The 70,525-nt window shown below is 40.7% G+C and overlaps 5 protein-coding genes across 5 annotated transcripts in view; 3 read left to right on the plus strand and 2 right to left on the minus strand.

The window, feature by feature from the left end:
• mcf2l2 (MCF.2 cell line derived transforming sequence-like 2) overlaps positions 1–104 on the minus strand; it is a 112,564-nt gene extending 112,460 nt beyond the window's left edge. Inside the window, exon 1 of the mRNA XM_061077777.1 lies at positions 84–104. Within this exon, the coding sequence (XP_060933760.1) occupies positions 84–99 (16 nt within the window). The 5' untranslated portion in view covers positions 100–104. The remainder of the gene's footprint in view (positions 1–83) is intronic.
• Positions 105–12,878: 12,774 nt separating this feature from the next.
• On the plus strand, positions 12,879–21,485 carry rfc4 (replication factor C (activator 1) 4). The gene is made up of 11 exons (XM_061078403.1): positions 12,879–13,017; positions 14,056–14,183; positions 15,211–15,289; positions 15,651–15,730; positions 15,879–15,998; positions 16,190–16,333; positions 16,416–16,536; positions 19,014–19,139; positions 19,257–19,337; positions 20,468–20,581; positions 21,031–21,485. The coding sequence occupies exons 2-11, from the start codon at positions 14,068–14,070 to the stop codon at positions 21,124–21,126; spliced, it is 1,077 nt and encodes a 358-aa protein (XP_060934386.1). The 5' UTR covers positions 12,879–13,017; positions 14,056–14,067; the 3' UTR covers positions 21,127–21,485.
• A 164-nt stretch (positions 21,486–21,649) lies between these two features.
• On the minus strand, positions 21,650–35,746 carry slc5a9 (solute carrier family 5 member 9). Its single transcript, XM_061077731.1, has 14 exons — positions 35,629–35,746; positions 34,396–34,514; positions 33,738–33,809; positions 31,129–31,233; positions 30,535–30,699; positions 30,307–30,412; positions 30,092–30,172; positions 29,560–29,765; positions 28,833–28,968; positions 26,358–26,465; positions 25,122–25,272; positions 23,927–24,095; positions 23,412–23,627; positions 21,650–22,922 (listed from the first exon to the last, which is right to left on the minus strand). Exons 1-14 carry the CDS (start codon positions 35,648–35,650, stop codon positions 22,611–22,613), a joined length of 1,968 nt encoding a protein of 655 aa, XP_060933714.1. The 5' UTR covers positions 35,651–35,746; the 3' UTR covers positions 21,650–22,610.
• A 5,680-nt stretch (positions 35,747–41,426) lies between these two features.
• On the plus strand, positions 41,427–47,099 carry dohh (deoxyhypusine hydroxylase/monooxygenase). The gene is made up of 6 exons (XM_061078192.1): positions 41,427–41,545; positions 42,015–42,121; positions 43,020–43,187; positions 44,069–44,145; positions 44,583–44,838; positions 45,885–47,099. The coding sequence occupies exons 2-6, from the start codon at positions 42,016–42,018 to the stop codon at positions 46,193–46,195; spliced, it is 918 nt and encodes a 305-aa protein (XP_060934175.1). The 5' UTR covers positions 41,427–41,545; position 42,015; the 3' UTR covers positions 46,196–47,099.
• Positions 47,100–49,332: 2,233 nt separating this feature from the next.
• On the plus strand, positions 49,333–56,432 carry LOC133010918 (radial spoke head protein 6 homolog A-like). The gene is made up of 7 exons (XM_061078579.1): positions 49,333–49,488; positions 51,313–51,535; positions 51,981–52,274; positions 52,636–53,085; positions 53,184–53,322; positions 55,893–56,010; positions 56,118–56,432. The coding sequence occupies exons 1-7, from the start codon at positions 49,388–49,390 to the stop codon at positions 56,344–56,346; spliced, it is 1,554 nt and encodes a 517-aa protein (XP_060934562.1). The 5' UTR covers positions 49,333–49,387; the 3' UTR covers positions 56,347–56,432.
• The last annotated feature ends 14,093 nt before the right edge of the window (positions 56,433–70,525 follow it).

Raw genomic sequence — 70,525 nt, forward strand, 5'->3', positions numbered from 1 at the left:
TAGGTAAAGAGGGTGTACACTATCCACAACCCCCAAACACCAGTAGCACTGTAAATGACTGAAATCAAATGTCCATCACTTACACATCACCGATCCCATGTTGCTGCTGTCCTTGCTCAAATCCACACAGAAGGAAGGGGCCGAGCCGTGCAGCTAAATCAGCATCCAGTCGGACATCCACAGCAGCATAACAAATAACACACAGACGCACACTCACTCACACAGGTCCAGTGCCACCACAGCCCAGTTCTAAGGGCTGTCAGCTCTCCCCAATACTTCTCTCCTTCTCTTTAGTGTGTGAGAGAGCAGGAGAGAGAGAGAGGGATCGAGAGAGACAGGGGCATGTGAACGTGTGAGAGTGCTAGTGTGAGTGTGTGTTTTTGTCAGAGCAGGGGTCTGAGCCTCTCCTGGCAGCCTTGTGACCAGCTGAGCGGCTCAGTTCTTACCAGGGTTTTAGACAATTATTCTCAACAATAACCTCTTCAGGCAGCGGGGCCCTCCCTTCCCCTCTGCATCCTTCCCCTCTATTTTTTCATGTGTCCCGTTACACTTTGTCCACACTGGTCATGTTGTGGAAGCACCACAAGAGCAGCAGCTGAAGTCAGTGTGTACACAGGATGCATCTGATTACAGGGTTGCTGTGCACTTTAGTTGTAATGGCAGTGCTTAGAGTAGAATACACATTCTTTTTAGCTATAAAGCAGAAGTAAATACGACAAATATGTTTTGAGATGCTTGTTGATAAGTAAAGCTGTTACATAGCTATACTGATAGCTAAGATTTATTTCATGTGTGAGTTCCTTCCAAACAACATTTGCTTGAGGAATCTATTTGTTATCTGTTCAATTGCTTTGTGTGTTTCTCCACATCATCAGGTGGTTTGAATGATCAAATTCCTATTTTCCTCTGCATCTCATTAACCAATCAGGTAAATGTCAGCCAAAGACATCTGAAACCACAGATCACAAGCTACATGGCACAGCTTTCTTCCTTGAGGTTGATGTAAGCATCTAGCGTCTCCTGTCTCCCAGTAACACCACTCGTAAACTAACCCCCGCCTCTTTCTCTTCCTTCCACCTCTTCCTTCTCCTCCTCCAAAGCCTCACTGAATGGCTCAACGCTCCTGAAGCACACATACGTCAGAGGTCTGCTTGTTGAAAATAGAACTTTCAATAAATCACCAGCCACCGTGGCAGAGTCGTAGAGGAGTAGAGACTGTGGAAGACAGAGAATTGAGCAGTATCCTGGGCACCTCTTGCAGATACACGGCTGATGTTTCATTACCTTCTTAACACAAAACATTTCCATGTTGAGAGAACACAGAAAAGTTCTTAGGACGAATGTGCACAGATACATTCTCTACCTTGCATCCCTACTCACTGCAGTGTTTATTCAGTGGTGTTTGTTTGGTTAGCCTGAGGTAGCTAACAAGCTTTCTGCTTTGTGTCACGTTCGGTGTGGACGGGTGGTGGTGGTGGAAGTGATAGGGAGCCGGGGTGGTGAGTTGGGCGGCTGGACTTGTACCGGCTGGGTGGGGCTGAGAGACGATTGCGAACCCGAATGACTCATAAGGGGGAGGAAGTACGAAACGAGACTTTTCGATAACTTATTCCTCAGAATTGACTGAGTGATATAGTCAGCAGAGTGACTGTTTTCATACTTTGAGGGTCCCTACTGACCCCCTTCAAGTCAGTACGGATAGTAAGAGCCCAGAAAATGTATTTTACACAATATGGGCCCTTTAATCTTAAGCATTGTAGTTGCATTTTAGTCAAGTATTTCCAATAATAAATCCAAAACCTTTCAATCATTTTCTTTTGCTTCACTGATGCAAATGAGCTCCTCTACCATGCTTTAACTTGAGGATCCTGCTTAACAAGCCAGAACAAGAACAATGTTCACTTGATAAGCTCATTCCTCTGCAGTACAGATCAAACTGTGAACAGTCCACCGATTTCAGAACAACAGCTCTGAGGAAGTGATTCACAGTGGTTAGTCACATACAGCTCACAAGCATCTACACAAACTGTGCATGAGCCAAACAGCACAAGGTCAGTAGGTTTCAAGTTGACAGCAGTGGGGGAAAAACAGTAATGGTCTGTGTTTATATACCACTTTTCTAATCTTGATGATCACTCAAAGCTCTTTACAGTACAGTTTATGCCATTCACAAACACATTCAATCAGTGCATCTATGTGCAGGACTTTCTCAATGAGAAGGGGGGATTTTGGGGTTCAGTATCTTGCCCATGTACGCTTGAGTCTACGCAATAGGGAAAACAGTTGGTGATTCTATATCCCAGTCTTCCCATTCCGTATGCCGAAGTGTCTGAACTCCAGATTGTCCTTGATGGCTTTGTATGAATGATTTGTGATTAAAGGGGCTTTGAATGGTCATCAAGACTAGTATATAAATACAAACTGTTTACAAACACACACACCCATAAAAAAATTTGATAGAAAAAAAGTATGCTGTCCGCGTCATGCAAATTTGAGGATTACATTTGATTTGATTCAATCAAATCTCAACTACATCCATGATGTCCTACCATGTCCTACCATGCTATAATGATACTAGATTTTAGACTACTCTCGTATATTTAGTACAAGGAAATTGCACACTAAGAGCTGTATGAGTGAAAGATTGTGAAACAAACATGCTTCAAATAAAAAATAAAAACTGTATGTATACATCAAGATACATAATGTTGCTTTTCATAGTTCATCACCTGACCTTCTCAATTGCTCCTGTCATAACTACTACATCCACTAGAAGTTGCCTAACAACAAGGCACACTGCTGCGTGTTTGATATGGACTCTTCTTTCTGTCAGTCAAGCAGTTTTCATCAACACTAGAACCAGCTTCCATGAATTTCAGCGAATTAAGTCTTAGCAAGGCTCCTCAACATTGCTGGTTCAAATGTTTGAACCATAAGTCTGTTGCTATGGGAGGAGCTACCACAAGAGATTCACTGCCATTTTGAGAAAACATGAAAAAGCGGTTGCGGTAGAGAGATGCCTTCGGAAACCTTCAAATGAAAAATGTAATGACTTACAATTCATAAAAAGCAGGTAAAGCAGTTGTGTTCTCTGAGCCATGATTTCTTTGCGACAGAAATTACAGTCTTTCCACTACATGAATCTTGTTCGTTTGAGTTCTACTGGCGGTTGGCAAACAAAAAACTATATTAGGTGCCACCAACTGGTATGTGTGTATCTATTTAAAGCTTGTTTATAAAAGTTATCGAAATACGGTCTCAAACTACCAGTTCAAGCTATTTCTGAACGAGCACAAGCCTCATGTAAAAGAGGTATTAGTCGATCACCTGCTCACTTCACCTTGACTCAATCTTTGCAGTGAGAAAATTATTCCAAACTGTCAAACTGCTCTTGTGGCCGACTGGATCAATTTTGCTGTTCAACTGTGGTGTTGTGAACATGGCTGGTCAGCTGGCCTCTGTCCAGCTGACAGAAAGAAAGACAAAGGATATGGTGCCCCCCCCCCCCCCTATATCTGAGACAGGAAAAGGAAGCAGAGAGAATGCAGTACTGACGTCATGACAACAAGGGTTGGGGGCTGGTGGGTGGGGTCTCTGGGTAATACAACAAACCCAGAGCAGCTATCTCAGGGTACTGCTTGGAATTGCAGTAATTGTTAATGGTGAGAAACTCTTTTAAAGATCTAGACCTCCTTTTCTTTTTTCCTCCCCTTGCCCAAGCCCAATTATATAGTCATTCAGCCTGCAACCTACAGACTGAGGACATTTTGGCTGGTCCTCACATTCTGACCCACTTTTAATAAGCTGTTTGAGGGTTGACCCTAGTTAGGGTTAAAATCAGGTTTAAGTTAGGATTAGGGTTAGACATTTAGTTTTTATGGTTAGAGTTAGGGGTGTTTTTTGTGTGTGTGTGTGTGAGTGTGTGTGTGTGTGTGTGTGTGTGTGTGTGTGTGTGTGTGTGTGTGTGTGTGTGTGTGTGTGTGTGTGTGTGTGTGTGTGTGCGTGCGTGTGCGTGTGTGTGTGTGTATGGTCGATGTAAAAGTATCTTGGAATAGCCCCAAGCATATTTACGTTCTGCTTTGAAAAGTCGTTTCGCACACCATACCACACAAAATAAGTATGGCTCATCAAATGTATTCTCTAAAATTAATTATCCACTAGTTTGGAGCCTCAGATACTCCTCAACATGACGTCACTGGAGAAGCATGAAATGTGCTGGAGGATAGAAACCTTTTGAATGAAATGAAACCATCTGTCACAGCTGTGACTTCTGACCTTCCCACTTCTGTGTTCAGGGAAGTTATTCACCTTCCTTTGTTCCAGGCCATGATATCTTCACTCCTGAGTGATGGGAACGTATATCACTTCAGTGTCTTTTAGTGTGTGTACATGCGTACCATATAACTCAACAACACATGGACTGATTTTAAGCAAACCTGATGGGTGAATTACTTGAGAGGTTATCTGGAGTTGTTGAAATTTCTGAGCTAATTGGTCAAAGGTCAGAGCCAGCAGAAATATGGTCTGATTCCCACATGTGCAGTGCAGGGTATGCATCACTCCTCTGGTGCATTTCATTTCAACCATCACTGCAAAGGTCTGTATTGCTTTCTCGTATAAATGTATTTAATACTCAAAGGTTATGTTAAATCAGTTGTAATATTGTTAGAAGATTGTTTTTACTTTGAAATGGGTCCCCCTCCCTGTGTCATGCTCTGGTACATTCACCCAGGAATCAGTTTGCATTTGGAGCAGAGAGAGACAGTTGGTCTGACAAGAGGATGTAAACTGATGCAGTCCAGTTTCATGTTGTATAATTACAGTAAAAAACAATCTAAAGAGAGCTGCTGTGTCACAGCGTTTTCTTGGTGTGTGTCCTGAACTCACAACATGTGTGTCTTTTTTTTTAACTCCTGCCAAAACAAATGCACATGCTGTCTTGACTGAGGTTTTAACAGCTGACATTCGAAACTCTTCCGAATTTTTCCACGTGTCAGAATCAACGAAAATGAGAAGTCCCTTGTAGGAGCTTTAAAGTGTAGTCACTCAAATTGTAATTTTGACTGAATTATGATATGATATAACAACAAATAACACAATTTCCTTTTAAATAAAATAAACTGTTAAAAAGCTAACATTTTACAGTAATTGGCCAAAGACACACTGCTTTATGACCACTAAAACCAGAAAGAACACATAATTACTAAGTAACAGCTATTCCTATAAGTTTAAAATGTAAAAAGAGAATTATGTGAGAAATTGGACAGAATCCTCATGGATATAAAATGGGTTGTACTAGCCCTATTAGCTCTCCCTGTAATACAAAATGAGCAGGTTCAACTTCCCTTCATATAAATCACAGACCAAGATAAATATATTGGGTACAAGGAACCAGCTGCACCTTGACTGTGATTTTCTGTAACTACCAAAGATGTCAAGAAGTCATCTGTCATTGTTAAGACAGGACAACACTGCAGTTCTGTCCTGCCAACAAAGACGTCCACACACATGTGAAAAACATGTTAAGTACTTGTTGTGTTTAGAGGGAACATATTGTAGCCATTACCCAAATGTTTACGTGCCTTCAGGCTCTTTTATCATTCTTCCCCTTTATATCCTCCTCTCTCTCTTTCGCACAGACGTTAAATTATCTTCTCCCATGAATTTTTCCTGCAGTTAATTACAAAGCAAAGTACTCAACGATTCTAGTGAAAGACAAAGTGTCCCCTGCAAGATTCTGCTCTGGTGATGACATCCACACTTACTTATGGCTGTCATGCTCATCCTCTTTCCTCCTTTACCAACAGATGACGGAAACACTGCACAGCTGCTGTTCTGGAACTCTACTTTTTGGTGATTGCAGATGCCACCGGGGTCTCCCCACAACAGCCAGAGATAAACCATTCGCCCTCAGCATTCTTTATTCTAACTTAATCAGAAACAAACATAAACTCAAAACTAAACTTGCCAGCTAATTCAGCTCAGTCTCTTAGGGTCTCTCACCAAGTGTGTTCCCACATACATATGAGGCAAGTGCTCTTCAAGACTCCTTACAATTTATATCTTCATATTTTATTTTCTCATACTATGACAGAAATATCCTTTAAGTTAGTTTGACTTTAAATATTTTAATGAGAATATGTACAGGATACAAACTTATCAAAGAGCATAAATGTCATTCCCGAATTAATGCATCAAATGGACAGTATATATTTTATTGATGTTGAACCTTGAGTTGGTTTGAGCTATATGGTACATTTGAAAGGGATTAAACATTTTTTGGGGGATTTAGTTTTATTTCAGTGTAATTCTGCAGGTTATAGGTCACCTGAAGGTGGAAAAAGTTCTGACATGATATATGTTTTTTTACATAAAAACTACCTGGCATTTTAATAGAGGTATGTAGACTGTTCAGATCTTTCTATTTGTATATATCTTTTAGATTAATACATGTATATGTATATCTAATAATGAATGAGCAAAGGGGTTAGCTTAATTGTTGACTGCAATGTTATTATAACCAATGATGAAATCATAACCACTGGAACCAAACTGTATCAAAAAAGAATTATCATTTGAATCCAATGGTTCTTGGACATGGTCAAAAATGGGTATAATGTCTTTAGCCCAGAAATTTGGTTCTGAGAGAGACAGATATGATGTCAGTATAAATCACTAGTCTGCTGTGCAATATAAAGCTTTCTGCAGATTTATTTAGAGATATTAACTTCCTTTACCCTAATTTGCTCAGAGCAAAAACATTGAGCATCATCCCTCCCTGCAGACTGACCTTTCCACGAGAAATGTCACTCACAGGTCCCATTGACACACCCTCCTCTAATAAACTACCAGTTTAGGAGCAGCTCACAGAGCGGGGGCAGGGGATTCAGTTCAAGATAGAGAGCTTGAAATTGTGTCTGAGAAGCCAGTTCCTATCTGCAGGCCTCAGTATTACTCACCCTAACTGCATGCTTCAGTGGAACATGAGTAGCCATTTTAGATCGGGAACCCATAAAGCAGCAGACGCAACCATGAATTATGCATGAAGGGAACACAGGCCTGATGGGAAATTACACATCCTGGTGCTGTTGTGACATCATTGGCCACCAATAGAAGATTATGCTGTGAGTCATGTTATTAAGTAGTCTATGAGCAGTATGTGTACTTACTACATGTCATGTACTTACTAGTAATCTAATATATATATTATGTGTACACATAATAGTGAAATATATAAACTACATACTAAAGTTGGAATATGGTCCAAATATTATGGATTATAGTCAGTGCCGCTGCTAGCCATTTCGGTGCCCTAAGCATTACTCCTTTATGATGCCCCCCCCCCCCCCAGTTAAACATTTTATTAAAACGAAAAAGGAAAATCTACTTTGTAAACACAGTACACAGAACAGCCAAAACATACATACACACAAGTGTTGGGATGTGCAAAATCTTTAAATTTAAAATTAAATAGTCATCCATAAATACAAACTAATAGCAGAAGTATACAAGTTAGCAATCTTCTTCAATAAAGCAAAGATTTAGAAGCAGAAAGTTCACACAATTTTACTTTACTTTGTAAACACACTATGTTGAACAAACACGCACATTCAAGTATTGAGAAAATCTTCACAGCTTTGCTTTGTTGCGAGTAAACAAGCCAACTTCTCATGATTTTCTCTCCATTTGAGAGTGTTTTGAATTGTAGGCTACTATGAAACGCCCTGCCATCTAGTCCCCTTGGAAAATTAAAATCTGATGGGATTTTAAATGGACCTCTTTGTACTATTTCAACACGATCTGCGTCTAAAACTTGTGGCGGACAAAGAGCAGGATCAGTTGGAGGGGGCACACAGGTCTCTACATTGTCACCTGCTGATTAACTCTAAATGACAGGACTTGTCATGTAACTTTTTTTTGAGCAATTAAATATATCTCTTGTTCTGCCTGTTTTGTGATATATATGCCCAAAAGCTGCCTAATATTACTATACTGAAATAATATCGGCATTATAATTGTAAGCTATTTTATTTAATAACGTTATTGTTGAGGGTTGATTTGTATTTCCTGTTCTAAGCGGGTTGTTGGTAGTGACTCTTATTTTGAAAGGGGGTTTTAAAGGAAGTGGGTTCTGTGATGAGTGAAGTTGCAAAGTGAGCGGAGAATAAACGTGTGTGCTGTCCCGAGCGCATGACCTGCTCTCGTGTCCTTTGTCGGCTGAGGCCGGACCTATGATACAACCAAACGCTCGGCTACATAATTATTATAACTATGATGATTTTTCAGATTCTTATTTTCTGATGCCCCCTCAGGAGTTGGTGCCCTACGCACAGCGCGTAGTGCGCGTTATGGGAGCGGCGGCGCTGATTATAGTGGATTTACTTTATTTCAGATTTAAGACTTTTTCTCATTTCACAGCACTTAATTGTTATAGTGCTGGGAAATTCACTTTCTTTCCAAGAATGTCGTTTTAAGTATGGAAATCAAAGTTAGCTTAGCTTTGTAGAAGCACTGACAGCAGTAGGAAGCAGCTAACCTGGCTAAAATTATTTTCTAGTAGTGCCTCTAAAGCTGACAAATTAAACTGTTACCTTTTTTTTTGACCTGTCCCAAACAGGAAGGTCAAAAGAAAGAAAAAAAAATTACAAGTGAGCATATTAAATACAAACCATGACCTCACTTTAGCTCAGAAAGAAAGCGACTGGGCATCTTTCCAACAGTTAAAAATCGATTTAATTCTAACCATGATTTAAATGAACAACTACTGCTGTCATGTGACAGTCATTCAACACAGTCATCTAACACACAGCAAGGAGGCTCTGTCTAATCTACGTGACACTAATGGCAAACTATCATTAAAATCAAACAACAGGTCGTCTACAAAAGGACTAGACAGAGAAATTAGAGATGAGAAGACAAGCTGAGTATGAATTCTATTATAACTACTCTTCTTAGTTTGTTTCATTTACATTCTGTAAATAAGCAAGTATATGGTTACCTTTAATATAAGGCTTGCATATACTCTATGTAGTCTTCCAATATAACAATATTGCCACTGCAAGAAGCTGTGCTGATGTCCTACAAACAGCTGTGTGGTTCAACAGAAGCGAGTGAGCTCTCTGCTGGTCAATGAACAGCACTGATCTTCCCACGTCATTTACATAGAACCACAGTGGTTAACAACCTGGTAACCTCACCTCTCTAATTCATGCAACTCTGCGCTGATCATCACAAAACCTATTACACCGACAGTCTGTGTAAGATGAATTTATTCCAAACTTAAAATTACTTTATATATGTGAACATTGAATAAGAAAAGAGTAGTAGGAGTGATGTGGATGAAACTAATCGGCAAATTGGCATCTGCCATTTTTGTATATTCTGGAACATTTAAAACAGAACAGTTAAAAAATAAAAAGAAGAACAGCTACAGGACAGTGTGGTGAGTTTTGTTTGTTTATATCTAAAATGGATCTAAAGTCCATAAAGTGCATGCTCGCACATCAATAGTTCCATGGTTCCTCCAAACAATATGTTTCACTCCATATATTGCTCACAATATGAAACAGTTTTAAGCCAAGCTTTTCCTGATCATATTACATACTCTTCTGAGCCTGAGTCCTAAAATGTTCATATACAATGACACTGCAACAGCATATGTGTTTATAATGTAGGAAACCGATAAATAAATTCAGGCTCTCATGCTTAGCAAAAGCTAGCACAGTTTCCATGGAGACGAACCCCAACCCCCACCACCCACCACCAGATAGCTGCAATGCAATACAGGAAGTGCAGTGATGGAGGATGCTGTGCGACACTCTCCAGCGTGGCACATTAACCTACTTCCCCACTAGCTGGGAAATAACCCGGACACAGAACCGGAGGAAGATGAGCAGGACGAGGAGGAGGAAGAAGAGAAAAGATGGAGGGAGGAGGGGAAAATGAGTAGAAGAGAGGGAAGGAAAGAGAGATGATTGGGAGGCAGAGAGAGAGGGCAGAAGGGATGGAAAAGGATGGATGGCAGGGAATGAGAAATGGTGGCAATGCAAGGTGTGTGGAAAGGAGGGAAAGGGAAAAGATGGCTGAAGGGGACAAAAAGGGTAGAGAGACAGGACAGGATGAAGGATAGAATTGAAGTATAGTGAATATACTCCTCCAATTAGCCCTGACCTTGTAAATGTTGTTGGTGAAAAATGAATCTCCAATCATCCTGCAGAATAACTCTTATTCATAATTTCTTTAACAAGCCTTGATTGCACTAAAGCAACCGCGTTTACAGGATCAGTGCCGTCAAACACAGAGAATCAGATACTGCAGTCAGAAAACATCCACTCAAAGCTAATCAATAACTTATATATGCTGTCAAATAGAGAACCACCTGATAAATACATGCAGTGAAATGTTGATAATCAGATAAAGAGACAAAACAACAGTGGTCAAACTCAACGGCTGCCCTGTAGTATCCTGATGATATTCATCCCCCTCTGCCCATGTGCAGAGCATCCCTCTGCATCCCTCCTCACTCAGCGGTCCTGATGAGAGGATGGCGATTGCATCCCCCACTATCATCTGCTCTGCCTCTCCTCATTTTCAACCAATTCAATGATTCCCATTCGTCACAACCGCATATTACAGCACATTTTCCTCACACACAACAGGGGATAGTTCAAGTGGAGAGGGCTCTCCTGTACATTTTTGCATTTTACCCAGAGGCGAAACACCAAAGGTCTTTGACAATTACACATCTGCACATGTGCAATACACAGAGGAAGATGAGGGGAAATGACTTACCGACATGAGTGATGACACTCTGCACCCTCTGTAGCAGCTCCTGTACCGACATCTCCTCTTCTCTGAGCCAACACAGCATCTCAGGGTGTGTGTTGCATCCACTCTCCTTTCCTCTCTCCCCGCTGCCACGCCTCCTCTTGTCCCCCTTCCTTCCTCAACTCTCTCCTGCGTTTGCTTCCTAATCCAGTCAAGTTTTATCCTCAGCTTTGCTACTTGCTGTTCTTAGTTGTCTCTTTTTTTTTTTATCTATCTTCCATCAGACCTCTTCCCACCATCATCCCAGATCCTCCAAATCCACACGGTCACAAATCCTGAGGATGGTTATGATGATGCCTCTCACAGACATTCAGCAAAACAGGAAGCCTGGGAATAAAAAAATCAGCTTGTAAATCAGGTACAGGTGAAATGAACATCAGCTAGTCAGAGAATATGATAAACACTTGATCACTGTTGAGTCATCATCTTCATTTATCAGCCAGTTGACCAGCAAATAAACATACTGCCTCTTTTGTCATCAAACAAAAGAGGCAGTATGTCACCATGCCAACCAGCAAACTAGGAAGTTGCTGAATTGAACAGGCAGGAAATAATTTTCAAAAAGAGCCAGGTCTTTAATAAATTTGTAAATAACACAACAAAATAACCATCTCTTAATTAAATTTTTAAAAAGCTCAGCAAAACATTAGTTACTGAGGCTTATTCAAACCTTTTCATGATGCTGCCAATATTCTCCAGGTCACAATAATATCCTCACAGTCCAATGTGTCACACAAAAAAGGAAAAAGATGCTCCAATGAATGTCCCATGTAAGTCCCCTCCCCTGACAGAGACACTCCTCAGGCTCTGGGTAGGTAACACTGCTGATTCTCCTCTGATGATGCTCTGTTTGCTATAATAAAGAAGATGAGTCACGAAGAGGAGGGGGGTGGTAACGAATCAGAGGGCTGCTACACCTGCAGGGCGGAGGGAGAAACACATAGGGAGAGTGTGGGGGGGATGGATTGATGGATGGGGAGGGGGTTACTAAGTCCAGGAGGGAAACCCTGGAGCTGGACCATGCAGGGAACCGAGCTGCAGAAACACACTCACAGTTTATTAGGTTTGGAAAGGAAAATACAGATAATAGACAGTACTATAGTGCAGCATCTCATATTTCACCATCATTATATCATGTGAGCACAAATTAAACACCATTCCTCATCACTGCTGTGGCTGCCTGGGTACCTTCAATACCACCATATAGCAGTGCTAATCCCTGAGGCAAAGCCTGCCAGGGCGTTAGCGACTCATCACCAGAGGCTCCGGGGACTGGGAGCCAGACAACCATTAGCCTGAGACATCTGTGCACAGCCACTTACTGTGCTCCCTCTGCCAGCCAATTACAGGCTAGAGGCTTTCAAACAATAGAAACATGCAGCATCATTGGCACAGCAGCTGCAGACAGACCATGTATGAAGTTATGTCTGTTCATTCATTACAGCATTATATTCTGCTCCTGCTGGATTATGTGCCTGTTTCAGGCTAAATTGGAAAATAAATAACCGGGGAAATGCACGTTTTTACAGTCCCGTGCAAATTTAAAGTGAGATGAGATACTGTGCACGAACAAAGCACAGTAATGTGGGTGTGGCTGTGTATTCGTCTGTTCTAACCTCAGTATCTTTGCTACTAACCTTATCCTCCTGCAGCTGGTGTTTGTTCTCATACAGACGGGAGGCCCGGACTCTGTGCGTTATAGTCACATTGTTAATAATTATTTCATGTTTTGATTTATTCTATAATTTTTTGCAGGTCAGTTCTTATTTCTGATTATTAAATACATACGACTTCTGTTTGCCTGCTGTTGTCTTGACCGGCGTCTTGAGGTCGCATTGAAGATGGACGAGTTGACGAAACATCCCGGCTGCCCCCTGGTGGCTGTCAGCAGTACAGGTCATAAAGTAGTAGAAGGTGGGACAAAAGAACAGCTCCTCTATGTGCAGAGGCAAGAGCACAGGAAAGGCGGGTCTGACTCCAGCATCCGCAGCATCTGATTGGAAGCCACAACATGACGTCGACGGAAGTTGTGTTCGCCCAGAGCGGGAAGATCTTGCCGCTGCTCCACATGTCAACAAGCGGCTCACCGCGGACCTGACATCACAGCTCCGGTTCAGCCCGTGACACGCACTGACTCCGACTGTGGGACACTTGGGTCCGAGTTGGTCTTTACAGCGGTTGATATATAAGGTGAGCTCCATGTGTACTGTGCACATAGCGAACTACTGGCTAATACTGTTAGCTAACCATTAGTAAACACTTCCGGCTAAGTGGTGTTAGCGGGTATATACAGTCTGTGGTGAGTAGTCGTATGACGCTAAACACCGTGAGATTAACAGCTTATAAAACGTTATCACAACGGCAGTGATGGTGCGGAGAGGTGCTCTGTCAGACTTTATTAAAAACTATCAATGTTATTGTCATTCTTCTCGTTTCTAACATGTCTACAATCTGTTAGGCTGATTACTTTAGCTCTGTTGTCCTAACCTCACTGTCTGTATAATGACCTGTGCCACAGGAAGCTATCTACTGTATAACCAAACGTATTGAATATCCTCTTATAGGCGACTCATGTCCGCCTGGTGTTAGTTTGGTATTTCCTTCTATAATGTCGAACAAATCAAATTTAGATTTTACTGCAGCAAACTATTTTCTAAGAAAAGATAATCTAATCCTTTATTAGTCCCACTGTGGGGAAATTTGCAATATTACAGCAGCAAGAGTCAAAAACAGTCATCAGTAAGTAATTATAAGCAATGCTTAGGTGTTGGTAAATGTACACAATATAGAAAAATATAAATTTAATAAAAACTGATATATACAGTCAGTGTAAAAACAATAACAATGTGAACAGTGAATGTATTGCACAGACAGATTGAATATTGCTTTCAGAGAGTTAAAATGCAGATTTTGTGGACACGTGATTCTTCTCTAACTTAGCTTTTCAAAAACTGGATAACGCAGATATCAGAGTTGGTCATGTTAATTAGCATTTCCACTGTAGTCCCAGCTTCCTGTCTTAGTGATTTGACTGAAAGTCTGCAAGTTAAATGTCTGCAAGGCTTTTAGTGTGTACCTCTCAGCTGTTACAGGTGTTAGTTGGCTGCTTCTACTTTATAAGGGGAAGCCCTGTGCTTCAGCTGCTTCTGTGTCTCACATTTATCAATTTGTTTGTCTGTTTTCTGCATCTTTATTTTGGTTTGTTTTTGTTGCTTTTTCCAAAACCAGACATCAGCAGAAATGCAGGCCTTTTTGAAAGGAGCAACTGTTCAAACTACCAGACCCCAGAAAGACAAGTCGGCAGCGGGGCTCAGTACAGAGAAGAAAGCCAAGGCTATTCCATGGGTAGAAAAATAGTAAGTATGAAGCCCGAAGGTGTATTGTATGCTGTGTTCGTGTAACAATGCGAATCTACCAGAATCAGAAGCACTGGGCACGGGATAATCTTTTACAGCTATCATTTACCTGGTGTAATTTAGCCAAGATAATACTGTACCCCCACTGAAAATGTTGGTAAACTAATTAGGGTGGTAGGTGTTTTTTCTTGTGATTTTCATTCAAAATGTACTCCTGATTAAAAATGCTTAACTACATTTAAAGAAGAAAAAGGAGCATCAAATTTTGGTTCAAACCACAAACATTTGTCCTCTGTGAATGAAGAATTATGAATCTTGCAAGAATCATATGGTTTTTCTTCCTGCACATGTTTCAAATTCTGAACTATTAGTAGTTCAGAATTTGAAACATGTGCACTACAATTCTGAATTATGTAAATATTTGCATAAAAATGAATGGGACTGCCTTGACTTCTTTGATACATCACCCAGCCCTGCATGTACTCTCGAGTACCAAAGGTCAATGGTATACACTGAGGGTCCATTTGATTCTATTAGATACATCTGCACGGTACTGGGTTATTCCGTTGCAATTCCCATTAGGGTTGGCTTTAGTTGAAGACTTGTTTTAGCATTGCTTTAATGATCGTGGAGTTCTCCGGGACTGTTTATTGTGAGAAGAAGACTTCAGACTCCCTCATATTCAGAAATTGGAAGGTTAAGAAATAGTTCTCTGTGTAATTGAGTCCATTATCACAACTTTAACTATGACCTCAGGAAACGCATTACACGGATTTACACATTTCCAACAATGTGACCTTATTGACTTATGGACAGACACTGGCATAATGGCTGTAATAGATTCCATAGATTTGTACCCCAAAAAACTGAGGACTGGGTGTATTAAATCTGTGCTGAGATCTTATCCTTGCAAGGTTGTATAAATATGCTTAATGAATAAGTGTTGCCACCAGTATGGTACATAGTTTATAATCTGATATTCATATTATAAGTTCCAACAAAAAGTCTTTCTTTTTGCAAACCACAGCAGGCCTAAGTCTGTTGATGAGGTGGCCTATCAGGACGAGGTGGTGGCAGTGCTTAAGAAATCTCTGGAAGGAGCTGATGTAAGTATCACACTCTGTCCATGGACATTATTTACACAAATAGAAACTGTGATGTTTTTAAGTTTTTATCTTAGTCACATTTTTCACCTTTAATAATTCTTTTTGTCTGATGCATAAACACTGCACATTGTTTTATCAATTTTTTCCTCCATTCCTTACTTCTGCTAGACACGTTTAAATTAAATAACAATATTGCAATGAATCAGTCATATTACAACAATATATATGCAGATATAAAGAGATTAATTAAGTGCTTAAAAAGGTACAAAGACAGACACAAGCAAAATTATATAGCGTCTTTGCTCTCCTACACAGACATGAAGGCAATGTCTCACTGCGTCTCGTTGTGTTTTTATTGCAGCTTCCCAACTTACTGTTCTATGGTCCTCCTGGAACAGGAAAGACCTCAACCATCCTAGCTGCTGCCAGGGAACTATATGGGTGAGTGAACTGTTAATGCTGTGAAAAGTGTCTGCTCTTTACATTTCCACAAATTTCAGTCAGTTAGCTTTTTTACCCTTGAGTTGATCATTATTCTTTTTCCTGTTCATGGATGAATCTTGTGTCTCCTCCACTGTCTTTCCTCCAGTCCTGTGCTATACAGACAGAGGGTGTTGGAGCTCAATGCCTCAGATGAGCGAGGCATCCAGGTTGTCAGAGAGAAGGTTAAGAACTTCGCTCAGCTCACTGTGGCTGGGACCCGCCAAGAGTGAGTCAACACAGATCATCACATGCACACTCAAATATATAGAACCATTTTCCAAATGTTTTCTCTGTAATAACCCTATGAACTATAATAAATATTTATAGTTCATATATAACTTTTATTGGAGAGTGCTAGATGTATCTCTTAGTCAGTGAATGCTGAACTGCTAAAGCTCCTTCGCTGTGTTTTTGTAGTGGGAAGCCATGTCCTCCTTTTAAAATAATCATCCTGGACGAAGCAGACTCCATGACAGCACCAGCTCAGGCCGCTCTCAGACGAACCATGGAGAAGCAATCGCGCACCACCCGCTTCTGTCTCATCTGTAACTACATCAGCAGGTCAGCTGACCGATAGATCCTCAGTACACAAACAAACTCTGCCTGACTGATTCTGACCTTGCGGTGTGTCTGTCTTCTCTAGGATTATTGAGCCTTTGACGTCCAGATGTTCCAAGTTTCGCTTCAAACCTTTAGCCAATCAGATACAAGAAGAACGCCTGCTAGCTATCTGTGACAAGGAGAACCTCAAGTACACTAAACAGGTAAAAATAGATAATATTACAGAGTAGTAAAAATGATCTGCGATGGCAATAAGGAGCTCAACATGAAATTGATGCTAAATAATGTCTTTCTCAAGATGTTTGACTTAAGGCTGCTGCACACAGGATTTTCAACTCTTAATTGATTTTAAAAACCTGGGAGACCACAGACAATGACAGATTTAACAGATTTGTTATCTTATAATCGTCAGAATGCACAAACTGGCTCACTTGGCCAGAACATAAGATCTCATACTTGCCATTTGTAGGAAACAATCTAACAGTGGCGATAGAAATTTCTCAAACTCCCAAGATTCTTCAGTTTTTTATCGCGGTTGGCAAATAACTTCTAGGTGCATTCCCACCACCCTCTGAACTGGAGCACTTGTGTGATTGGACGAGACATTAGGAGAAAAACAAAACATGGAGGAGAACCGATGTCATGTGGTCTGCTTTGTAGCGAAAAAGAAAAAAAACTTTGGATGTAGACATGGTTGAGAAGGTGGAATTGGCTTCTACATTTTCCATCGGGAGCTGAAGGTGAGCTGTATTGTGGCTTTTAGTCGCATTCTGCTACATCGGGTTGGTGGCGCTTCCTGGTAATCTCACTCTCATTGGCTTTTGCATGTTTCTGTAGGACCTGATTATGGATTTGAGATCATGGGACCTCCAATTTATTCGGTATTATCAGGATTATTTGGTAAACCCCTCACACTTCAGGATTATCTGGGATGATAATCAGCAACGACTGGCCTCTAGTCAGGAACACCCCCGCAATTGTTGGAAGAGGCGAATCAGGTCTAAAATCGTCCCAGTTATCCTCAAGTGTGCAGCAGCCTTTAGAGAAAAGGCTTACAAGGGAAAGCAAGAGTTACTGCAGTCACAGCTGTTGGAGTGAGAGGATTTTCTTAAACCGAGTTCCCACTACGAGTTCATACTACACTTCTGGCTAGTGATTGGGGGTAATACACTTCTGCGTTTAATTCCAAACACGCATGAGAAGAAACATCGACTGATCCTCCTGCTCTAATAACACATCAACCCAGATGAAAAAATGCTTTCCTTTTTTTGTCTGAACCCGTCCAAGCCTGATAAAGTTTATGTAGCTGCACAGAGTTTGTGTTGCCCTGTCCCTCACATGCATGGCTTGGCTTAATTTCCCCAATAAGAGACATGTGCAGTGGGACAAATCAGGGGGCACCTCAGCACTATATGTACTTTCACCACCGTCACATCATCCTGCACTCTGACAGGTTGGAGTTGACTCTGACTCCAACTAGATGTCAAGAAGGTTATATATCTGGAGTGTGCTTGCTTGGGACAAGTCTGCAAGCCTTATTGAAGAGGTCACAGAGAGCGAATGGGGACTGCCAGTCAATCACTTATCAGGGGCTTTGGTCAGCGACTGGAAAATAGGGCTGAAGATCATCTAGTGGTGACTAGGCTTTGGCAATCACTGAATGGTATAAATTACCAAGGGTTCCAGTAAATAACAGGAAGAAAAAAATCTGTAAACTAGCAAACCATAATGAGGCAGATGATCTGGTGTATGGAATAGTTGTCTTGCTTATAATTTCATTTGTATATACTACAAGTCCATATGGATTAAATGATTGGTTAATATGGAAATGTTACATACATGAAGTTAATCTGAAGGAGTAGGGGGTTAAGGTTATAAACTCAATCTTTGTACTACAAAAAAAGTCTCTTTTGGTTCTGCTCATGATTTTGATTAATTCATACTGGTGCAGCCTCATCATGGCTTTCATTAAACTCCAGAGTATAGTTTTGTGAATGAAGACATCCACCATCAGTTCCATTAGAAGTTACAATACATATTTTGATTGGAAATTATGCACAGGAGAATTGGCATGGGACTTAGACATATATGAAAAAAAGCAAACCAATCATTAATATAATGATTTCTGACTGAATTAGTGTTTTTGAAAATTCAGGAAGAAAATGTTACCGCTTTAAACTCTATCACTTAGGAACTGGTAAGAGTGGCTACAAACAATTACCTTCATTATTAATACATATTCCAAATCTGTTCAATTGACATAATCCTTAGATATTATTAATTAATTGATTCACTCATTTATTTATCCATCTCTCAGGATCTTCTGAAGCCAATATGAGCTGGCAGCATGTTCAACCTGAAGAGAGTTCAGAAGCACACATTATTTAGAATGAATAAAATGACAAAAGACTAGTCTGTCTGGAAAATGTTTCCATTTGCACAGTTGTGTACATACTGTATGTTTTCGAGTGCATGCACCTTCAGTCTATTGATACAGTTCTTGGGACTGTTTTCCGACAGCTTACACCAGGTCCATACAGGATGCATTTCAGCCAAAGTGTCTCCACCAGCTGTCGACCAGCATGTTTCATGTATAAAAGTCCAGCATGCTGAAAACTTGTGCTGCTTTACTTACCCAGTTTGTGTAGAAGGAGTATGATGTTTGTTTCTGTTTATCTAGAGCATAGAAGCATTGGTGAGGGTGTCTGAGGGAGACCTGCGGAAAGCCATCACCTTCCTCCAGAGCGCTGCACGCCTCGGCGTCGACAAAGAGATCACAGAGAAGGCTATCACTGACATAGCTGGGGTGAGACGCACTTCTTGTGTTATATAGGAGACTGGAGCAACTGATGATGTATGATTTGTTTCATTTGTTAAATCTTACCATACATTCCCGTCATGTCACTGTTGTGCTCTTTTCTAGGTCGTTCCTCCAAAGATGATCGACAACTTGCTCCAGATTTGCTTCAAAGGAACATTTGAGAAACTAGAGATTGCTGTCAGGGTAGGTTTACGGACATGTTTTGTCCCTTTTTGTGCGCTAATTTGAAGTCTTGATTATTTTGATAGACTTTTATAAAAAAAATACATTATTATATTTATATTTTAATGATGAGAAAACAAACCTATTTAATAGCAATGTTTGTTTAAAAACAACAATTTACAGAAAAAGAAATATAGATTGTTTATAAGTTTCTTTACTGCAGTGACAGCAGAGGGCACTAGAACACTGGGCCTAAACAAGCAAATATGAATAATGCAATTTTACGGAATAAGACATTGATGATCAAAATATGAATAAACCAGGGACAACTACAATGATACTCAGTACAGCACATACCACCATTTACATTCACAAGATCTCGATTTTTTATTTTTATTTTATCTGCACCTAATTGTTTCCCATCATAAATATCAGTCCCTTAAACATGACTGTTTTTTTTAATCAAGTTGATTCAAATATTCTTTGAGAAATCCACAAAAATGTTGGAAAATTTTACAAGGTTAAAGAAAGTGAAAGACAATTCCTGGATCCACCCCCTAATTCACATCAACACCAATCTTTAATGGTTTCTTGCTTGTGTCAATTTCCATCCATCCATAGGCGTTCATGGATATCAGTTTAAGAGGACTGTAAAGGAGTTTGTCACTAGGTTTGGCTATTTTGAATTTTGTGTGGAATGGGTGAACCTGCGCTCTGCTGCCTCAGTCAAGACTGGAATCACAAGCACTACTTCAGGTGGTCTGCATGAGTCTTTTTTCAGTGTTACGTGTGAGTTACTTAATGTTAAGGTAGATTGCCGTCAGTGTTCTTGACAGAATGAAAAATGCCGGACGGCCTTTGATCTTTTATGGTTGTTTAAGAAATTCAGTTCATTCGAGACAATGCGACCCCTGGTGTGGAAATATTTTTGTTGTGTTTGTTTGTTGTTTGAAATATAATATTTCGCACTGAAGATTGTAGTCCAAAGCCTTAAAAGTTAAAAGTACCAAAAAAGCCTGTTTCATCTGTAATGTTCCTCATTAAAGAATCACACCACTGTAGTTATCTCTGATGTTGACATGCAGTGAACATGTAAGGCGATGCGTTTGCCTCACCCCCCACCTATTCTCACATGTTTAATGCCTTCTCAGGACATGGTGGATGAAGGCTACGCAGCCACAACGATTCTGAGTCAGCTCCATGAGTCGATCATAGAACAGGACTTGAACGACAAGCAGAAGTCGGCCATAACAGAGAAGATGGCGGTAAGTGAGCTAATGCAGCGCTCCCTGGTGGAGCTACATGATACTGGAGGGCGGAAGAACGAAAAATGGGAAATCACATTTAATTGGGAGAAAGCAACTGCAGTACCAACTGTACACATAATAGGATGATGTAACAAAACACATATGAAATAATTTGTATGTACGTAGTAAATTATGTATCATAACCCTAACAGACACTATTACTCGTGACATGACAAGTTGGGAAATTGGATGAGTCTGACTGATGACTAACTATGACCAGTAAACTGCAGTGTGAAAACAGAAATGATACATTTTGAATCCATGTCAGTTCACAAGACTAAATATAAATTAGAACTACATTAGGGTTCATCATTCCATATAATGTGATTTAACAAACTTTACATGACATTTATGCAAACACCCCTGTAGTAGTAGCTCAGTTTGTGTTTGTTTCCTCTCTGCTGCAGGTTGTGAGTAAGTGCCTGTCAGATGGTGCAGATGAGTACCTGCAGATGTTGAGTCTCTGTTCAGTCATCATGCAGCAGTCCTCCCAGAACAACTAAAGCTCCACAAGTCAGCATCCGCTGCCCAGGAACTGCGCTGCCGCCTGCTTCAAACAAGACTAACAGCCTCACTGAGACATAAGCGCTTCACAGACTGGACTCGGCTCGTTTAATTTGAGACATTACTCCAACCGGTGGATACCAGATGATGGTGTCAGAGTTGCCTGTCACTACTTCCATTCTACTTCCTGTCTCCCTTTACTCTATAGTGAGCACTTCAAACGGCACAGCTGGATGAACCTGCTGTTACTGATGAACCACCATTCAGATGTTTCTCTATTCCACTTAATTCTTGCAACTCTCCAAAATATTTTTGGACACTTTTTCTATTTTGTGAAATAATAAATACTTTTCTGTATCTGTTCAGTGTTTGTTTTTCAAGTCATTGCTCATGATTGGGACAGAAACTAAAACAAGAACAACTCCACAATAATTTAACGATAATACTTTTGATATGCTGAGAGATTTCAATACAAGTAGAAGCTTTCATTTTGGAAAACTGAAATATCGATAAAGCAGAATATCAGATTTTATCAAACATTGCAAAGTTTATTTAAATTGGAAGATCAACAATATTTGTGCAAGGACAGGTCAGCATAACAAATAGATGCCATTTGCCAGGGACACTATCAGGAGCTCCGAACAATAACCCATCCACCTTAAAAGCTTTGACATTGCCATGGAAGCCACTTGAATCGACAAATTACAATATTAACATATCTGCTTCTGTTATTTGTTTTTTGCAAACCTATTTTGTAGTTTTTTATAATTTAAGGTTGTTTTGTGAGATTTGTTTGGCAAAGGTTTGATGCTGAGATGTATCAGTTTTCCATAACTATAACTAGAGTGGTACTAAGTAGAGTTTGTACTTCTGCCAAGACCCAACAGTCCCCTTTACTTAAAATAAGCTGCACCAAATATCAGACACTCAAAGATATCAAGATCCATTCATTAGTTTTGGTGTGCATCTGCTTCCTGATCCGAATCCAAACTCCGATTTATTTTTAGCCTGAATACAACTTTAAATAAGGCCAATGGATGAGCTAAAATAATCACATAGCAATGAGGGATTACAGTTTTAGTGGAGGGGGCTAAAAGGCTCCATTATTTGAGAATGAGCACAACATTGAGTTCACAACACAGCCCTTCTGATCTTCTCCATGATTCTCCATTTATTTTGGCTCCCCCACCTCTGAGAGGCGAGTAAGAATAAGTGCTCGAATGCCGCTCAGACAGGGCAGTTTTTAAAACGTGATTCCAGAGTAAGTCAGTCATAGGCCTTGTCAGTGGTTAAATCAGAGTGCACCATGAACAGTTATTAGATAAAAATGTCTGTTGTTCCATCAAATACAGATTCAGCACAGCAACTGACTGGTTTAACCAGTATCCACTGAATCAAGGCTTTCATTTCAAACTCATGACCAAATGCCAATACTCAAGTCTAACATTAGTGAAAACATTGTGTTCAGTATTTCCTGACTACATTAAGCCATGTATCCCCAGAGGAAAACATTAACAGTCAGGAGCAGCAGAGCATTAATGTTGCAGAATCTTCTCCAGAAAGGATTCTCCTGTAGGGAGTTCAGCTCATTAGTTTCAGTCACTGGCGGTGCAGAGCCAGTGTTGGGACCAGTCAGACCACAGAGACGCATAGCAGCTCTCCGCCACCAGGAATCTGGCGAACGCTCAGGCTCGCCGCTGTGATCAGAGTCCGCTGGCTCTGGAGTTAACGGGGGTCCTGTGAGGTCAAGCCGAGGCTCCTTGCTGTATCTGGACCACCAGGTCAGCCGGTGCAGCTGGGGGGCAGAGAAAGAGAAGAAGTGGTGTTTGCTCCTGCGTTAATCCTAAAAAAAAAATGCTCATGCTTCATTAACTGTAAATCAATCACAAAAACTGCCGTTGTCTCCCAACCAAATGAAGAGATGATACAAGGTTTCCTATGTCAGCACTTTTCTACTGCAGTAGGTTACCATGTCAACAGTTCTGTTTTTGTTTCCTATGTTTTTGTCACCTCACTGCTCAGGAGGTGAGATCCTGTTGCAGGTACTTGGATATTGACATGAAATAGAGCACCTTTATGAAGGATGTAATAGTCCATACTTTCAGGGACTGATGGCAGTACTGATTAGTGTCAAGAGACTACAGGATATTTAATGTGGTGTACAGCCATCAGCTAACCTTTATCTCTGCAAACATTGTAACAGACACACAGCTTATTTATCATGTCTGTTTCTCATTTTACGGACGACAACATGAATGAGGTTAATGCAAGGCGTGTTCCTTACATGTTCTTTAGGTATTGGGGCAGTGGCCAAGCTGACAGCAGCAATCACAAGGCAGGTGAGAGCCAGCAGGATCAGAGCAAAGTACAGGTAGTGGACATCGGCCAGGATAGCAGGCCGATGATCAGGCTGACCACAGGAGGGAGGCCTGTAGGAGAACTCCAGAACCATGCGGATCAGTCCCACCACTAGTCCACCCATCAGACCCCAGAAGGCACCCTGAGACACACAAAGTACACATCATTTTAAATACAGCGTCATAGGGACCTGGCATCATATGGTATAAATGACATCATGATGACATCTTGATGAAATATTATAATAGCTCTGCTGGGGAGGTAATGTTTGATTGGTATCTGTATGACTGTTTGTCATTGCATGCAATTGTGTGGAGAGGTGGGGCATGACCCGGGAGGAACTTGTACAATTTTGGAATGGATCCAGAAAAATAGGTAGATACAGATTTTCTTTTCACATTGCTTTTCACTCTTAAGAATTTAGAGAAGAAGAAGACTTACTTGCTCATTGGCACGTGGCCAGAAGATAGCCATAAGGAATACAGCTGTAATGGGCGGAGCAAGACAGCTGGTCACTGACTGGATATAATCAAACAGCAGCCCACTGTTTGCTGATTGGATGATTGGAATCCACAGAATACTGACACACACCAAGGCCAGGATGAACACTCTAAAAAAACATATCCAAACATCAGACATAAATTCAAACATAAACATTAGTTCAGGGCTGTGGTGGGAGGAGCTGATGGTAACATTTTAGAGAGCTGTTACTGAGCTTTAAATAACAAGAGTGCTGTGAAACCTTACACATGAGTAGTAGAGGTGTAAGTATTATGATTTTATACATACAGTTTTTCTGTGAAATTCAGCATCGTGTTAGTTCATGCAGGACACGGAGGCATGTGCTCAGCTGTCATAAGCTGTCAGCTATTGGTTTATGGGTGGTCGTCAGTCACCCACCAATCACAGCCCAAACTATATTCCCATTTGTGGTATAAATGGGTAAATCATGACAAAATATTCCTGACTGAAGTGCAGTTATGGCTCTCTTCCATTCATTTATGAGGAGCCTGGTCTTATGTTCAATTGACTGTAATAATTACAAGATGTTTTTGACATAACAGCTTCTAAATGTAAACAAAGACAAAAATATTGTGTAAGTTGTGATTGTGCTTTGTGCAAGTTTTACCTATGTGTAAAGATGTGAAAGACAAAGAAACATTCGCATGCATGCTCTTTTATACAGATTTGGTGAAGAGGTGATGTGTGTGCATAAGGAGCGGATGTGTGTGTGTGTGTGTTTGTGTGTGAAGGGGAAATGCAGTTTCCTGGATTCTTCCAAAAGGGCCTCACTTACTCCTCCAAATGGCAATTTACAGTGATAAACATTCAGGAAGAGATCAGGGACATGCCAATTACCATTGTTGAAAGCAATGGTAATTGGTTGTTTTTGCCAGAACTGTTTTTCCTCAGCAGTGGAGAATATCTGCATGGCGGAGAGAGACGAGTTGCCGGAGGCACACAGAGCATGCAGTGAGGTAAGAGCTAAAGAAAACACTCAGGAGGGATCTGCGCTTACAGTCATTTGAGGGTATTTTCAGAATTTTATGAATGTTCGGTTCTTTGGTTGAGTATTTTACAGGTGAATCTCTCTGACTCTTGCGTGAGTTTTTCTGGTTGATATTTAAATCCATACCTTCCAACAATCATGAGTTCCATCTCTGTAGCCTTCGGCCTGGCTCTGTGGTAGAGGTCCAGTGTGAACAGAGTGGAGCTGCTGTTGAATATGGAGGTCAGAGATGACATCAGAGCTGCTAACATCACTGCTATCATCAGGCCGCGAAGACCTACACAGAGAGAAGAATCAAACAGATGTTTCACTCATGGTGAAATATCAGATGTTTTAACTTTTTAACAATATTGATGAAAAGTATAGAAATCAACAAAAACGAGAACATATTTTTTTATCCGTTTCACTTCTTCAATCAGCAAAGCTTTTACTAAGTGCTCGACATTCAGCTGGTGAATCCACGTCTCCGAACATGTGAAGTTAAAACATGGGAAACAAAATAAATAATGTGATGAACCTGACAACACACACAGAACATAACAGAATGTCTTCCTACACGACAGCCTGTCCCCTTCATGAGCACGGAGCGAGAGAGACAGGGGTTTCCTATGGAGAGACGCGTCCACCCCCCCACTAAGCAGTTCTTCATCTACGACCAGGCGACAGCAGCTGAAACACCACTTTACTGAAACTTTATTTATCCTCTATTGAACCGACTGAAGGCTTCTAGGTAGATAAGAATGTGTTAGTTTGAACTAAATGCTCAAACAAGGTTGTTTGTCTAGCAATTCATTTTAGGGATAATATTTAGAGATCAATATTGTGCATTAAGTTTTGTCATATGAGAGGACATCAGAGGTGAGCAAGGCCACAGAAGAACAGTGACACTGGTCCAGCTGTGCCATGTCATCAGAAACTAAAATCTTTTAAACGCTTCCTATTCTCCTCACATCTTCTCCTTACATTTCTTCTTCATGACTTAAAAAGGTGTTCAGAAACAAGGAAAAGACAGAGGTTTGGAGACACGGTTGTGGAACGACAGTGTTTTTTGATTGGTTGCCAGTTTTGCCTCGACAACAATCCTGCTACAGCTTTAGCTTTTAACTGAAACTGGTTTTCTGACTCACAGTGTAAGGTTAAAAACACAAATTCACGTGGCAGACTTGACTTAAAGGGCCAGATAAACAGGTGACAGATGAGCCATTTCCGTGGCTACTAAACAAAGTCCATCAGCTGGTAAGATGCTCTGAAAATAATGTGTTGATTTGAGTTCTGTCTGCCAGCATCACTTTCATCATATAAGACTTATATTATGAGTGCATGATTGACACAAACATTGCATCATGTGTGTGTGTGACTCACCCACAGGCATTAGCTCTACCACTAGTTTTGGGTAGGCGATATTGGAGCAACCTACTGAAGCTCCACACACGCTCTGACACACCACTGGATCCACACAACCTATCTCATCTACAAACACAAAGAGAAAATGTGAAACATCATTTGGCTATGGTGGCTTCACAAAGCCCTTCACGCTTTTATTTTGCTGTAGATTTCATCTTAAATTGATTTAATAGACTTCTTTTTTTTGCCCATAAATCTATTCTACATTCAATGACATAAAATGATTAAGTGACATATTTTTTTCATAATTTATGAATACAAGGCCCTTTTCACTGCAAGTCACTTATGCAGTTTGGTCAGACTATCAGAGTCCTGGGGGTTCCAAACCTTCTCCATTTCATAATTAAGGCCACTCTTCAGTGCATCAATGAAATTTGATTTGCCTAGCCCATATTCACAAATCACAATTGGTCTCATAGAGCATATGACATATAATGTAACAGGGTGTGACATCCTCTGCCCTTAACCCTCAACAGAGGAAGGAAGTGCAATATATGATGTTTAATGGAGAAAATCAGCAAAATAAGAGTATTTACAACATTGACTAGAATAAACATTTTAAATATAATGGAAAGTAAATAAATTGAGTTATGGTCAGTAATGGAAGAGTATCTGAGTATACAGTATCAAGCAGTCAAATTAATAGTCCTCGATCAGCTGCCACCACAATCAGATGCCATTTCTTCTCAAAGCTTTACAAATACTATTACCCCCTGACCTGTGCCTTATTGCAGTTTTCAGTCTATAAAGTTCCCTAGCCCCGTGGCTTGGTTCTCTCCTGACATACAGTGTGGGTGATGGTACCATATGTATTTTTGAAAAAACTATCTGTACTATGAGTTCAGTTTGCTACAGGTGGACTCCAGTCAAGTTCTAGACACATTTAAAAGAAAACAAGAAGAATTACAAACATTTTTAAGGGGTGCTTCCCAAATGTTTTTTTACACAGGCCAAAATCTTTACCTTAATTTCAATACTTGTGCAGTTATCTATACATACCATACGTATAGACTGGAAGTGAAGTGTGCTGGAAAAATGTTGGGCATAAAGCTGTTAAATGATGAAATCCAGAAGTAATGAAATTGTGTTAACATGATCTGATGCCACATGTATACTTTCACAGTGCTGTAAGTACAGTATGCTGTATCATGACAGTAGCAAAGAGAGAGACATATAAAGTGTACATCCAAATCCAAAACTAACATTACATAGCACTGACTGACATTATATTAATTTTAACCATTATGTAGCTGCCACTTTGATGCATGAATAAATCCACAAAGCTGGAAGGGGCCAAAAAGTGTCATGAAGTTTGGCGTATAAAGGAAGTGTTGAGGGTGGAGCTGCTAACAGAGCTGGTTTCAGCAGCAGTCGGGCTGAGTTGAGCATGTGGTTGTGGTGCTGGATTATCTGAGCAGGAAAATCCTGATTCAGTCATTCACCAGCCACCCTGCTGAAGCTAAACATTGACACACAATAGTGGAGTAACACTGTTTAAGGTTGTAATGATCTCATTGATATGGCTTACAGGTACATTGATAACATATTAAAGTGGAGTAAGCAGGAGAAGGGCAAAGATTTTGCCAGTGTTGACGGAATGCAAGCATATGACTACACTTCTTAAAACTACTTAGTCAGGAATACATATTTGAATCACGCCTACATTCAGTTGCAAGCCATTTGATTTTAATAAATTATATTAAACTATATTAGGTGATCATTTATATTGGAATATTTACTGACTGTCCTGAGTCTCACTTTAAGATTTCAGCACTAAGACCAGGATCCCCTCTGACCACAGGCCCTCCAAACCTCTCCACAGATACCTGGAGGAATGATGGTCTTTGAAAGACTGGTTTGATGAGGTGAACGTGCTTCAACATAAAGAACCTTCGACTTACAAAACCATTTGATAATGGTGGTGGAACACCATCGAGGTGGCAGCTGATGGTGGATCCTGATGGCGGAAGTGGACAATGACTTTGGACTATAGTGGCATCTGGTATCTTGATGGTGGATCATGATCGTTGTGGCTGCTGACCATGGACTATGATTACAACAAGACTGCTTAATATATAATATTTTTCCTCAGATAATCGACCATTACTGACAATAATCCATCAATTCATTGACTTTCACTTATGCTTCAAAATGTTTATTCTAATCAATGCTGCTAATACCCTTATCTTTCTGATGTTCTCCTTTACACTTGACATCTACTACAATTCTGTCTGTCCTGGGAGAGGGATCCCTCACATGTGGCTTTTTTAAATAGTTTTTCCTTTCTCTTGTTGAGGGTTAAGGGCAGAGGATCTCACACCTTGTTAAAGCCCAGTGAGACAAATTGTGATTTGTGAATATGGGCTTTACAAATCCATTTTGATTGATTGATTGATTGATTACAGTCTAATAGAAAGAGGCCGACAGACTGACCTGGGAACAATGCTCGGCTGATCATGCCTGGCATCACGATGAAGAACATGGGCAGAAGTTTGAGGTAGCCTCCCAACACACTGCCTCCTTTGGCATGAGACAAAGACTTGGCCGACAGAGATCTCTGAACTATAACCTGAACACAAACACACACACACACACATTGGTCATTTTGTACTTACGAGGACTTTGACTGAACACATTCTTTATCCTAACTACTACATCAAAACTTAATAGAGTACCAAGCCTCCATTAACTTTGTTTCGATTGGCTAAACCCCAAACAACACGAACAGTTTAGCTCAATCAGCATAGCTGAATTACAGCATTCATGAAGTCAACTGAAAAAAATATAAAAAGTGAGAAAATCCGAAGTAATCCTATTCTCTCTAGTGAGAACCTATATTCGTTGGAAAATACGGAAATTAGCAGAAGCAAATGCAAAAGATTGCAAATTTGTATGTGCACTGCAACCAGGATTGTTTTTCAATATAGTGTGTATCAACATTACACTACATTGCATAATTGACATGCGCATGTGTGAGTGAGAAAGTGTTTGGTCTGTAGGCATCTGACACACATGGAGAGGCAATCGACAAAGGGCTACTGCATACCTCCCCCCTAGTGCCCCTCCCCTGAGGACTGTGTCCTAAGTGGCCCACACAGATGCACCCCCCTTTGTACCTATAGTTAGCTGGAGCAATATGTATGAGTGTACAAAAACTCACCTGATCAGTGCACCACACCCATGTAGACAGCACTGTGAGCCCAAACACCAGACCGGGCCAGGGTATGTCCGCTGTCACAGGGTTTCTGAACATGTGGAAGGCATCACTACGAGGCAGGTGGCAGGTGGTGTTGGCGACTGTCACTGAGGGAACAGCTGACATGTAACGGTCCACAAGGCCCTCGTACCAGCCGACTTTTTCGAATGCTGGAAGAAATACAGATAACACTATTATTGTTATTATTTATTATTAACAAGTAGTTATATTCTGTGAAATATTTAACATGGAAACATGTGTGTGTGTGTGTGTGTGTGTGTGTGTGTGTGTGTGTGTGTGTGTGTGTGTGTGTGTGTGTGTGTTTGTGTGTGTGTGTGTGTGTGTGTGTGTGTGTGTGTGTGTGTGTGTGTGTGTGTGTGTGTGTGTGTGTGTGTGTGGTGTGTGTGTGTGTGGGGTGTGTGTGTGTGTGTGTGTGTGTGTGTGTGTGTGCATGCATGTGTGTGTGTTTGTGTGTCTGTGTTTGACTGCACCCTACCAATGAACATTAATGCAAATGCTCCCCCAACCATGATCACAGTCTGGAGAGCATCTGTGTAGATCACTGCTGCCAAACCACCTACGGACAAAACACATCTGTTACAGTCACTTGATGATAACTTTTCTTTCATGGACAAAAAGCTAGTCCCCATAAAATAAATACGTAATGTACATAAATATTGAATTTCTGAAAATATGTGTGTGGGTGCTTACCTGCTATAGTGTAGGCAGCGGTGACCAGCAGCAGTATGGCTGTGGACACATAGAGATCCCAGCCCATTGATACCTGGATGAACAATGCACCTGAAAATATATCTGTCTGGGTAACACACACACACACACACACACACACACACACACACACACACACACTGTGTTGGATTGTACCTCATTTGTATGGCACTGAATAAAAGACTATCCATAAATGTGTTTATGTCTTACAGATATTTTGGTGAAAATGTAGAGGATGAGTGAGAGGACAGACATGTAGATGCGTATCCTCTGGCCTCCAAAGCGTTTGGCCAGATATTCAGGCATGGTCACCACACTAGCAGAGATGTAGACAGGGATAAAGATCCAACCCAGAGCCACCAGGACCCAGGCTGCCTGCACAAACACACACATTTCAAGAGTGTAGGAGTGTTTTCAAGAAACACTCTGAAGTATCATGTGCCGTTGAACAGCTGAGACACTGAATACAGTACACAAAGGATATCACACGATTGACACTACACACTGGTATTCAAATCATTGAGTGAATTGAGATCCCCTTTCTGTAATCAACATTTTTAAATTACACAAACGCTACACCGAGAACATAATGGGATGAAATGAACAAGTCCAATGATGATCTTGAGATGAATCATGAGAGGATTCACAACAATGAACAATGACTCTGCAGAACAGGGAAGTCATGTAATCAGAGGGAGACTCTGAGGTGAGCTGCAACACAGCCCTTTGGTCTGATGTGGCAGAACCACTTGTCTGATGGCTTAATGCCACACATCATATAACATCCTCAACCATGTTTCTTACATTCCATTCAAACCCTCCAACTGCGATGCCTCCAGCTGCTCCTGTTCCAGCTAGACCAATGAACAAACCACTGCCGACATTACTTGACATCAGTGAGGCTCCAATCTGAAATCACACACAGGCAATACACAATGACAGCAAAAGCTTTTTTGTTAAAAATTTCAGAACAATAAATTGGTAGACTTACAGTTTTTTTCAATTGCTTAAACACTAAAATCAAAAGTATTACACAATTATCAAAACCTTACACTCAAGGAGCATAACATGAGCCCAGATGCAAAACACTAAACACACTTGTATACATTAGACACAGAAGTATATGAAGATGTCACTTCCTTGTAATTCCTAAGCACTGACTGTCAAATGACCACCCTATGAGCCAATTGGTTAAACACAGCCATCAGGTGTGCAAACACATGACTGCTTAATTGTAGACACACCAATCAGGTTGAAGCAGCAGCTGAGTTTACCTGACTTCAACCAAAATGGAGCTCGTGCTCAAAAAATAAGAAGAGTGAAGGTGAGAGGGGGAATCCACAGAGTAGTAGAAGGTTGCGGCATTAGTATGTGGATGTATGTATTGTTCACTTTAGCACTGTGATGTTGCATACTGCACAAATAACCTTTATCATGTAAATGTACTGTATACCAGACCTATGCTGAACTACACAATCTTGTCTTTCACTGTATTTCAGAGAGTTTTACAGATGGATGCTGAGGAAATCCTGCATGAATTCATATCCATAGATGAGGCAGGGTTCAACCTGACAAAGGTAAGAAGGAGAGGCAGAAATATCATTGGCCACAGGGCTATAATCAGTGTCCCAGGGCAACGTGGGGGTAACATCACCCTTTGCGCTGCCATTACACAGAATGGGGTCCTCCTCCGTCACGCCAGTAGGGGCCCTTACAACACACCTCACATTCTCACATTTTTTGAGCGATTGCACAACATCGTCACAGCAGTAAACCACATGCTCTGCTCTGGTCCAGAACTGGTTTCAACACCATCCACAGTTTACAGTACTATACCTTCCACCATGCTCTCAGTTTCTAAACCCAATCAAAGAGTTTTTCTCTGCATGGGGGTGGGGGGTATACGATCTCAGACCCCAGGCTCAGGTAGTCCTCATTGAAACCTGAACTGGATACTGAATTTTCTGTTTGTCTGATATTTGCTGAGCTTACAGTGTTATGCACACTACTGTAAATGTAAATGTTTTGTTGTGATTCTCCATGTTGACATGTTGACGGATTTAGGTATATGGAGAGAAATAAATTCTATTTTCATGAGTCTGCAGCATCATTGGTGTTGTGTAGAATTTATTGTCTATTTGCACTTTCTCTGTGTACTTCACTTACATGACTCTAATCAATGAGAACTGGAATTGCTAAAAGTGTTTTAGGTTAGCAACAGCAGTGTGTAACTGGTTCAAACAAAATTAAGTCATATGAAGCATGTGTGTTTCATATGGTAACAAAATATGGTTTTGATAAATTAGTGTATAGTTTTTACAAGACTGTTTCATTTTGCAAAGGATCTGAGGTGTTCTGCTGATTGGGTGTGTGGTTGTGCCAATTGTGTTAAGTGTTTTGAAACACCGGGCCCTGTTTTGAAAATCGTGCTTAAGCAATCGAGAAAAACTGTAATTAGACGTAATTATTCAAATTGTTCGGACACCACAATACACTTACTGAGTATATAAACCATATCAATATGTAAATGCCGGACAAGAAGACAATGGGGGTAACAACTAAGGAGCTACAGGAACAGATACTAAATTAACCTACTGAAATAAGTGAGTTGTTTGTCTCTGTGCAGCAGCACCGCTGCCTTCTGCTGGACAGAGACACAGACTGCAGATTGTGAACAGGTGTGTTTTTGAGCAGGTTTCACCAGAAGCCTCAATACAACTGTCCCTCAAAGCTTCATTCGACTCCTTTGAAAAGTGTCTCTTGTAAATCAGATAATGGAGTTTTTAGCGGAATATTTGTGGATGAAGGGTTGAGGATGAGTTCAAATGTTTAAACAATGAAAATCCAAATAACATTAGAGTTTAGAATATTAATAATTATTTTCACATTTTACTAACTCAAAGAGCCACACCTACTGTAGTTTAGGGATGAGTTATGTGATGATGAAGATATGCAGTGCTGTAAACTGTACTGTATGCGCAAGCCATTTTGGCATGCACATTCTCTATGTGTACAGACAATAACGGCTCATGTTTGCCAGATCACATTTGGCAAACTGGCCTCAAAAAACATGATCATGGCAAACATGACACAAGGTACACATCTTGTTTTTGGAATCACTTAAACAAAGTCTGTATGTTTTTTATCTCTGTACTTTTAATGTGTGAAGATTGATTGCTATATAAAGCTAAATAATAGCTTTGTCGATGTTGTCACCTATTTGTAACATTAATATTTTGTTATTTGTATTCGTCATAAAGCTCAGGAATTAAGTTCCATAATCAAACTTATCAATGCTGACCACTGACTGTCTCAGAATAACTGTTCTGACATGAATGTAGAGCATTGGAGCATAGAGCACATTACCATCAAGCAGAGGGATAAACATGCATACCAGCATGACCAGTACTTACAGGCCACCAGGTCATTGAACGGCCTGCCAAGAAGTAGCCCCCTACAGTGCTGCGATTGGCTCGTACTGATGACTGTAGATGAGACAGAGACAGATCCAGCCATTAACAACAATACTCAGAATCTACTTAATATTTGTATGTATTTATAATCAGAAGAGAAGGGCAACCTTTTTTCCAAGGGCTGTCCTTAACTCCTAACACCCCCACCCAATCACAGACTAAAGTAATACACTCTATTTGCACTCTCCCCCCAAGGAGGGATTGTACGTTCTTACAATCAGTTCTCAGAGTCGTTACCCTGTTCACCGTCCTTTTACATTCATGCACACTTCTCTTACTTTATAATTTTTGTATACTGCACTGATTTTTAACTGTCCGTGGAAATTGCACTAATGTCATCATTGTTTTCCTTCTTGGTTTGACTTGCTCTATGTGCCTTAGAATTGCCCTCCGGGGACAAATAAAGTTGTTTTGAATTTGAATTGATTTAAAAAACTTGTACTGCATGCCACATAGAGACTGCATGTAAAACTGCAACATTTCAAGGCCTATTTGGTTCTTTGTCAGAGTATAGCACATTCTCCATGAACGTGATTTTGGATACTTTAATAATATTGAATATTGAAGAATGTATAAAGTGGGCTCAGTCCCTTCTTACCCAGATTCCTACGGCCATTACAAAGATAAAATAAATGACGACCACAGCGATGTCAGCAGCATCAAGACTGAAGCCTTTACTGGGCGGTGCTGCAGTGGTGAATCCAGTGGAGCTGCTCCCTGCAAACCAAGTGTAGAATGTCACCGTCTTGAGGACAGACACACCATTCTCAACAGTTTCAAAACTCTTCAAAGTGCGATAAAGTAATGTAAGTTGAATTTAAAAGTACAAAGGTAGGGGTGCCAACTGTAACTCAACACGATGGAGGATGGCAGAATGTCAATGACAAACAACATTCTGAAATAAATGGATTTGGTAAATGGATTTGTATTTATATAGCGCTTTTCTAGTCTGATGATGAAATAGTAGAAATGAGACTATTGCGTCTGTCATTTTTTCACAGGCAGCAGGGACACATATTATGTACGTTGCTTTTGGAGTTGACCTAGAATAAGCTCTGGTCATGCATAAAAAAATTATGTAAAACTTTATATGTAAGAAAGTTTAGGCTGTTGAACATATGTTAATTAGGACTTAAAAATACATATTGTATCATTTAAACTGATGAGAAACCCTTTCACTGTCACTTGTTTGTATAGAGAGAGGAGAGGTGCATTGGATTAGAAGGCTCAGGGTTGATTTGACTGTACACAGTAGTGGTTGACAGAGTGAAGAAAAGCTACTTAATATATGCTGTGTGTGTATTCACTGATCTGTTGCTGTCAGTTACATTTATTCTGCTCTTTGTTTCATTTTTATTAGCATTTTTGATTATGTCCATTATAGCTCAGGACCATGCCCTGTATTAAAATGATGTACTGTACAAATGCTTTAGAAAGCACAACTGTGCCCTCTCTGTTTTTTCTTTACTTTTTTTTCACTACTTACAATTTTTCCTTTGCTGTTGCCTTTTTCCTTACTGCACCACTTGACAAATGGATGTTCAAAGCAAAAGCTTTTGTTTTGCCCATGAAGGCTGCAGGTAAAAGGATAGTTTGACTTTTTTAGTGAGACCAAATTAGTTGCCTTACCCTGGTTACTTCAAATGAACTAAATGTTATGACAATATGATCTGTATGTTTTGCTTCTTTCCTTTTGTTCCTGTTCCAAGAGGTCTGGATAGCAGTCCATAAAAAACAGCTTTTCACGTGCTGGAAAATAAAGCTCGTTATAGAGTCAGTCGGTTACTGAGCCTACGAGCAAAGATAAAGGTAAGTAAAAAAAGGTTCAGACCTGTGGTAAGAGCAGCTGACATGTTGATATCAGTCTTGCAGATGTTGTTGTTTTCTTTCAGACACTCGGTCCTACAGTGTCTCTCCTGTTTGTGAGTTCCTCCGACTCTGTGTTGTAGAGCTAGGTTAATGGTGCTGGTATGTGAATCTGTGCAGGTGACTGTGAGCTTAATTATTAATCACTTTGACACTGGTCAAACTTCACAGCCTGGATATAATCACTTGGCAAAGACTGACCTACATGATGTCATTTAAAAACAGGTCCACTGTTCGATCCTGTGGGTTGTTTGAATCATAGGCCTTGCTGGAACTGGGCATGCAAGGCTATAGCTACAAATGTTTTATGATTTTTTATATTCCTGAGTTTCCCTTTCCCTTCTGAAGCACGTAGCAGGAGATTGTCTGGGTCAGACGTGGTCACAACAACAGGAAAATTCTCTGGACTGCTTGTTCGGTTGTGCTGATGCCTGTAGCTGTAGCTATAACAGCCTGTAGGTGTAGCTATAACAGCACAACAGCATCGTAGACATGTGATGCAAGAGTGACAATGATAAGATGTCATTAATGAAACGAAACAGTAAGCCGTGCCTGGATTCTTGCTATAGTTGTTAATTGAAATATATCAACTGTAAATACAAGGAGTACAGAGTAAACAAGTAAACAAAAAAAACAAAAAACACAAATTTAAGCCTCACCGATAAGTGAAATCAAATTAAAACACGGAGTAAGTATCATATGGTCCATGCAAACTATCTTTAACATTAAAAACGACACAAAAGATTTTATTTGATATATTTTCTTTCTTTTCTGTATAACGTTGCATTTGGGTTTTTTCTGCTTTCCTTTTTCTGTTGTTACCTTGTGTTTTTTTTTTGTTTTGTTTGTTCCTGAAGTTTTATTGCCCAATCCATGTCTGTCTGGACACATTGGTGTTGATTGTTGTACTCGTCTTTACCTCCTGTCTCTGTAATGTCCATTCAGCATTGCACTTAAAAATCCTTCAATAAACAGATTTTGATTTGAAAAAAAAACAAAACAAACCCGAGTAAGTTTGTTGACTGTGCATCCATCCTCTGCCTCCACACTGACTCTCACCCACAATACCACAGATCCTCACTCTCTTATTACAGTTCTGTTTTTTGTATCAGTCAATGCTGAAGCCACTTTTACAAAACTCTTCACACAGTCTCCATTCCCAACATGTTTCTTGGTCAAAATCTTTGTGCTGAACTGAGTCCAGTATCACACTGATCGACCGACGGAACCGAACCATCCCAGTACAAACACAAGCATATAATAATAATTCCGTTGAATTCTATAGACTGGGGACATCACAGCTGTCTCTGAATTTAATAATCTTGCAGCTTTGGATGAATAAAATACGAACAGACAATACAACAAGTTCCCTCACATTCTGAGAGCGTGTTTTTTTAATGCTCCCACCTTTGAATTGGATCGTTCTTTCTATAGTCTTCACTCTCATACATTGTGTTATCCACTGCAGCAGCAGCAGAGTATCAGTGTGTTTTCTTTTTTAGTGACATCACTGCTGTCCCTTCACATCCACCTCACTAACAAACACCTCGATGTCAGTGTCAGAAAGTTTCGCTTCCTCTTTACATCACTTGATGCCGTGACTCCGTCAGGACTCACGGTGGAAGCCCATTGGTCAGCTTCATAATTTAATATTCATGTCGTACTTTGCATTGACCACTTATGGTTGAAAGTGGGCGTGTGGAGGGCGGATTTAGAGGCAGATCCACGTACGAACGTTTCCAGGTGGACTGTGATTAATAGAGTTAACATTGACTTCAGGTGTGCGTATGTACACTTTTAGTACGAATCCCACGCAGTGTTTTAGAAATGAGACCCCTGAAATCTTAAGGCACATAAGCAGCTGCTTGCTGCATTTATTTGTTCAAAATGTTTTACCCATGACAAGTCTCTTGAAAAGCACTAGAAATATTAAACTATTATGAGGGGGGGGAAAGTGCAGCTGAAATGGAGACAGACAGAAGCAGGAGGACAGGAAGCAGGGCAGAGGTCGTCCCCTCCTTTAAAAAAAAAAGGACATGCCTGCTATGCGGATATAAAACAGAACTAACGAGGAGCATGAGTTAATTTTACCCAACATCAGTAAATTAAGAATACCTAGTCTGTGCTGCCAACACCTCAGCAACTGCTAGAAAAAAAGGAAAAGAGAGAGAGCAAACAAACATCTAACAGGAGGGGACACAGCAACTTATTCTGTGGGAATTTGGACATAACCCCTCAGGTGTGTAGTGTTTAAGGTATAGGCTTGATGTAACAAAGACCAGTAGATCTGGTTAGTGCAGTATAAACATAACAATACTGAAGAATATTGTAGAATGGGAAGCCTTACTGGTTAATAGGCACTGGAGCAACAAAGTGCGCTCTGAATCCAGCTGGCCCCTCACCTGCATCAAGCATAGAAAAAAATGTGTCAGTATCTCTGTCAGTAAACGCAGGAATCAAACACAAATTACTGCTAACAACAAACCAGACTGCTGCTGAAGAGACACAAGATAAGATAAGATAAGATAAGATACATTTTTATTTATCCCACACACATGCACAAACATGCACAGACACACTCATGCAATTGAGGGAAATTTGTCCTCTGCTTTTATCCCATCTGGTGCAGGACACACAGAGCAGTGGGCAGATTTTGGGGGAGTAAGGTGCCTTGCTCAGGGGCACTAGACAGGGTAGGGAGAATAGTCTTTTGATTTTTTGGACAGATCCAGGTTTGTCTTTTGTTGTTATTCCATCCAGGTAAGTTTTTGTTGAAACTCCGTGGAGTCGAACTGTGGAGTCGAACCAGCATCGAACAAGAGACCTTTTTCTGCCAGTAGTCCAAGCTCATCTTAGACAACCAATTTGCACAAGCATGCCCTGTTTAACCAAATCAAATTTTTGCTGCTGATAATAAAATGTTATCCTTCAATACCATATCTTATTTTTCCGTTTTGCATTTCATATTCCTGCCTCACCCTGTCCAAAGCAATCTTTTAACTTACTTTACTCACTCCTCCTCACTACCCCAAACTGTAACAAAAGTAACTCATTTTAAATAAGTAAGCCCAGAAATTGCCCCAGGAGTCCCCATTTTTCTGATCAACTGTGATTTGGTGAATTTCCTGTGAGGAAGCATCAATAATACCTGAAACTGAGGCCACAACATGGACAACTAGGGAACACAAAGGAACCATTAAGAGAGCAGCAACAACCACCAAGGCACAAACACATACGGAGGCAAACAATGGAGCCAACAGAAGTTTTAATGTTAGCCACCCCTACACTTAAGGGAATAACTAACCTCACAGAGCTTTCCCTCTGACTGCCTTATCATTCTAACTAAGAAACTCACCTCTTGTTTTCATGCAGCTTGCAGCAGGTTTTTATGTACTGAACAAACAGGGTTTTTTTGCAAGTCGACCTGCGAGCAGGTCGCCACATTCCCACGGACAAGCACAGAACCCCTTTGGTTCCAAATGGTGATTTATTTTTACAAAAAATGTATCTGAGTCAGTGATTTCAGATGCCTACAGCCACCGTGATGGAGGGAGAACTCAGCTAACCAACTTTTATTTTGACCTTGGAATGTCATATTGAAATTCTGGCTGCTATAAAGTGTCTTCTATAAAGTGGCTTGTGGCTTTAGGCCTTTACCATGCAGATATTAACTTGTCACACGGTAATTATGATGTGCAAACAATTCATTTCTAGACAAACAAATAAAATAACTTATCGTTACTTAAGGGCCTCTGTACACATGATCCCTAAATAACTGTCAAAAGACATTTGACACTGACCACTTTGCCAAAGCACTGTCAGAGAAAAGAAAAGAAAACCGAAAAGGGACAACATCACTAAAGCCTAAAGGAAAAAACTGCCAACTCTGTTCTCGAGGTGAAAACACTTATCTTCTCTTTGGAACAAATAAAAAAGATCTCACCTAGCTCCACAATATGCTGTGCCTCCCAAACAGAATTAAATCGCTGCCACACATGCATCAGGAACAACTGAATCATTCAATTCATACTCAGATGCACCAAACACCAATATGGTTAGAAATGGCCAAAAACTAAGGCCCATGGATTGTTTATGTCAGTGGAGACAGCCGTGTAGGAAGTGTTTGGAAGTAAACATGTTATCAATGGATCACAACAAAATACAAGGGAGTCAAAACTGAACCCATTTACAGTTTTTCACAGTTGTTAACACACAAAAAGCAAAAACTCGGCACAATTTGCACAACATTCACTTAATGTACCAATAGCTTGACCCAATTTGGCACTACTTCACACTCCCTTATCTCATTAGACTCTGACTTTCCTTCTTTACACTCTGATTTCAATTACACATCACCTTGTTGTCAAAACACTACACACAATGTTCAGTTGTTGCACACACTTCTCACCCTAAAATGTCAAAGCATCAACCTACAACACACAAATACTCAAATCTCTAAACATTCAGGTCTGTTGAGCAATTTGCAATCAGGATTGCAGCATAAAAGTGCCTTCAGCCTCTGTTTTGTTTGATGAACAATAGAATAGAATAGAATACAGTGTGCTCACAGTATTTATATTTTGCAGGACTGAAAGAGAACCACACCGTGGAGGAAGAACACGCATGTTCACAGCCGAACAGGAGACTGAAATTGTAGATATGGTTCATGAGAACAACGCTATCACACTCAGACAAATAAAAACTAGGATACTGGCTGACCATGCTACATTTAGAAACGTCCAGACCGTCAGCCTCTCTACATTGGACGGTATTCTTCACAGGAATGCCATGCGGAGGAAACAAGTGAACAGGGTCCCATTCAAACAGAACCCAGACGCATCGAGGAGTTACGGAGAGAGTTTGTGCTTGTTAGTACCAAACATTGAGCACTGACACATGCATGTATTGTACCTGTAATCCAATATTGTTCCTTTTCTACAGTGTCTCACTGTAGCCCACTGTGTTGACCTCTCTGTGTCAATACTGTAACTTGCATTATCATGCTGTCTGTGTCAGTACTGTACTGTTCTCTGTGTGTACTGAAATAAACCTTTTTGTGTGCTGTTTTATGTTTGACTATGAAAAAAGTAGGCCTACACTGAGACAGTTTACAAAAGGAGAAATGGCTAATTCTCCAGAGTCAGTCATTCATATGGTGTGTTCCATTTTGATGATTGTGTTTTCAATTTTGCACTTCAGTGTGCTGTAAATGCTTGGAAGTGTGTAAGCAAATGCTTAGTTGTGTGTTCTCAATAAATGGTATGTGTGTGTCATTTGAAAACATGGCTGTGTGTACCAAATGAAAACACGAGTTCCATTTTGATGGCAATGAGTCATCTTGCAAAGGGAGTGTCAGGTTTAGCATTTTGTGTGTGAGGTTTTCAGTTTTCTGTGTGCAGTTTTGAGAAAGCCGTTATTGTTTTGAAAAACGTGTGTTAACAATTGTGAAAAACTGTAAGCAGCTGCTGGCAGGAGGGGAGAGGGAGACAACCTGTATCAGACCAGTGGGAACGGAGGGCACCATCTGGTGATCACCCTCACCCTAACCCTACTGCTCTACGGTCAAACATGAACCTTTTGACATTTGACAGCAGAAAAAATACCCTAAAATGCCATTCTTCTAGCCTGAACTGTGATGACTTTTCCTAAAGTGAGAAGGGGGAGAAGGGGCGTGAAAACTGAAGGGGGCAGTAATGCAACTGTTTGGAGGCCAGCTGCCGTGAAGCCTCGCAGGCGAAGAAGAAGAGGCGGAAGTAGCCGGTCCGGGACGCGTGCAGCAGCATCAATAGTAGTCGGTATCCAGAGCTGTGTGTATTGTCTCTGAAGATCTTAACACTTCTGCTCCGTCCACCCTGCTGGTGTTTGGGAATCACGTTGTGTAGGTGAGTCATTGAGAGGCATGTTTAACCGGGGTTAACGTGGCGGAAGTGTAACTGAGGAAGCTAACAGTTAGCTTCAGCCGGCTCAGCGTTTTGTAACCACAGCTGGTCCAGTCATACGAGGCTGGTCGCTGCGTTATGTGACCAGAGCAGCGTCCACTCACACCACCAGCCTTTGACTCCCTTGAAGCACAAACCAGAAGTTAAATACTCAGTGTTAGCCAGTTAAATAATGCAAACCAGACTGGTAGTAGAATTGTTTATATGATCGTCTCTAAATCCTCAAAACTAAGTCCATTACAAAGTGGCATATGTTGAAATGTGAAACAAAGTGCTGCTTGCTGTCACGTCAGTATGAGGTTGTGTATTGTGCTTGGGTGGAATGTGTCCACATACCCAGAGATGTATGTTTGTGTACATGTCTTCAGTCCACATCTGGCTGTAACGCAGCTGTGTGTCTTCCTGTGTGTAGTATGGCCAGTGAGGATAAAGTGGAAGCAGTGGGACAGGTTCTGGTGAACCCAAAACAGGACCTGACCCGGCGCTTCAGAGCCTTATTTACCCTGAGGAACCTTGGAGGTAAACGTCCACACAACATCAACCAATCCTTTAGAAAAAATGAGCGATGAAATAAAGGACCATAAGATTCTACATCAAGCCAAATAGCCAATTTACTCAGTCAGTGCTCAGTTGCAAAGTGAGCTTTAGATCTAAGATTAGCCAGTTTGATGAGAGCCGTTATATTTACATTAATCTACTCCAAAAACCTGACATTGAATCTGTCAGAGGGCGGTGGTACCCAGTGGAGGAGTTTGCATGTTTTTGAGTCAAACTTGAAAACACGTCATCATGATTTTAATATCAAAAATCTATCCCATGCATATACTCTGGTCCAATCATCATATCAGTGGTAAATTTAGATAAATTCCTCTGTCCTTTCCATGTTTTCAGGTTGAGACATTTCAGTTTAAGCACTGGGACCATAGACTGTATATAAAAAGGACAGATAAATAGTGAATGCCTCAGTCATGGTGTGTATGAATGACAACAGACACCATAATAACAGATAACATATAAGTAGGGGAGTTTCTGCTGTTCACAGCTCACGCCAGCTTTTTGTTATTGTCCATCTGTCGGGATATTTAATCATATATTGTACCCTCTCATTTGTACAGCCCATGTTCACAAATCACAATTTGTCTCATAGAGCATAACGAGGTTTGACATCCTCTGCTCTTAACCCTCAACAAGCGTAAAGAAAAACTACAAAAAAAGCAACCTATTAACAGGGAAAAAACGTAGAAACCTCAGAGAGAGCCAGTGCTCCGAAGAGGAGCAACAACTATCGCAGTTTGAGCACTCTTTTGCAATACATATATATACACACAATACATTTTCGATATATCGTGCAGCCCTAGTCTGTATTGTTTATTTCATTTTAACTGTGAACTGATTCTATCCATATTCTGGATTTTAGGTACTGAAGCTATAAACTGGATCAGTAAGGCCTTCTCTGATGAGTCTGCCCTGCTGAAGCATGAGTTGGCCTACTGCCTGGGACAGATGCAGGACAGACAGGCCATACCTGCTTTGACAGCTGTTCTCAAAGATGCACAGCAGGAGCCGATGGTTCGACATGAAGCAGGTTAATACCACACATTCATTATTAACCAACTAGAATGTTCATGTTCTTAAAGGTAACCACTGTCTGGCCCTCATGTGGCTCTCTCTGACATTTTTCCACTGTTAATAGGGTTTTTTGGGGGGTAGTTTTTCTGTCTCTTGCTGATAGTTAATGACAGAGTATGTCCCACCTTGTGAGACAAACTCTGATTTTTGAATATGGGCTTTACAAATATAATTTAATTGATTGACACTAATGGTATTTGATGGGGCAAAGTTATTTGTTATCCTAATAATTGATTGAATTACTTCATTACTAAAATAATTAACACGTATGCTTTGGGAAGTCGTTTGTGTCTTAAACGTATATATGCAAATATATATTCATGCTTTATGCACATACCGAATTGCATATCTTTACATTAATTTGTCTGTGTATAAGTGTACACCTAATTACAAACAGTCACAACTCTCTACAGGGCACTCATGTTATGAGCAGTGGTAGTGAGTAGTGGTGTAATAATGTAAACACTACTGATTGCTCATATAATACTTTTGTAAATACTACTGAGAACTCCTGGTTCAGCACATCAACATGTTCTCTGGTTTTGTGTGTGTCTGTACTAATCACTGGTTGGTCTATAGTTTGTCTGATTGTATGAAAATCGAATATTTTTACTTCCTACAAAGTAAACAAAGACAGTTCAGTTTTAACATAATCATGTACAGGAGAATGGTGTGTGCTGCCTGATCTATGGCTGAACTGAACTGGGACTTTATACTATTATGCTAAAATACATGGTGTGCATCTTTAGTAGTGCGCTGACAAATAATACACACAATCTACATGGAAACTGGAAGCAGCAGTTCTGTGTCTGTCCCTCTGACTATCTGTGTTTATAGGAGAGGCTCTGGGAGCAATTGGTGATCCAGTGGTTCTGGACCTACTAAAAGAGTACAGTCAAGACCCTGTCATTGAGGTAAGAACATAACACTTAGCCAGTAAATTCCAAGGCAGTGACATCAGTCTAGTTTATACTTGAAACACTTGAGACAGATGCAGGACAGACAGGCCATACCTGCTTTGACAGCTGTTCTCAAAGATGCAAAGTAGGAGCTGATGGTTTGACAGGTATCAGGTAAATACCACACACTCATTATGGGGCAATAGAAAAATGTCTCCTTGATAAACACTTGCATGGCTGAGTAACTCGAGTAACTTGATTTCAAAAATTCATAGATTAAGATTATTTGCCTCAAAGGTTAATATCAAACGAGCGTAGCTTCAATATTAAGTGCATTATACTACCAAATAGCCAAAAGCATATCTTCATACATACGGCTACTCAAACAAAATACAGTCTCGTATTCAGCATGATACCTGTTCTGAATCTTTTCTTTTCCTCCCTCCCTGCAGGTTGCAGAGACGTGTCAGTTGGCTGTTCGTCGTCTGGAGTGGCTGCAGAGTAGAGGAGAGAAACAGTTAGAGGATGGAAGTACCGATAATAACCCATACTGCTCTGTTGACCCGGCGCCCCCATCAGTGAATAAAAGTGTGTCAGAGCTGCGCTCCGCCCTGCTGAACGAGAGTCTGCCACTCTTTGAACGCTACCGGGCTATGTTTGCCTTGCGTAACCTGGGCAACGAGGAGGCTGTCCTGGCACTGGGAGATGGTAGGATACTATACTTAAAACTGCAGTTGTATCACTGCATGCATTCAAAACAACACAACAGTAACACTAGACCTTTGTAACTTTTCATGGTTCAGTTTTAAACTTCAGTCTTCAACCTGTGAAACTAATTAAATGAATAATGGGAAAAAAGGCTGGACATTACACCTAATGGTCTAAACAATATATAGAGGTTTTTGTTGTCTCACACAACAGTGACATTCACGTTATTCTACACACTATAGTCCTGGATCTTGCACAAGTATTGTGTTTTTTTAACACAACACTTATAAATTCTGCTTCATAAACATGCATACGTTTTACATGATTCATTTAGTTTTTACCTGAAATTGTGAAAAAACGTGTTGGAAGGTATTAACAACGTTCACAATTCAGTAGGAAGTAGAACACACAATTATGAATTAGGTTTTGATCTAAATAGATGGACATATGGTAGCAGTCAAGGTTTCAGTTGTTAACAAAGAAATTCCAGCACAGAAATGCCCAGGTTTGCATTTATTTAGAAATCGTCTCACCCTCACAGTTTGTGATATAGTTTTTCCACCACTTACATGCTGATAAAAAAAATCTAAAAATAAAATTCTGGCTGAATGAGTTCTTTAAACTCCTTTTATTTCTAGATGCACTCCAAAACTTCAGTATGGGTCAGTGTGTGATTCGTTTTTAGGCTCTGATGTGTTACAGAGTCACAGGGCCGTGATGAATTCATGATTTTGACATGTTTCCAGTAGAGCGCATTACAATAATATTGCATGAAGATCTGGAGTCTGGTTCAGGCAAACAAAGAGCAAATATTCCCCCTCCCACCTCCCGCAAGTCTTAACATAGTTCGTATCATTTAATGAGCTGATGCTTATATTTCATATCAGTAATCTTGTAATTAATTTACATTCAGTGCAAAACTGACCTGCATGTATTCTGAAAACTTTCTCTCAGCATCTCAGAGAAAGAGCTTTGTAATGATTAAACCTTTGTTTGACTTATGTCCAATGTATAAAGGATAACCTGTGTGACATCTTTGTCTTCAGGCCTGCAGTGCTCAAGTGCTCTGTTCCGTCATGAGATCGGTTACGTCCTGGGTCAGATGCAGCACCCGGCATCGGTTCCGGCGCTGAGTGCAGCCCTGGAGTCTGCCGGTGAGAACCCCATGGTCCGGCACGAGGCGGCAGAGGCCCTTGGCTCCATCGGCAAAGAGGACTGTCTGGCTGTGCTGCAGCGCTATCGCAAAGACAGTGAGCGTGTTGTCAAGGAGAGTTGTGAGGTTGCGCTTGATATGCTGGAGTACGAGAACAGTGACCAGTTTCAGTATGCAGATGAACTGGTGAGGTTACAGGGATAAATTAATGGTTAAAGGCCAGTGTCATAACTGAAGGGGCTTTCACCCTAATCCATTCTGTATATTTAACAGAGAGACCTGGATTAGGGGCTGCATCTGTAAAACTCTTGGATTCTGGGAGATGAGACTTTACAGCGTGAAATATACTCTTCACATAAAATCAAAAATTAAAGTTCAAGAGATTAATCACATATGATTAGTGAGCTCTTGTATGTGCTGATGGTGTTACTAGGCACGCGAGAAGTGTTTTGTATTGTTTGCCTCCACACAATATGCTTCTTATGACTATCATGTACAGTTTTTATGGAAGCTACAAAACCGCAGAAGTTTGAAGGCTTAAAAGACTGATGTGTCAACTTCAACTGATGTGCTTTTTTATCTATCTGGGAGTTGTATTTTGTATGGTTCTAGGTTGCACCATTGTATGATCAGGCCAGATGTCAGTTCATTCTGCTGCAACTAATGAAGACGAGCCAAAGACTAATCTGCTTCTCTGGATTTGGGAAAATACACAGCCACCATCATAGGAAGAGTTCATTCTCAACTGTATTCTTCTGAAGAGGTTGTCATCTCTAATGCTCTTCTGGCTGCTTTGTTACGAGATTACTGTGGAACACAGGTTGTCAATTTAATTTGTATTTCTTATAATTTACAGTCAGGTGTGTATTGTATGTAAATTCAAATTATTCTGTGACCTTTTTTTAACCTGAAGATAAACATTCATTCATGTCACAGTTGATATTTATGTACGTATACTTTGAGAGTGACCTAAACAGACAGAGGGTCCCGCACTCCCTAATCAGCCCAGCATGGGAATAAATTAGTGTTGACAAAGGTAATGTTCTCTGACATAGTATAATAATATGCCATGAAATCATAATACCCATTAAAGATGCAACATAAAGAATTGTTTATTTTTGAAAGATTGAACCCCCTCTCATTTGCCTCAGAGGGGTTTGGTCCACTATGCACATGCACCCGCATACCACACACTCACTATGCTGCAAAAGGTTATATTTGCAAGGAAACTTGTTAGTGCCATCACTTATTAGTGTCAAAACCATCAGACAATGAAAACAAAGTAATTTGCACTCACATTATGCTAGACCTATAAAACAAAAACAAATTATCACTGAGGCTAACAGAGCCCTCAAGAAAATTATCAATATGCATATATATTAATATTATAAACATTTATATATGTGCTTTTATAGGCTTGTATAATAGAATTTTTCCTTTACATTAAACAGCTATCAAAATCTTTTACAGATTACGTTTTCACATATGACCAACAATTCTTGATAGTATAGAAAGTATACTAAAGTATTATCTGACAGAGGTGACCCATATGTGACTTGTGACAAAATCTTGAACTTGTAGTCATATTAGCTCTCAAATACATTGAATCAATCAATAACAGCTTTATAACAAAAAAAAACAAACAATTGATAGGTTTATAAACATTTTATTCACATTCAAATGTTTATTTGACTTTGGATTCCTTCCGGGTCTATTTTTTATGTCAGACCAAATTGCCTCATTTTGTTCTGCAACTGGTATTGGCTATGATTCCAATTCTTCTAATTCCTGTGACAGATGTTGCCTAGCCACGCTGTGCTAAAACGCACAGATATTTTAAGACGGTGTTGACATATTATGGTTGTGCCACAGGAAATATTAACATTAGGATTTAAAATACTCTAAAACTATGAAACTTCCATGATTTTATTATAATTATAATTTTTTATGTTAAATGAAAATCATGTTAAATAAGTGTTGGCACGATTTTTTTTTTTTAAAACAACTTTGCTCTGATATGATATATTATGCAAGTGTTTCTTTTTAGGAAACAAGCTCTTCTTAATCATTACAAATATTTGTATACATTTTATTATATATGTGATGATTGAACTGTTTTAGATGTACGGGGAAGACATTAAGTGTCCTCGATTTGATACAATAATTATTAAATTTAATTGAATGGAATGATTGTGTTGAATACATGCAATTATTAATCCTTCATTACATCTACTTTTGAAAATATTTAAATGTTTATACCTAATAGCAGTTTCAACTGCTGGATGTGTTTTATCTCATACCTCAAGAATCTGATATATTCATTCACCCTCTCTCTCTCTCTCTCTCTCTCTCTCTCTCTCTCTCTCTCTCTCTCTCTCTCTCTATATATATATATATATATATATATATATATATATATATAGTAGAACTGACAAAAGCTTCATGAAGTGTCAATGAAAGTGTTCAAGCCAATGCCAGCAGTATCTAGATGTGTTGACAACTGGTTTATGAGATTTATGATGGATTTTGTGCCACATACACTATATGGACAAAGCTATTGGGACACCTGCACATTACCCCTACATGAGCTTTTATGACATACCATTCGAAATCCATAGGCATTAATGTGGAGATGTATCAGCTTCCACTTATCTGGGAAGACTTTCTACAAGATTTTGGCTTTCTACAAGATTTTGGAGTGTATCATGTGGGTCGTTTTGCCCATTTATTCAAAAGAAGCAATTGTGACAATATCTGTTCTGGTTCACCCCAAAGGTGTTTGATGAGGTTGAGGTCAACGCTCTGTGAGGGCCAGTCAAGTTCTTCCACACCAAACTCACCCAACCATGCATTCATCGACCTTGCTTTGTGAACTGGAACAGAAAAGGGGCTTTCCCAAACTGTTCCCACAAAGTTGGAAGCAAAGAACTGTCCAAAATGTCTTAGCAGCATTAATATTTCCCTTCAGGGGATCTAGTGGCAATGGGACTAAATGAAGCACCTGAATTGGGTGATGAAGGGCTGCGTCCCAATACTTTTCTCCATATAGTGTAGAAGTTGCTGTGAACATCCTAAACCTGTCAGCTGGAAGAGTTTTGGGCACAAAAAAATCTGAGGAATGGTGGTAAAAAGCAGATGCAGTAGGTTAAAAAAAATAAAATAAACGTTCTGCAGCACTACCCTAAAGATCACAGCGTCCCAAATGATATAATATATATGATACCATTGTATACTTCACTACCTCTAGAGGGCGCAGTCCTCCCAGCAACCGCTCTGCTACAGAAACCATAGCAACCATCGAAGTTTGGATCTACGCTGCCGCATTGCTTTCCAGTGTTCATGGCCGACACCAGAAATAGTCCCAGAAACCAGTGAAACAAACGCAGTGAGTGAAGGATGGAGAGAAAGCAGGACAGCAGCAGTGAAGGGACGCTGCAGGCATCTGCCTTGCTAAAGTCTGCCATGTTGAAACAGAGCAGTAAGACCTGCCTGAACCTGTAAGTACCGTGTGTCGTGGTGTTCGCTCATGTTTGGTAGAATCTGTGAACTTCATGTAAACAGCCCATTAGCAAGATTCAAAACACTGTAGAAGTTATAATTAAATTAATTGGTCAGACACTGATGTGGTTAAAAGTTCGGCTTCATTGCCAAGAGGAAGGGTATAACTCCCTCCTCTACAGTAATGTGGAAAACTGTGCTCAGCATTGACAACAGAGATCACATCTTAGAAACAACAGCAAATACTGTAGGTGTTCCAAAACAGTTTAAACATTAAAGGCTCCAGTATGCTTCTGCGTTCTCCGTTTCTCGGAGAGGGCTCCACGGGGGGCAAAGAGTCTTTTTGATTTTTACCTCTCCGTCCACTGTACGTTTGAAAACAATTCACCGCCAAACCCATAGGTGGCGCAACGGAAGACGAGCTCAGAGAAGCCTACCCCATTTGGGAAGAAGAAGTCCACGTGTCTCTGTTTACATCTGTTAGCTTGTCTCCCACACACTGAACCATGGCAACTAACAGAACTAAATAAAGTGACACCCAGCGGGTCAAAATGCTGATGTTATCGTTTCTTAGCGCAGCGGTTCCCCAGTCTTGTTTCCGAACTGTGTTGCTGATTCCACAGCTTGAATCTGCTTGAGGCTACATGTAGCTAGAAGATACACGGACCTAGCTAGCTCCCCCCCCAGCTTCCACACACAGTCAGCAGGTACTCCCGACACTAACTACTACCCAGTGTTTGCTTCTAACCTGACGGTATTATAGAAACAGTGTCATGATAGAAGTGGAATTAAAGTCGTGACGGCGGAGTTATGCACTGTTACCACCGCAGTTAGCATGGTTGCTAGCCCGCTAGCCTAGCCTGCTAGCGCCGTTTTGAAAGCTCGTTATAACCGTATGTGACCGTACACACATGCCGTCAGTGCTCGAACGAGCCACCGTCAGCCGGACAACTCCGCTGGCTTAACACACACGTCACATTAATCTTAGAATCGTAGTTATGTATGTGTTTATTGTGAATCAGGAAGTTACAGGTCCAGAAATGACGTCGAACAGAAATGACGTCGTACGGAAATGACGTCATACGGAAATGATGTCGTTCGCGGACCAATCACAGCCAAGAGCTGTCCGTCGGCTCTCCGACACAACACGGAGAAGTTAGAAAAATCAGAGGTGTACGAAAAGCTGTCCGAAGCGCTCGGAGAGGGCGTTTCACGACGGATAGGACGGTCTTATCTATCCGTTTTACAAAATACGCTCTAGCATAAATTGGCCTTAAGTCTGTTTTAAAAAGTGGAGATTATTTTCTATTGTTTGACTTTTAACTGGAGTCAATGAGTCTAGTTACCTAGTTGTCCTGCAGTGTCAAAGGGTTTTCTCAGCGGAGGTGTCTCGATAAACCAGGAAACCTGCTGCACACAAAGTGATGGTTGTCAGCATAGACTGTGGTCGTCAGCAGGAAACTCAGATCCACAAATTTTGCACAGTGACGTCAGAATGAAGGACACTCCCACTGAACTGGAATTGATTGAAAACCTTTGCACTTCGGCTGACATTTCAGTGAAGCTGAGCTGCAGCTATGGATGCAAATGTGTCCGTATTAATGATTATAACTGTTTACTCTAACTGTTTACTCAGTTTTACAACAAACACTAAGTCATGTAAATACAGTAAGCATACAGAATACCACTCTCTAAGGAAAACGTCTGTATTTTGTCCAACGGTAAGTTATATGTGATATAATATAATTTCTGTGTGCTTATCTCTACAATGACCAATGGATGATCCAATGCTCAGGAACTAGTATCGTTCTTTAATGTTCCAGCTATGACCACCTGACCCGGGTACTAATAAAGGTGATGGATGAGCAGCCACAGGATGTGGTGGACGTGATCGAGGATATAAGTCGTGACGTGAAGCGGGCTTTATTTGAAGACAAGCAAAGCATCCTACGAGACCTTCCACAGACTACAGCTGCCGAGCTACTGGCTGAACAGCAACGTCCACTGTTTTCTCGACCAGAGGACAATGAGCAGGAGGATGAGCTGGTATTTGCTACATACAAGTAAATTGTACATTTGTCTTAGTGGTTTGAAGGTGAAATGACTTTTAATTAAAATAAAACATAATTTTAGACAGCCAATGACACCACGTTACAACCTTTCATTGGTGGCAGGTGGCAGAAACATGACACCAAATGATACTTTCCATCCCTTGTAGCCACACTAAGCAGATTATAGTTGCTTCAGTTTGAACAAATCATCATATTTACATTATGCTTTAATTAAAAGGGTTGTAAAATATTTATATTTGTCAATCTAACATATATGCAAAAACTAATTATTTTGGAAAAAACAACTCATGTATATTAAAAAAAAAAATATTTCCCAGCCTATTGCCTTGGATCCACAGGGGAAAATGACCAATGCCTACTTGAAGAATATTTTGTTAATGTAACTGATATTTATATGAAGCTTACTACTTTGTCTCCAGCAACAGGAAACACCTCTTCCTAATGTGAGTGAGATCGCCTTCTACCTGGAGCAGGCTGGAGTGGGTCTGGGCAGAGAGGAGATGCAGAGGATTTTTCTCGCACTCAAGCAGCTTGTTGAGTTGCAGGAGCTCCTGCGCTGCAGACTGTGGGGGAAGATTCTGGGAACAGTGAGCAGCTATATTGTTGCTGAAGCTGAGTGCAGGGAGGGGGAGGAGGAGGAAGAGCAGATCACTGATGAAGCAGCTGAGGAAGAAGAGAGAGAGACCGAAACTCAGGAAAGTGACGAGAATGAGGTGAGGAATTGGAATGTAGCAAATCAATGTACCAGAAAATCCTTGTTAATTCTCTGAGAGTATCTGCCTCAGGGGACATTCAATATATATTTGTTCATATTTAGTCAGAGGCCTTTCTGTTTTCTAGCTAAAATTATTATTGATTGCTAGAATGCCATTGTCCAATCAGAATCAGGTGTAAGAAGAGGGTTACATTTCATAATTGTACCCCAAGCATCACACACAGTGTGGCCATTTTGAGTTTTACTCATACAGTATGTTTTCTGCTTTGTATTTTTACACACATTTTCACAATACAAATTATTTTCAAGATAAAGAAATTATATTAATTTTTCTGGTCTTATGATGGTTTTATTTTCAGATGGATCCTCTTCCTCAGTCGACGTATAAACCCCCACCAGTGGTTCCAAAGGAGCCCATAGGAACAGGCACTAACAAGTGTGTTTACTATGTGTGTAAAGAGCCTGGTCTTCCTTGGGTAAAGCTGCCTTCAGTCAGTCCTGCGCAGATTGCTGTTGCTCGCCAGATCCGTAAATTCTTCACCGGGAAGCTGGACGCACCAGTTAACAGTTACCCGCCTTTTCCTGGGAATGAAGCCAACTACCTGAGAGCACAGATTGCTCGGATCTCTGCTGGCACACAGGTCAGCCCCCAGGGCTTCTTCCAGACTGGGGAGGAAGGAGGTGATGAGGAAGATGAGTCACCACGAGACAGCTATGAAGTGAATTCTGATTTTGAGGGCGTTCCAGTTAATGAGATGTCTGAGTCTTTGTCCACCTGGGTGCATCATGGTCATCACATCCTGCCGCAGGTACTAGTCTAATCAAAGGAAGTTCTGGAACGCAAGTACCATTCTCTCAGCTGTTGTATGTGAATGCTTATTTAACATGAGGATGTGAACTATTTTAGGGTCGTTGTACTTGGATTAACATGGCTGTGAACTCAGAGGACTCAAATGAGGAAGGAGATGCTGAGGAGAAAGAGGAGTCTGATGAACCTGAGCCAGAAGTTGGGCCCCCTCTGCTCACTCCCCTTTCCCAGGATGAAGGTCAGTCTTTGTCTTTGAACATTGCTCTGCCAAACTAGGAAGGGGTTAATTTTTGTCTAACCCCACAGTTTCAGTTTCATTCTTTTCTTTAAATAGTGTCCTCTGACTGTCCAGTTGCCAGAATCCAGAGAGAGAGGTCAGGAGCGTATAAATTGGGACCAAGCAGGGTGCACAATGTGTTATATAGAGTAGGTGGCGGTAATGCACCTTGACATAGTTGCCGCACACCAATAAACCGAACAAAAGAGAAGAAGAGTGAATAAATTGTGGATCTGATGATAACGATTTTAGATCCGAATAACAATTACATCTAAAGTTGTTAGGGTGCTTTTCGCTTTTTTGGAAAAAAAACCCTACAGACCACTTACGCTTGCAATTTTCGTACAGGACGTAAGTGGAACATAACATAAATAGTAGACCAGTTCATCAGCTGGCTATTATAATTCATTCCTCATTTTGCCATGGATTTTTTTGGGAAGATCTTTGTAACCTTGTTTAGAAAAGTGCTATACAAATAAAGTTATAAGGGCCCGAGCACTGACAGGCACTGACAGACAGTGAGGCCCTATTGAAATTGTAAGGATTGGTATTATTTTTCAGGCAAATTAATTGGCTTTTTGAGGGCTTTAACATGCTCCAATTCTTACCAAAATTTGCAGAAAATTTGAAAGTGGTGAAAACGTACGTATTCTTGAGGAATTTTCAATGGGCGTGGCAAAATGGCTCAACATTGCCCCCAGTGGTGTGAGGTTTTTAGAGCTTTTGTCACCAGGAGGGGAGTGGATTATGAGAGCTGACCTTGACCACCAGTTAAGATCCCTCAAGAAATTACTACAACCTCCCTTTGACTGGACATCGTGCTATGAGCCACCCCTATGCATACAGTCATCAAACCCGAACTGATGTTTCCATGAGAAGAGGGAATCCAGTGGAAGTCAGCTGTAGAGGCTACAATCCATTGGGGTATCAGGCTCCAAGCTGAGGAAGACCCTCAAAGACGTCATGGAGGAAGCAGATCAAGGACGCTTCTAGTTTAGGATGAGGGATAAGGCGTGGGGAAAATAGGGATTGTAGGGCCAGTTGTGTCACCACCTCGAGATGTTCCAGGATTAAAGGAGTGAAACATCAGCAAAGGGTGGCTCCCGGCTGATGACCCTGCAGCCTGTTTCAAGACACCTTTAGAGGTACGTTGCAGGTGGACCCACCTGTGCTTATATCTAGAGGCCTGAAATAAGGTCTGTGGTTGCCAGAAGCAAGACAATTTTCATGTTTTTATTCTATGACATTGGTAACCAGCCTGTCAATCTCGAAGACAACTGTCAATGCCCATACTCTCTCAACTCACTGGCTGATTCTCAGGACTCACGGCGCAGCTGTGTGGTGGTTCTCCATCACTCACACAGGCGTGTCTGCTACTGGCGGCGGGGCTGCTGGTTTATCTATTGCATTTCCTTGAATAAAAGTCAAATTATGTACTAAACTACATGCCAGGACTCTAAAATATGAAGACATTCATCTTCTGGTCTTGGGATGACAATCAAAGTCCAGTTAGAACAAGTGGATGGATTCAGAAAGTGAAACACTGGAGTACTTTTACTTTAAACGGGTTCGAGAAGTGTTGGAAATACGTGTGTGACAAACAGATAAACATTGGGTTTCAAATCAGAATAAACAGAGAAAATGATCTTCACCTGAGTTTTAATGTTTATCTCTTGAATTTATGTCACAAACATAAACACTTCCCGTATGTGTTTCAAATTAAAAGCACTCTTGTGTATATGTTGACGGAACACGTTTTTTTTTATTGTGAAATATTTGCAGAAGCAGAAATTGCACAGCTTCATATTGTGAGAAAACAGGACTACATACACTTTTATACAAGGTAGTAGTCATATTTATGGCCATATTCAAGCCAAAGCCTATATGTAAAAACGTTTTGCAGCAGTAGCAGCTCCTCTGCAGAACATGTTGTTGAACTAAATGAGCTAAATATTGTGCATGAAACAGATGTTGTAAATATGAATCGCTATTAATGTGAGTTTTGTGCATTGCATAACTGCCTTTCTTTATTTATATTTTTGCCAGTATATTAAGCCTTGAACAGAAATTGCTAAAAAATATGAAAAATATGACCCTCTTAAGTAGGTATTTTTTGGAAGATATTGGGGTGGTAGATCTCGGCTTGGCATGGTGACCTCTGTTCTATGACATGAAATACAAAAGTAAATACCCCACTCATGGTTGACTTTCTAAGAGGGAAGGCTTTTGAGTGTTGAATCAAATTAAATCATTAACCTTCACAGAGCTTGTTTTCCACAAGTATCCAATAACCAAGGGAAAATTTCATTGGGTTTTTTGTTGAAGGAACCAGGCTGTTGGCATTTGTCATTCTTAAACATTTTAGCTCTATAGCATTTTTTAGATGGATGGATGGAAGGTTGAAAGGAAGGAGGGAGGAATATCATGCACAGACGTCGTTTTTAAGTTTAAGCCATGAGTTCATGGTGCCCCTTCTTCTGAAACATAACCTATGTCCTTGAAGGAAATTATTATTTTTAATTGTGTCTCAGAAATTTTCAACACCCCTCCCTGGACCTCCAAGATGTCCTCCACTCTCACCCCTCAGCATGCAGTAGCTGTGCTGCGTTCTAACCTCTGGCCGGGGGCATTTGCATATGCCTGTGGAAAGTAAGTAAAAAGATCCGGATATTCTGACTTCCTGAATCTGTTTTCTCTCAGCATACTGAAAGCAATATTGTAATTTACAAACAACCATTTGCTGTCTCTTCATTTAGGAAGTTTGAGAACATATATGTTGGATGGGGTCTGAAGTATGCAGGGGAAGGGTACAGCCCACCTTTACCACCACAGCCACAAAGAGAATATCCCAGTGATCAAGAAATCACAGAAGCACTGGACCCGTCACTGGAGGAGGAACAGGCGCTGAAAGAAGTTTTGGAAGAGCAGCAAGTTGCTCAGGAGGAGTTGGAGGACACTGATGAAGAGGATGAAGATGATGGCTGAGAAAACAGTTACACATCTTTTCAAGTTTGACCTTTAAGGTATTTAAATGTTGGAATTGATAAATAAAATTTGACCAACATTTGTCATTTAAGTTACTTGTGCCTTTTTTAAGTAAATAGTTAATTATCCAAAAGAGATTTCCATTTGGTCATAATGCAAGTACTAACAACTGCAAATTGCAATTACAATGACGTTGGATGTAAGTAAAAACAGAACAGGAAAGACAGGGAAATGACTGGAAATGTTTTAAAAACATGAATGAAATTTTTACTTCAAAAATTTGATTTAAAGGATTGACAATATGCAAATTCATGAAGGAAAGGAGACAACATCAATAATGTTTAAAGATGATTGAGTAAGCATGTGTGTCTTTTCTAAAACAGTAAACGAAAACACAAGTTGAGTGTATGTTGTCATATTTAAAGACCTTCTCCACTGATTGAATTTATATTAATTATTACATTTTTTTTCCATGATACCATTGTTGTGCAATAGGAGTAGACTTGACGTTGGCTAATTATTAATAATCATGAAATATGATTATTAAAATAATAAAAATTATTTATTGAAAATAATTAAAAATGATAAGGCTATCACTTAAGAATAGTAAAATAATCAATTAGAAATGATACGGTTATCCATTAAGAAAAGTTAAATAATTAATGAAAACAATAAAATTATCAATTAAGAATGATACAATCTGTAAATATTACTTATCGTAGCGGGGCACCACCCTGGTTACAGGGACCAACGAATCAAGCAATAAATATCAGTCTCATATGATAAATGTTAAATTAATAATCTCAATAGTTAATATTAATGATTATTTATTAAACAATGAAGGGTTTTCGAGTTCAAGCACAGGCTATCATAATCCAGCTGTATTCACACACATATGCACAAATAATCACAGACTACAAATACTTAAATTACAAAAGCATTTATTAAAAAGGGGAAATAAAGTTAATTTCACTTAATGATTCGTCATTTTAACAAACTCCAATATTTCAAAGATAACCACAGCAGCAGCACTTTACCACAATTCAGATCATACATGTAAAACCTATGGTCTACCTATGTATGTCTGTCTGTGTGTGTGTGTGTGTGTGTGTGTGTGTGTGTCAATGTGTCTCTCTATGTGTATGTGTGTGTGTATGTGTGAAATATAGTTAATGTTATTTAATGATTAATCATTTTAACAAACTCCAATATTTCAAAGATAACAACAGCAGCAGCTTATCACAATTTAGAACACACATGTATTCATCTATGTGTATCTGTGTGTGTGTGTATCTGTCTGTGTCTATCAATGTGTCTCTGTGTAGGTGTGTGTGTGTGTGTGTGTGTGTGTGTGTGTGTGTGTGTGTGTGTGTGTGTGTGTGTGTGTGTGTGTGTGTGTATGTGTGCGAGAGAGAAGAGGGGGAGTGGCACATCCAAGATGGCGGCCGATAATGATTCGTGGAATCAAGAGGGCCGAAAACTCTCAAAATGGTGGTTTGACTACAAACAAGATGGCGGTGCCGCTTTGGAGTTTAGAGCCAGAATGGGAGGAGAGAGAGAGAGGAGGCGTGGCAAAATAGACTCTCAAAATGGTGGTTTAACTTGCGTTATTCAAAATGGAGTCTATGTTAATGACCATGTGGCCGGAGCTCACAATGGCGGTCGCCACATGAATTACACAAAGGGATTTTCAGACAAAGAGAATTCCTTATCTCTGCTTGGCTTTGGGCCGAAAGGCTTCCAGATGCATAAAACCTCTCTAAGTATAGATTTATCTATGTGACGTGAACTGTATATACAGATCGGAACGTTTGTGTAAGCAGGTTCAGGAGAAGAGAGAGAGAGAGAGAGAGCATGCAAGGAGAGAACGAACTCTTAAAAAAAACACCGTCAGAGACAAGTTACATTTACTTTACCATTCAGCACCCAAACGGCGTTGTGTGCTGAAGTTTAACCGGTAAAATCTCTGTAAAGTTGTTCAGACGGGAACAGTGCAGCCGGAGACGGTTCGTCACGGCGCTTAAACACTGTAACACACGGCCGTAACCGGAAACCAGAAGTGGCGACTCGCCGCGGCTAAGACAATGAGACACTGAGGTCCCGCAAACAAATACACTCAAGTATTAAACAATAAGCTACGTATTAAAACTAACATCTGCCCAGACAAGCCTCTTACTGTAACCGTAGTTTCGTGGGGTTGCCTGCGCGTTGGCGCGAATATCCCGGAAGTTCAGTGAATAGCTCGTAGTCTCTCAGGCGAGCTCCCGTGAGCTCCGCAGCTGGGCCGAACAGGAGCGGATTTGTCGTGCTCCGTGACGGGATGAAGCTTCGTCTTCTTCTGCAGCAGCGGAGATCGTGCTGTTTTACAGGAACGTGTGGCTGCTTAAAGCCGTTGTAGATCGTGTGGAAAAAGAATAAAAGTCCGTGTGGGAAATGTCTGAGCTCGTCCCGCAAGCAATTTCCTGTTTCGGTCCTTCAAGTTAAAACAGCAAAAAGTCCTATCAAAATAAAACTTCGACTGAGACTGTGTGTGTGTGTGTGTGTGTGTGTATGTGTGCAAGAGAGAAGAGGGGGAGTGGCACATCCAAGATGGCGGCCGATAATGATTCGTGGAATCAAGAGGGCCGAAAACTCTCAAAATGGTGGTTTGACTACAAACAAGATGGCGGTGCCGCTTTGGAGTTTAGAGCCAGAATGGGAGGAGAGAGAGAGAGGAGGCGTGGCAAAATAGACTCTCAAAATGGTGGTTTAACTTGCGTTATTCAAAATGGAGTCTATGTTAATGACCATGTGGCCGGAGCTCACAATGGCGGTCGCCACATGAATTACACAAAGGGATTTTCAGACAAAGAGAATTCCTTATCTCTGCTTGGCTTTGGGCCGAAAGGCTTCCAGATGCATAAAACCTCTCTAAGTATAGATTTATCTATGTGACGTGAACTGTATATACAGATCGGAACGTTTGTGTAAGCAGGTTCAGGAGAAGAGAGAGAGAGAGAGAGAGCATGCAAGGAGAGAACGAACTCTTAAAAAAAACACCGTCAGAGACAAGTTACATTTACTTTACCATTCAGCACCCAAACGGCGTTGTGTGCTGAAGTTTAACCGGTAAAATCTCTGTAAAGTTGTTCAGACGGGAACAGTGCAGCCGGAGAAGGTTCGTCACGGCGCTTAAACACTGTAACACACGGCCGTAACCGGAAACCAGAAGTGGCGACTCGCCGCGGCTAAGACAATGAGACACTGAGGTCCCGCAAACAAATACACTCAAGTATTAAACAATAAGCTACGTATTAAAACTAACATCTGCCCAGACAAGCCTCTTACTGTAACCGTAGTTTCGTGGGGTTGCCTGCGCGTTGGCGCGAATATCCCGGAAGTTCAGTGAATAGCTCGTAGTCTCTCAGGCGAGCTCCCGTGAGCTCCGCAGCTGGGCCGAACAGGAGCGGATTTGTCGTGCTCCGTGACGGGATGAAGCTTCGTCTTCTTCTGCAGCAGCGGAGATCGTGCTGTTTTACAGGAACGTGTGGCTGCTTAAAGCCGTTGTAGATCGTGTGGAAAAAGAATAAAAGTCCGTGTGGGAAATGTCTGAGCTCGTCCCGCAAGCAATTTCCTGTTTCGGTCCTTCAAGTTAAAACAGCAAAAAGTCCTATCAAAATAAAACTTCGACTGAGATAAAAGAATAAAGGAAATGAAATGAGATTAAATAAACAAACGTCTTATCGCCTCCATTAGCTTACTGGGTTGTCTGGTAAGACCTCGGGAGGAAAAAGAGAAAGATTTCTGTGAGTTCAGCACTTTTGTACTACCTGAAAGGTACCGGCCCCCTGGAGGAGGGGTCATGGGATTCAGTGTGCTCTCAGCCAATGGAATGTCAGGGTTCCGACCACAAGGGGCGGGCTTCGCCCTCAGTGGACGTCTCCGGTTTCATTTGAGTCTTTGCAGAGCGGCCTGCAACATCTCCCCACCAGGGCCTGCTTGGGGGGGGCAGCACAGTGGGGTTCTCTAAGGGAGCCCAGGAAATGCTCCCCTGCTGGGCGAGGCTCCACGTTGTCTGTGGAAGGTGTGAATAAAGGCTGAAAACTGGTTGAACTGGTTTCAGCTTGGCCTGGCAGGCCTCAAGTATTTATGAGCCATTGTGTGGAGGTCAGATCTCAGGACTTCACCCCCCAACACCATATTTTAAATGATCACATCAATTCTCCAAAGCATTATGAGGTGTATCAGAGAAGAAGCCAGGTAAACTCACTTTATTAACATATGAGGTGAGGGTATAACAATATGTGCATCAAAGAAGAGTAGGAGATTTCAGATCCATTTTAAAGTTTTATTTTGTAATGTTGAATTGTTGAGAAAATCAATTGATTGTGGTTTAATTTTCTACAATGAAGCAAACAGATATAAATAGAAATCAAAATATACAGCTCTGAATCAAACATATTGATCAAGTCCTAACAACTAATGAGTGTTTATTAGGTAAAGTGCAGGTCAGCAGGAGAGGAGATGGGGAAACAGAAACTCCAGCTCGGTACAAACCGACTGCAGCGTCTGCTCTGATCACTGAGCGGTTGTGACCAGAGATAAACTCTGTATGGTCACTGTTTCCTCTCTTCTTCAACAAAGTCATTGACCGGCTGCTTTACGTTAACGCTTCTCATCTCACTGTGTGTGTCGTTCTGAGCGAGTGAGTGGATGCGGAGGCCGTGTGTGTGCTGTCTGGCAGCACTCTTCACAATAGAGAAAGTCTGGGAGTTGAGTGTTTGTATTTTTGTAAATGTTAGTGTTGGTTCTGATGCAGGCTGCACCAAAATATGATCAGGCCTGATGTCAGTTCATTCTGCTGTAAATAATGAAGACAAGACTCCTCTATCCTGATAATAAATTAGTTGGCCCCTCATCATTTAAGAAATAGCTCAATCATTTTTACAATATATACTAATGTGCTTTGTAAGCATTTATGCAAATTAAAGGAGCAACATAAAGCATTTTTCAAGTATTGAAAGACAGAACCCCCCTCATTTGCCTCATTGGTTTGGTCCGCTTCCCATCCCACACACGCTAGCTCTCTCAGAGTAATGCTATCTCCGTGGTTTCTGACCGCCTGTAAGTCACAACTCTGCTATAGATCGTTTAAACAAAGGATGTGTCGGACTAGCTGCATTTATTTTACTATCCTAGCGAAAAACATTTGCATTTTACCTTGTACGCGCAGGGTTCATAACTCGTAATTTGCAACCAATTTCCAGCTGTTTGGTTTGATAGAAAGGTCAGATGTGTATGATACGGAATGGTTACATTAAAAATATAGGTTTCCATACCAAAATACTTAGACCTCACAGACCAGATTTATGACTGACCGTTGTTTTTAATGATATTAGGTGTCAAACATGAGTCTCAGAGACCAAGGCTATAGCTCCGAGAAGCACTGACAGCTGGCTCATGGGATCTATGATGGGCTGTGTGCCACATCGTAGTTGCCCAAAATATCCATAACCTGTCAGCTTTAAGAGTTTTTGAGGATGTTTAGAAAGTCAATATGTGTTCCAGGACGTTATATAACAGATACAGTAGGGTTCCTAGTAAAAACTAGAATTTCTGAACTGCAGTTGTATGCAAACCATTGCAGTTTCCTTGTACATGCAGTATTTCTACATACTTTTTTCCAGATTCATATTTGGTCAGGGTGACCTTGACCTTTGACCACGGAAACTTAATCAGTAAATCCAAATGAATTGTGCCAGATATAATGGAATTCCCTGATGGCAGTCTAAATGTAACATCATCACCATATGTGATCTTGACGGCCAGTGTCATGCCAAAATTATCTGCCAGAAACTGATCGCCGTCGCACATGCAGTCTGTTCTAGTTTTATCTCCTCATTTATATGCCACAGCAATTTTTATCTGAATCAAACTGTTTTAACATGCAAATACACAAAAGGGAGTTTTCATCTTTCCACAGTCCCTGATTTTTCATTGTTAGAATTGTTGTGTTCCTGAAGGTACAGGTTGATGCGTGGAGTGGACCGGGCAAGCCCCTATTCCAACTTCCTGTTGCAAAAATCTTCTTCTTCTTCTTTGTTCTATTCAGTGTTGGCAGGTGGCATTCAAGGTGCATTACCGCCACCTTCTGTGTTCCAGAAGGAAGGGTTGTGTTGAAAGAATTGTCAATATATGGCCCATTCCTGCCCAGCTCCACCTCTTGTGCTTTGTTCTCAGCGATGCTCATAGATCTTTCCCTCTTTGAATCTTAACACAGGAGAAAACTGGGTTTCAAGGGTTGGAACATGTTTTTTTGTTTTCTATCTTCTTCTCCTGAGAGGCTGACATTGATGTGTTGAAGGAGGTGTCTCGATATTTCCCATTTCTTTCCTGCTCTGTAGAGAATTTTCCGAATTTTGGATGGTAAGTACACGCTGTGCATTCAAAGGTTGGTGGGAGACAACCGTAGTCACTGGAAGTTGTCCTGTACAGGGGATTCTGGAGCTTCGTTCTCAGTGATGGTTGTACATCTTTCACTGTTGTAGTCATCATGCAGGAGAAAACTGGGTTTCCAGGGTTGGGACATGTTCTTGTGTCTTCTACCTGCTCCTCTTTGGAGGCTGACATCTCTGCAGTACCCAGGGTTTTCAGTTTTTTTTCTTCCTGATCGCTCATCTCACTGTTTTAATCAGCAGAAAGAGTTTTTTCTTCTTTCTTCAGTTTATTGGCACATGGAAACCAATGTCAAGGTGCATTACCATCATCTACTAAGGTTTATATCTCCCTTCTTCTTCCTGCTGCTACTTTTAGTGCTAGGCTTATTGATTTAACAACATCAAAGACATTAAGGAGACATTTTCAAAAAGTGTCATTTATACCTTCTGAAATTCCTTTAATTATTTTTCCTTTCCTTTTTTTTTGCACAAAAGGGAATACAGCTCACGGATGGCTCCATTCTTTGGATGTTCCCTGGATTAGCCAAGCAGCATGCTAAGATACAAAAAAGGAAACACGTGCAAAAACAATTATGGAAACCAAGCTAGAAGAATAATATATATATATATGCAGCAGCAAGCATGCTGTCAACCTGAATTGTTGACTATGCATCTCACAAAAGGGCATAAAGCCAGTGAACAATTCAAGGAACCTGAAAGATTTAAGTTGCAAACTGATTCAATTCAAAGAAGCGTAGCTTTGGGGAATGTGCCGATAAATGCTGTCTTGTCATCAATCAATAAATCAAATTGTATTTTTATAGCCCATATTCTCAAATCACAATTTGTCTCATAGGGCTTTAACATGGTGTGACATCCTCTGCCCTTAATCCTCATCAAGAGTAAGAAAAAACTAACCCTAACCCTAACCCTTGGTAAAAAGAACGTAGAAACCTCACAGAGAGCCACATGTGAGGGATCCCTCTACCAGGACGGACAGAAGTGCAATAGATGTCAATTGTAAAGGACCACATCAGAAAGAAAAGGGTATTTGCAGCATTGATTAGAATAAACACTTTGTAGCATAATGGAAGGTCGATTTATTGATGGATTATGTCAGTAATGGTCGAGTACCTCAGGACAAATATTGTATCAAGCAGTCTTGTTGTAATCATAGTCCATGGTCAGCAGCCACAACGATCAGGATCCACCATCAAGAACGGTACCACTGTAGTCCACAATCATGACCCACTGCCACCATCAGGATCCACCATCAGCCTCCACCTCGATCGTGGTCCACCACCACCACTATCAGATGCCAACACAATACAGGATTTGCCATTATTATCACAAGTGGCCAGCCATCAATGCACCCGGCCATCCACTACAGCATTTATAAGACTGAAAGATTTGCTGTACAGGCATTGAACAGCTCAATGGTCTTTTGAGCTGAGATGATGTCTCAAAGCCCGGGCGAACTCGACGCTCGAAGACTGCTGAAGACCAAAGGTGTACCACTGGGAGAGAGGAGTCTGCATCATTTGCAGAGTAGGAGAAGGTGAGACTTTAACCAAGATCCTGACATGGCCTTTCCTTTGACAGTCAGGAACAAGGATTCAGCTTGCTTAGCTCGAGGGCACCATTGGAGATGTCTGATTGTAGAAGATGGGGGTCAAAAATCACTGTTAGTTTGTAATATGACAACAGTTGGATTTTCTCCCTTAGTATCAGATTTTGAGTGTTTAAGGTGGATTGATACATGAAGTGTCGAAGGTGATATTGTAAGATCAAGCGAGGGTGAAGCGCACCTGAGGAACCCATATAAGCAACCATGAATATGGGTTCTAATAAAGCATCTACCTAAGACCAAAACCCAAAGCATTCAGTGAATCACCAGCTTGTGCACAAAAGGCAAAGAGAGGGGAAGGCACTTATCATTGTTTACTGGATGTTTTTTTGAGGCCATTGAATAGCAGACTAATGGTGGGATTCCTGGGCAGGCTACATTCTGAAGGATCTTTACATCTCAAATTACCTTAATACCTTCTACAGAGGCTTTGATTGATGAAGGTAGCATATTTCGAGATTTAAAACAGAACAATAAAAGCACAGCTGCTTCATTATCAGTAACACAACTGGGCTTAATAATAATACTAGGCTAAGCAAATTCTGTTTATGCGATTCTGTGTGATGTTTATAACACACTACACCAGCAGTATTGAGGAATTTAATATTTTTTTCTGTTGTTTAATTATGTCTGAACAATGAGCCACTAGTTACTTAGATTGTTTTGGATTCGGCTGCAACGCTGTTTAACTCTGCGCTAGCTTAGCCACTTCAGGTGGACTTTTAGGCTTAAAACACGGTATAAATGACCTTGTTTTCAGTTGGAGGCAAAAAAAAATTCTGTTGTTTTATTGCGTCTGAAGAAGCTGTCACAATTGACTTAAATTGTATTGGATTCAGCTGCAACGCTGTTTAACCCTGAGACTCAAGAAGTGTTTTGTGGACTCAAACACATCCCCCATCCCTACATCGGCAAAGTGGATGAGTAAATAGGGAGGGAATTTTATTTTTTTGTATCCCACATTTAACAGTGTCTAGAAGGACAAATTGGTCTTTAAAACAGCATGGGTAGTACTAGACCCCAATGATCTCAGTGTGCAAGGACATGATAACGTTTTGGGGGATCAAGAAGAGCAGAAAACAGGCTCAGTTCACAATTAAATAAATACCTGTTGTTACCTACTGCTGAGGCATTGTCTTGATCTGGAGTAGCATCCCTAGAAGAGAGGTGCTCGGCAGCAAGGCCTCAATTGATGTAATTGAATCATATTGTTGGTACTGGCGAGGAGTGCATCAAGATAAGATAAGATAAGAACTTTATTGATCCACACACTGGGGAAATTCACTTATTACAGCAGCAGGCAGGTCAGAATGAGGAAGACAAGAGAATAGAGAAATATAAAAAGGACAATAGAATAAAAATAAAGAATTAAAATTAAATAGAAAAAGGCTAAATATCTGTCTTGTACATACAAATAAAACATTTGTACACAGACAACAAATGTGCAACAAGTTGCTCTCTCTTAGAAATTGTGCAAATGGTGTAAGCAACATGACCAGAGCTGCATTTATTTTACATTTCGGATGGTGTTGTAGAGTCTGACAGCAGTAGGAATAAAGGACCTTCTTAGCTGCTGAGGGCCCCAACGGTGTCATGTAGGGGGTGAGAGGAGTTTTCCATGAATGAATTCAGGTTTGCTAGCATCCACCTCTCACCCACCTCCTCAGCGGAAACCAGAGGGCAGTTCAAGACCAAGCTTGCTCTCATAACCAGTTTATTATGGTTATAATGGCGGGGGTTATACCCCTGGCAGGTACTACCAAGCCAGTCGGTTTTCAGGTTAGAGGCCAGTCTAAAAGCAGCTTTGTGATCACCCATTGGCAGTAGGATGATTGGATGAAGATTGGGCCGATGTATTTGTCATACATATGAATGGTGTTTCTGCCTTCATCAACACGAAGGTCACAGGTCCGATCCCAAATCTTTCTTATCTTCGTGCCGCCAATATACTGAACTCTTAAAATTGGCAGGATTTCAACTCTTAAAATTGGCAGGATTTCAATCACCTATTAATTGCAAAATATATTACACTATGTAAATTTAAATTAATTAAATATAAAAAAGAAAAATTAAATTAAATGAAATGAATACATTTTTTTTTTTTTATTTAAAAAAAAAAACCTGCCCGCACAATTCCTGCGCAATGGGCTTCTGCACAGGATGTGCGCGCGCAGTTTTTTTTTTTTATATTTAATTTGAAATGGTTATGGTTCATTTTTTTTTTTTTTTAATTTACATATTAGATATTGTGCAATGAAACCTACTGGTGGTTGAAGTCCTGCCAACACCACAGCCTGCCAAACTTGCCCATGAGTTCAGACCCAGCTCCTGTGTCCACTGGTGTCCTGGTTCCACCCATGGCAGCGTAGTGGCGTGGGGCTGGCTCATCCCTGCGACCCAGGGAGCGCATTTCTCCGCGCTGGGTCAGGGGTAAATGATGCTGGTCTTCACAGGTGACTGACCTACGCAAGCCTGTAGCCGCCCCCCACCCCCCACAGGAGATTATGTGTTTGTGTGTGTGTGTGTGTGGCCGCGGCGCTTCCTGGTTCTTCCCGGCATTATGCTGCCCGTGCGAACATGGGCGAGGAAATGAGGCGGATCGCTTTACGCGGTGCTTCTACCTCCGGTGCGTCCCGGGGTTAGAGGATGATGGTGTGACGTTATATATATTGTTATACAGTGCATGTGTCTCTTGTGCCGCCCTCTCTGCATTTTTCACCCTAGGCAACGGCCTATGTCGCCTGTACCAGGAGCCACCCCTGGCTCATGTGCATATTCAAATTAATTTCAAAAGAAACTTGTAATACAAAAAAAGTTACTTTTCATGTATACTTTTACTATGTAAAGTTTTATTGTGGTACGAGTAAAGGAACAAATTAAGCCTATTGGGGTGTATAGTTGCCTGGCCTTATTGGCACACATCTCGGATTGATTAGAATTAAACATATTTCCTCAACTAGGATTTCTAAGGACTTTTAGTATGTTGTTTTGGACCCCTCATAGAAATGATCTATGCTGAGAAAAAATATTTTACAATAAAGTCTACTACATGTTCAGTACCATTAATCCCTCCATCAATATTATCTGCATCATTTATCCTTTGATGACATTGGGTCAGAAGCAGGTTACTCCCTGGACAGGTCGCTAGTGTATCACAGGAAGATATAGACAATTCACCCGATCTGCATGTTTTTGGACTGGGGGAGGAAGTACCCAGGAAAGAATACCAGGCAGAGAACATGCCAACTCCACAATTGCAAAAATCAACCCCATTCGAACCTGGGTTTTCAACCGTGAACGTTGCAATGCACCGCTGTGCTGCATCATGTGGTCTTTTAAATATAGTCTTCGTAATAGCTGACTGCACGAATCAAACCCCACTAAACGACTTGAGGACAGTAAGTTTTGCAGATAAGTGAAATAAAGTTGTAACCGAATTATTCATTTAAAATGGATTTAAGGCATATAGAGTAGCACCCCACAAGCAAAGAAAAAGTCACAATACTGAAATTTGATTAGTCAACAACTTCAGCTCCTCTAATGCAAATGAAGTTAACCTGCTGACGGGGGGTTCTCCTGTTCCGACCGCTGCAAACTGCGGCTCAAGTGCAAAGATTTGAGTAAATCAGCAGCTGAGGGAAATCAGGGCCTGTCCTGCTCTTTGAGGCTTTTACTGGATGTTGGGAATATTGAGTTTTGAGGTTGAAGTGAATGACCTCCTGCTTTGTTTGTTATGCTTGTCTGCATGAAGGTTGGGTTTAAGCCGTTGGTCACTACAGACAATTCCAATGGCATCTCATGCGAATTATTAGAAATAATAATCCTCTGTGTTCCACATCACTCTGTTCCTCATATTTGTCTGGGTTCTTAATATGCTCCGTGAGGAAGCTAACTTGTAATTCCCCTTCATAAAAAGAAAAGAGGCTATTTGCTGATTTAACAAAACATGACATGCCTGTTGTAATTACAATAGTTTTAATGAGATGAACTCCTCTTTGCTTTAGAGCAAAGGTCTTCAACGTTTTTCAGGCCAAGGACCCCCAAACAGGTGGAGAGATGGAGCAGGGACCCCCTACTATATATATTGCATAAAATTGTGTTTTATATTAAACTGGACCTAGTGCCATGTTCAACATAACTACCCTGATATTGTGCATTCAATACTAAGCTATTCAAATATTACACAGGTTCATATATTCATGTTTTTAATTTAAACATGTGGAAGGTACAGGGTAGCCATGCCACTGCCATTTATAAACATACAGTGGGTACGGAAAGTATTCAGACCCCTTTAAATTGTTCACTCTGTTTCATTGCAGCCATTTGCTAAAATCAAAAAAGTTCATTTTATTTCTCATCAATGTACACTTAGCACCCCATCTTGACAGAAAAAAAAACAGAAATGTAGAAATTTTTGCAAATTTATTAAAAAAGAAAAACTGAAATATCACATGGTCATAAGTATTCAGACCCTTTGCTCAGTATTGAGTAGAAGCACCCTTTTGAGCTAGTACAGCCATGAGTCTTCTTGGGAATGATGCAACAAGTTTTTCACACCTGGATTTGAGGATCCTCTGCCATTCTTCCTTGCAGATCCTCTCATGTTCCGTCAGGTTGGATGGTGAACGTTGGTGGACAGCCATTTTCAGGTCTCTCCAGAGATGCTCAATTGGGTTTAGGTCAGGGCTCTGGCTGGGCCAGTCCAGAATGGTCACAGAGTTGTTCCGAAGCCACTCCTTTGTTATTTTAGCTGTGTGCTTAGGGTCCTTGTCTTGTTGAAAGGTGAACCTTCGGCCCAGTCTGAGGTCCAGAGCACTCTGGAGGGTTTCTTCAAGGATATCTCTGTACTTGGCCGTATTCATCTTTCCTTCAATTGCAACCAGTCGTCCTGTCCCTGCAGCTGAAAAATACCCCCATAGCATGATGCTGCCACCACCTTGTTTCACTGTTGGGATTGTATTGGGCAGGTGATGAGCAGTGCCTGGTTTTCTCCACACATACCGCTTAGACTTAACGCCAACAAGCTCAATCTTGGTCTCATCAGACCAGAGAATCTTATTTCTCATAGTCTGGGAGTCCTTCATGTGTTTTTTGGCAAACTCTCTGCGGGCTTTCATATGTCTTGCACTGAGGAGAGGCTTCCGTCGGGCCACTCTGCCATAAAGCCCCGACTGGTGGAGGGCTGCAGTAATAGTTGACTTGTGGAACTTTCTCCCATCTCCCTACTGCATCTCTGGAGCTCAGCCACAGTGATCTTTGTGTTCTTCTTTACCTCTCTCACCAAGGCTCTTCTCCCACGATTGCTCAGTTTGGCTGGACGGCCAGGTCTAGGAAGAGTTCTGGTCGTCCCAAACTTCTTCCATTTAAAGATTATGGAGGCCACTGTGCTCTTAGGAACCTTGAGTGCTGCAGAAATTATTTTGTAACCTTGGCCAGATCTGTGCCCTGCCACAATTCTGTCTCTGAGCTCTTTGGGCAGTTCCTTCGACCTCATGATTCTCATTTGCTCTGACATGCACTGTGAGCTGTAAGGTCTTATATAGACAGGTGTGTGCGTTTCCTAATTAAGTCAAATCAGTTTATTTTATTATTAATTAAACACAGCTGGACTCCAATGAAGGTGTAGAACCATCTCAAGGAGGATCAGAAGAAATGGACAGCATGTGAGTTAAATATGAGTGTCACAGCAAAAGGTCTGAATACTTATGACCATGTGATATTTCAGTTTTTCTTTTTTAATAAATTTGCAAAAATGTCTACATTTCTGTTTTTTTTCTGTCAAGATGAGGTGCTGAGTGTACATTGATGAGAAATAAAATGAACATTTTTGATTTTTGCAAATTGCTGCAATGAAACAAAGAGTGAAATATTTATAAGGGTCTGAATACTTTCCGTACCCACTGTACATCTTGCATACAACACTCAGCTATTAAAGTAATTCACAGATTCATGTTTTTATTTTAAACATACATGTAGAAGAGACAGTGAATCCTCATCTGTGGATGGCACAGATACTCCCACATTAGTGAGATGTCGGACCCTGATGGGTAGCACACAACTTAGCTAATCTTGGATGGATGGAGGTTGTCCGGCAGAGGGTCAAATCAGCCTCACAATATGTTGGATGCATGTTAAT

Source organism: Limanda limanda, chromosome 9, assembly GCF_963576545.1.
Source record: "Limanda limanda chromosome 9, fLimLim1.1, whole genome shotgun sequence".
Lineage (NCBI taxonomy): Eukaryota > Metazoa > Chordata > Actinopteri > Pleuronectiformes > Pleuronectidae > Limanda > Limanda limanda.

Coding starts and splice junctions, on each gene's coding strand:
- slc5a9 (XM_061077731.1), bottom strand. CDS start 35,650: ATGTCAGCTGCTCTTACCACAG. Junction 30,413..30,534: donor ACATTTTCACCAAAATATCT/GTAAGACATAAA, acceptor TGTGTTACCCAG/ACAGATATATTTTCAGGTGC. Junction 28,969..29,559: donor GGGTGTGGTGCACTGATCAG/GTGAGTTTTTGT, acceptor GTTTGTGTTCAG/GTTATAGTTCAGAGATCTCT.
- LOC133010918 (XM_061078579.1), top strand. CDS start 49,388: ATGGAGAGAAAGCAGGACAGCAGCAGTGAAGGGACGCTGCAGGCATCT. Junction 51,536..51,980: donor ATGAGCAGGAGGATGAGCTG/GTATTTGCTACA, acceptor CTTTGTCTCCAG/CAACAGGAAACACCTCTTCC. Junction 53,086..53,183: donor GTCATCACATCCTGCCGCAG/GTACTAGTCTAA, acceptor GAACTATTTTAG/GGTCGTTGTACTTGGATTAA.
- rfc4 (XM_061078403.1), top strand. CDS start 14,068: ATGCAGGCCTTTTTGAAAGGAGCAACTGTTCAAACTACCAGACCCCAG. Junction 16,537..19,013: donor ACCTCAAGTACACTAAACAG/GTAAAAATAGAT, acceptor CTGTTTATCTAG/AGCATAGAAGCATTGGTGAG. Junction 20,582..21,030: donor CCATAACAGAGAAGATGGCG/GTAAGTGAGCTA, acceptor TCTCTGCTGCAG/GTTGTGAGTAAGTGCCTGTC.
- dohh (XM_061078192.1), top strand. CDS start 42,016: ATGGCCAGTGAGGATAAAGTGGAAGCAGTGGGACAGGTTCTGGTGAAC. Junction 43,188..44,068: donor GATGGTTCGACATGAAGCAG/GTTAATACCACA, acceptor CTGTGTTTATAG/GAGAGGCTCTGGGAGCAATT. Junction 44,839..45,884: donor TGTCCTGGCACTGGGAGATG/GTAGGATACTAT, acceptor CTTTGTCTTCAG/GCCTGCAGTGCTCAAGTGCT.